The sequence below is a fragment of the Canis lupus genome, chromosome 10 (assembly GCF_003254725.2).
Source record: "Canis lupus dingo isolate Sandy chromosome 10, ASM325472v2, whole genome shotgun sequence".
Taxonomy (NCBI): domain Eukaryota; kingdom Metazoa; phylum Chordata; class Mammalia; order Carnivora; family Canidae; genus Canis; species Canis lupus.
The window spans coordinates 70155108-70216055 of NC_064252.1; the positions used below are offsets into that span (position 1 = coordinate 70155108).

Genomic DNA, 60948 nt, shown 5'->3' on the forward strand with positions numbered 1-60948 from the left:
CTCTAGGCCTGCAAGCGTATATTCATGGGGCCTTGAAAGAGTAACCTACTGCCCTGTCAGTCACTCAAGTAAAACACAAACACATTCACAGAGAATCAAGAACACACCCGAAACCTCCCTGGCCAGAGTCACCCGGCAGGTGTTCATTGCATGCCTTCCGTGTGCAGGCCTGCGCCGGGTGGTGCACGGTAAGTACTGGGCTGACAAGCGCTCAGGGGATGTGATGGAGAAGACCTGTCTGTGGGGATTAGAGAAGGCTTCCCTGGAAAGTGATATTTGAGCTGAAATCTGAAGGAAAAGTAGGAAGAAGTAGGCTGAGAAAAAGGCATCCCCGCAAGGGCACCCCCGAGGGAGGGGGTAACTGCAAGAAAGACCGAAGGTCTGAGAGCCTGCAACCAAGGGAGGCCACGGCCTGGTATTTCAGAAAAAATGTCTCAAGTACCAGGTCTCCAGAGACAGACCAGCCACATTCAAACCTGAGCGACCCCTTCAATGTGTGACCCCGGGCAAGTCACTTAACCTCTCTGTGCTGCAGCCACCTCACCTGTACACTGGGCATGACAGTGGCATCTGTCTCCCAGGGTTTTGATGGAGATTCAGTGAGTTCGTGCAAAAGCAAGTGAATAGTAAGCACTTAATACATGTTATTATTATAATCACTATTCATAACAACGATACTCCTGCTTCTATACACGCAGGGGTGGGGGCACTCGTGTACCTAGTAACGTATTGATTATGTTGGACCCTTTCCATCAGGAGTAGGATAGTAAATTGGTCCCAAGTGTGAGAATATTTTTGTCCACATCAATACTGCCATAGAGCCCCCAAAGGAAGACACTGTCAATAACCATAAACTAAATGACCCTGGGGTGTACGAGAGTCAGCCTCTTTGCCCGGCCTCTTCTGTGATTACTCCGTGGATCCATGTTCAAAGTATGTAGTTGTCTGTGCATGAGCTCAACAGCTTGGACTTCTCCTCACCAAGCTGTCGCTGCTGCATACCCAACCTTCCAGCACAGCAGCTAACTCTGAACCCTCAAAATGGTTGTCTTTCCCTGAGGGATCAGAGTGTTACCCAATAGCAGGTGGACTGCTATGGAGGGGACAGTGCTTTGTCTTCACAGCCAAAGAAACTTATTTTGCATTTAAGTTTGTTCTCACTGATTGCCATGCTTCTGCCTGCAACACCGTCTATAGCCCCTTATTGAATGCCATGGCATCCCATCCAACGTAGTCCTTCTAAGGAACTCACTTTAGAGTGAAAGAAGAAAGGTGATGGGCTGGTGCCCTGAGATTCGCTAGATTTGTCATGTAGTCCATCCCCCAGAAATAGCTGGCCTTCTAGAACAGTGGACTTGAGGGCTCAAGAGTCTGCTGTAGTACCAACCAGGACACATGCCTTGAAACACCGGGAGCTGCTCTGCAGCATGTGGCATCTGCTTTAAAATGGGGCTGTTTCTCCCTGCCCTCCCCAAATACAGGGACCTAGGGTATTTATACCAGGGAGCAAGGTCGGTAGTATCGCTCACATTGATATATAAGGATGCACCCTCAGTGGTCTTGCTCCACTTCTGAAAGTCTGGATCTGCTCTCTTACAGGATCCACGAGAGCAATATTTCCATCAGAGAACACAACAATGATTCTCCTGAATTAGGAGCTGAGATTGCTATCAGGCTCTTTCAAACATTTCATGCCACTGGAAAAACAGGTTTAAAAATAAATAAATAAATTCCCAATAATTTCTTTTAAAAAAATTAATTCCCAATAATTTCTTTAAAAAATAAATTCCCAATGATTTCTTTTATGCTTCCCAATAAATTTCTTTTATGCTTAAATTATGCCAATATCTCAGACTGGGTTTTCCAAAAGCAGACACTGAGATGGAGTTTGGTGTATAGGATTTTTCAGGAAGGACCAACATCTGTGGAAGGGAGTAGGAGGGGACAGGATTGGGCAGAGAGATAAGCGGAACTGTTGAACTTTAGTACAGGACCAAAAACTTCAGTCAGCCCCATGAGGAGCTCCGGAGCATAAATGACCTGCCAGACTTGTCCTGTGTTAGGCTAAAATGTCCATGCCTGATTGACCCTGCCTTAATCGTTTGTTGGGTGTAAGCCACCCAGGGAAGGACATGTCCTTGGGTGAGGGTATCTCTGTAACCGAGGCTCCCTGAAAGGAGTTGACAGCTGGACACCATCTGCTGACTGAGCAGCCCCCAACAGTTCAGGCAACAAGCTCTTCTTTGAAGGGGGACCTGGGAACTAAATCTCCATGTCTACCATGTAGGGATGGTTGATCCTGATAATCAAGGGAAGAGGATTCACTGACACACAAATGGGATGTGGTAGGTATCCTCCAAGATGGTCCCCAATGATCTCTGCCTCCTGGTATTCATGTCCTTGTGATCTTGAGAGAAGGAGCCTCCTCCACCAGTTGTGTCTTCGGATGAGACCACAACTGTAGCCAACAGCCTGAATGCAACCTCATGAGAGACACTGAGTCAGAGGAGCCCAGCTAAGCCTCACCTGGATTCCTGGCCCACAGACATTGAGGTAATTAAGGTCTGTTGTTAAAGCCACTGAGTTTGCAGGTAATTTGTTAGGCAGCAATAGATGAGTAGTGCAGAAATTATGAGTAGAACTGAAGCAATAGCTACTCTGGGATATCTTCTAGTTCAACCTGTAAAGTTTGGAATTCTTAATGAACAGGATGACCAAATCTTTTTTTAATTTTATGATTTTTTATTTTATTTTTAAGTAATCTGCACACCCAACGTGAAGGCTCAAACTCACACACCCAAGATCGAGAGTTGCATGCTCTACCAAGTGAGCCAGCAAAGTGCCCCGTCTGTTTGTTTTTTTTTAATTTAATATAATTTTTCCTTCATTTTCCTCTCACTTAGCATTGGATGCAACCCAGATGGGGTCATGACAGAACAAAGAGGATGACCCATCACTCAGTGTTGCTGGCCGTGGGGCTGGCTGCAGTACCTCGGCAGCCCGTGGGCTGTCTACTCTTAGAAAGACGCATCTGGAAAGCATGGAGCTACCCGAGGTCGGGGGATAGCAGCTTGGGGAAGCGTCAGGATGAGGAAAAGGGTGTATGTGGGTGTCGGGCTGTGGAGATACTTGGCTCCCTGTCCAGGATATCAGTTCCTTTCTTAATAACGAGAAATCTCAGTATCAGTGAGATTGGACCACGGCTCTGAGTCCAAAGACCAAAAGAGTTGGACATTTCTTTTTCCCAGTCCCCTGGCAGCTGAACCTCGGGCACATTACCCAGGCTCGGGCAATCAGATACCCCCATCTGCACGACTCAGACATCAATGCGCTGCCTCAGAGATATCTGAGAGTCTCCAAGGGACACCTTGGGAGTCCTCTCTGATGTCTTCCTTTCCTTGGTCCTGCCCCATTTCCCAAGCCTTCACATGGAGGCTGAGAACAAGTGGTTACCTTCCCAATAAATTTCTTTTGTGCTTAAATTATGCAGACATGGGCTTGTTGTTTCCATCAAGAACCCTAACTGATATACCCACGGGGTATCTCCTTTCCTATTGATCCAGTTTTCCCACGGGGTGTTAAATGGAACACTAGCCCAAGTATGCTCAGAATGGGCTCAAAAGTTAAATAAGTTTGGTAAACAGTCCATCCTGTATGCCTTTCTTGAAGATTGATGGCAACTGTGATTATATTAAAGGTCCTGAGAAGTCCTGTGTTGAGCAAATCTGTTTCACATTGTTTATAACAGGTTTCCATTACTATTTTTTCTTTCATGCTTAATGGATGACACTTCTCACTCTGAGAATCAGTGTCCTGATGCCAAAAAAAAGAGGAATATTCAGAGAGAGAGACTGCAGTTCCCTCAGATTTCTAAGTTCCAGTTTGTTTGCTGTGGGAGGTCTTGCCACTTCCCCAGTTGAATCACACGAGGAATCATCACCCTCTTCCAAGGAGGCCACGCTACCCACAGAACATCAGCCCCTTCTGTTGAGCAATAGGTACCTTCCCCATTAATTTCACTTACTTTCTTTGACGTGGTTTTCTTCTCAGTCTGTTAAAGGCCTCTCTTCTGTTCTGTTGACCTCAGAATTATTTTAATCTTACCAAATTAATAATTGCTTTACCAAACATCTTAAAATATGGCAGATCCTCCCTCTTAACCATTTGTTAAATTAAAATTTTCTTAGCCATTCTTGTTCTTTCGAGTTACCTTTTGGCAAGTTACAACAAAATCCTACTGCAACTTTACGTAAAGGTTAATTTTAGTGAATTTAGTAAGTTTTAGTAAAGCGATGAAATAATTTAGGAAGATCTGACATCCTTAGAAGAGTCTTTACATCTAGATCCACATGATGTCTATTTCTGTTTCATCTGTCAGTCCACATTTTTTAGTGTCCTTCATGCAGGTCCCAACCTTTTTCTTGTCAAAGGAAGAAGACGAGGTTATTGTTATTTGCAGATGGTATGATTTTTTTTTACCTATGAAATCTGAAAGAACCATCTGGAAGACTTATTTAAATTGATGAGAGTTCAATAATCATATGGACAAAGCAACCCACATGAATAACTTTCCTGTGTACACAAAACCCATGAAAACTATGAATATACGGAGACTTTTGGAAGATTCCAGATATATTAAGGAGCAGAATTAACAGGAGCTGGTCACCGGTTCTCCAGAGAGAACCATGTCGGGTTGTACAATCTCATTTCAGGTTTAGAGTCCAGATTTTCATGTCTAAAGGACACTGTTCAAAACTTCGGCATTCCTGGCTGTAGCACGGCCGGGAGGTCTTTGCTACGTTTATTCCTTTTGTTCTTTTCATTCCAGCCAGGTAGAAGCGGTTTGATTAGCTGGTCAGCTCCCACCCCACCATTTTTCTCAGAAATCTGTCTGGAAGCTTCTCTGTGTCTATTTCCCTCTTGTTCCTTCCTGATTGTTTGACGAAGCAGGAGAGAAAGATCTGCTGGAGTCGTGCCAGGAAACCGAAGAGCGCAGATTTAGAATAGAAGCAGCGAGAGTGGGGGATCCCTGGGTGGTGCAGCGGTTTGGCACCTGCCTTTGGCCCAGGGCGGGATCCTGGAGACCCGGGATCATGTCCCACGTCAGGCTCCCTGCATGGAGCCTGCTTCTCCCTCTGCCTGTGTCTCTGCCTCTCTCTCTCTCTCTCTGTGTCCCTCATGAATAAATAAATAAAATCTTAAAGAGAAGAAGAAAGAAGAAAGAAGAAGAAGAAGAAGAAGAGAGAATGGGAGAGGAAACTCCCCCGGGCTAGGAAACGCCAGGCGACCCTGAGGGGCCACACACTCCCAGCGGCCCTGTCATTCAGAGTGGCCCTGCCCATTTCAGACATTCTCAGACCCTTTGAAAAAGCAATAATCTACCGTGCTTGGAGGTTGGCAAGGGACATGCCAGAGCCTCTTTTCTGGACTAACTCAAAATCTTGCAAGTTATACATTCGGGAAAAAAATATATCAATGTAAATATTGTTATCAGGGCATTGAAATATTGAGTGACATCCAATTGGAATTGTGGACTTTCAAGAATCAAAGGGCACATTTCACAGCACATAACCATCTCTGCCATCCAGACATCCTAAGAGATTCCTTTGTTATGTGAAAACAGAATAGGATTTTACCCTTTCAATGAGTCTTCCCACTGGCAAGAGAGTAAAACTGATGCGTGTTGTGGATTTTCTCTATACACCTCTTCATCAGAAGTCACTTTAAATAGGCCCATTTCCCTATAGTTTTGTGGGAGGGGATATTTTCTCCTACAGTTTCTAAGATCTTTTTCATGAGCATCATGCTCAAGGGTAAACCTGCTCTCAAGATTAAGTCCTTTAGTCCAGGAGAAAAGTCCTGAGAAACTTTTTTTAAAAATTTATATATTTATTCCTGAGAGATACAGAGAGAGGCAGAGACCCAGGCAGAGGGAGGAGCAGGCTCCATGCAGGGAGCCCGATGCAGGACTCGATCCCAGGACCCTGGGATCACACCCTGAGCTGAAGGCAGACGTTCAACAGCTGAGCCACCCAGGTGCCCCCGAGAAACTTTAATATAGAAAAAAAGGTAAAAGAGAATTTAAAACAAATGGAATATGCGGTAGTATGCTCAGACTAACAACTGGCTCTCTCCTTCTAGAAGGGAAACCCTGATTTGTATTACGTGCCCATTGTCACTGTGTAAATATTTCCACAATGGCCATTAAGGAACCAACATAATGTCACTGAAAGCAGAGTTGAGGACAGAAGCACACGATAGGCCTACGAGGCTGTAGGGGCCGGTCCTGGCACGCCACTAAGGGCGGGTGGCCCCATCTGTCCAGGTATGTGGTGGTTTCCCGACCTTCCACGCTAAGAAGGAGAGGAGGTGACACAGCTGTAGGGCTGCGAGACAGGACAGGACAGGGATACTGGTAAGTGCCATCAGGGAGACCCAGAGAGGGGAAAAGAGGCAAAGGCCAGCGTAAAATAGAAGGAATGAGCGCCCATCCCTCCTGGGATCCTCCATTCTGAGCATTTATTCATCCATTTCCCCCCACAACGTGCTTTTGCTTGCTTTAAGTTGTCTCTTGCTTTAAGTTGAACTGTTCCTCTTCCCTGGCCACAAGAGGCCTGGCTGCTCCCTGTGACCACAAGTCTCTGATGTGGGCTTGGCTCCCTTTCCGGGGTGTGGCTTATAGTCACCTTCTTGGGACTGGGCGACTCGACCAGGGAATCCCCTGGTTTCTGGGTACTTTCCCTGGAGTGAGAACCAGAAGGGACACAAAGGCCCAGTGTGTAGCCACCAGGGAAACGGATGCGGGAAAGGCTACGTGTCTACAAAGAACAGAAACACTTTGCGTGGACACAGTAGCTCCAGGCACCTGAGGGCATTTCCCAGGTATGGGAAGAAATGAGATCATACAGGGGCCAGGCGGTCCCGGGCTCCCTTGCTTCAAGGATCCTCATTGCCCTGGAAAGAGAATTAAAAATCTACCATCTTCGGGGGCCCCTGGGTGGCTCAGCGGTTGAGCGTCTGCCTTCAGCTCCGGGCGTGATCCCCAGGTCCTCGTCCCTGCAGGGAGCCTCCTTCTCCCTCCGCCTGTGTCTCTGCCTCTCTCTCTCTCTCTGTCTTTCATGAATATATAAATAAAATCTTTAAAAAAGAACAAACAAACAAGAGGCGGGACATCTGGCTGGCCAGGTGTTGGTAGAATGTGCAACTCTTCATCTCAGGGCCGTGGGTTCGAGCCCCACCTTGGGCACAGGGCCTACTAAAAGAGAAATAACAAACAAAGAGACAAAGAAAGAAACAAAGAAAGAAGCCAGGAAGCAACACCCAAAAGGCTTTGTCACAGAGGCCCCTGACAAGACTAAGAGGAAGCCCCCACCAAGCAGAAAGACTGTTTCCTGCGAGCCCCTGCACTCAGTGGGTATCCCGGGGCCCAGGACGCGCCACACACCTGGATTCCAGCCACACTCACCGGGGCGGGGAGGAAGGGTGTCGCTGAGACTCCGGCCTCCTCTAGTGGTGGCCCTGAAGCCATCGGTCACGGGGCTTGACGGAGCCCAAAACTAAGGTGGTTGAATGAAGACGTGTGCTTCTGGCCAAGACGGACTGACGGGAAGAAGACAACGCTCAGGAAACAAGGTCGTTAAGTCACCGCACGTGCGATGGCGCCTTGCAGCTCGAGCTCCACCGCCCGGGAGCCTCGGGCCCAGCGCTGCCCACTCGCCGCCGACACGGAGGCCCCGGGGCCTGGGTAGCTCAGCGCACCGGACGGAGCAACCGGGGGGCCGCGCAGGGGCTCAGGCCGGGAGCTGCAGCGGGTCCCCTCGGGTGCCCACCAGGTCACCGTCCGCCCCACGCCTCCCTAATCAGCGGGAGCTCCGTTCCCAACTGCCGGCCTCTGGCTTTGTCCCCCACTGACCCCCAGGCTTTGTCCTCGGGCCCGCAGGTGGCGCCCCTACCCTTGGGGGGACACCGTTCCTCCGCCACTCCTGGGAGAAACGCTTCCACAGCTGCGTGAGTCTGGTGCTCCTGAAGATGCTGTGGACCTCAAGATAGTGAGAATCCCGGCCTTCCAGGGACCGCAGGCAAGGGCAGCGAGTGCTACGAGGAATCCCCCAACCCTCACTGCCCGGCCGGCCGGCCGGAGGCTGCAGGAAGTGGATCAAGGGGCCGATGGTTTGAGCAGAGACACGGTGACGCCTTTATGGAAAACACAGCTGCGGCCGAGGGGCAACGTGGCCGCTCAGTCTTGGTCTTCAGGAGCAGGCGGACCGGAGCCGGGACCAGCCTCCCCCCGCTGGGACTGTGAAATGCAGCAAGGGTCCTGATGGAGTCAGTCCCAGGAGACCAGAACACTTAGAACTGCCAGGGTTCCTATCGTGAGGAGACCCCTTGCAAACAGGAGGCCAGTGGCCCGGGGACGCCGCACGCCTGCTCCACCAAAGCCGTGGTTGCCAAGGGCAGGAAGGCCTCCACCAGGGAAGAAAGACACCTGGGCAGCCAGTACCACCCCGAGGTTCTAGTGTCCAAAACAGGAAGGAAAAAAAAAAAAGGAAAATCAAACCCGAATCTGATAAGGCCTCTAACCCTAACTACAGGGAACAGAGCAATGGTTAGAGACACCGGGGGGTGGGGGGGCAGGAAATCCAGAGCGAACAACTGTAAGGATATATGGTCTGGTTTTCCCACGCACCTGCCTTACAGAGCTTAAAGCCCGAAGAGTGTGTCAGACACACACGAGGTATACGGAGTTTGGACACTGACAAGTAAGCCACCCGTAAACGACACGTGACAGGAGACAGAAAGTGGAGAAAACGACCAGAGGTTTGGCAATGTAAGAGTTCGTAGTAATTTACAGGTGTGACTATTGTGGTTTTCTAAAGAGCTCTTCCTCTTTTTTGAGAGTTCTTACTTCTCAGGTATTCACAGTAAAAATGATAGAATATCTGGGATTTGCTTTAAGACAAGTTGGGGGAGAACAACAGGGATGTGGATCAAACAGTGCTGAAGCTGGACGACGGGTTTATGGCGATCATCAGACTAGCCTCGCGCTTGCTTCAAAACACACACCAACACGCTGAGAGAGACAGAGACAGAGAGATAGAGACAGAGACAGAGAGACAGAGAGAGACAGAGACAGAGGGAGAGACAGAGACAGAGAAACAGAGAGACGGAGACAGACAGAGAGACAAAGACAGAGACAGAGAGACAGAGACAGAGAGAGACAGAGAGAGAGAGACAGAGACAGAGAAACAGAGAGACGGAGACAGAGAGAGAGACAGAGAAACAGAGAGACAGAGAGAGAAACAGAGACAGAGACAGAGAGACAGAGACAGAGACATAGAGACAGAGACATAGAGACAGAGACAGAGAAACAGAGAGACAGAGACAGAGAGACAGAGACAGAGAAAGACAGAGACAGAGAGAGACAGAGAGAGAGCTCCTTGGCAAAGCACATGGGGCAACCACAGTCCACTGATCAGAGCTGAGATTAGGGACCAGGCTTCTCTGCTCAACTCTGGGCGGGAGCGTGCTAATCCCAGACAGAGGCCGTGACTCGGGAAAGAACCACGGTCCCTTCTCAGAGGGGTGAAGCCTGGTCCCTAGAACCTGGCTGTTTTTACGGAATGCTTCTTGCTTGCTTGCTTTCCTTCTTTACGTGTATGTGTGTGTCTCTGTGTGTGTCTTTCTGTTGTTATTGTTCTCCCTCGATCTTTGATAAAATTATTTTAGAAAAATTTCAGCTTCCTTCAGATGTAATTAGAGGGACCGAGGGTCTCCCCACTGGGTCACCTGCCCAGCCCTCCTCTCCCACTCACCCCAACCCGCTAGCAACCTGGACTTTCCCTCCAAGCAGGGGACTGGGAGAAGCTTCTCCGGGGCGTCTGACCAGCCCAGGAGATGCATCTTCAGGGCCGTGAAATCGATAGAGGCCTGGCCAGAGCATCCTCCTCAGGTGAGACCTCCAACTACCAGCCCCATCAAAGGCCATACTTCTAGGGCAAACGACAGGGTTCAAAAGTAAGCATTTGTTGGCCTACGTGCAGTTTGGAGTGAGCTACATCTCCGTGTTATCATGTTTTTACACTTAAGGAGCCTGGGCTGTGCTGTTTGCCTCCTCTCCTGGATGCCCAGCCCGGCGCGGGAGCGGCTGTGAGGCAAGACTGTAGCTCTTGGCGTCCAGAAGACAGGGGCCACTTTGGGCCTGGGACTCGATCCCGGGACTCCAGGATCACGGCCTGAGCCGAGGGCAGACACTCAACGCTGAGCCACCCAGCCGTCCCTCCGCTTCCGTTTCTATTAGGTTTCTATAATAATAATAAAGTTTTCTTTCCTTGTCAAAACTGAAACACAGCTTTGTGAATCTTTTGTTCAGAACACTTCTTCTGCATATTTAATTTTCTCTTTCTAGGACTCCTGTAATATGGATCCTGGCACTTATCCTCCTACTGTCATACCTCTTAACTTTTGTTCTCAATTTCCTAATTATTTATTCTTCACGTCTTCCTTCTGTGAGACATTTGATCTTCCAACTCACTGTTTATTAAGTGTGCCCATTCTATTATTTATCCCATCTGTTGTGTTCTTTATTTCAAATATTATATTGATCACATTTAATATTTCCTCTCACTTTTTATGATCCTTTGTTCTTGTGTTATATTATTAACACCTTCCCTGTCTCCTTAAGTATATTTATTGAATTTATTTTAAATTATTGGTGCATCTATTCTAATACTTCCAAAGATAAACATTGTCTCATTTGTTACTTTCTTTTGAGATACTTGTTCTCCTCAGATGTCTAGTTATTTTAGTTTATGGGGTCATATTCCCCACAAAATTCCAACCATTCTTAAAATGGGTATGTTCTCTTGCAATATGCTGTCATTTGTGTAAAGAGGGTGGCACACGTGGGTGTGTGTGCATGTACTTGTATATGTGCAGGACATCCTGGAAGGCCACAAAAGAAACACACTAGAGGCCCCCGGGGGGCTCAGGGGTTGAGCATCTGCCTTCGGCTCAGGGCATGACCCCGGGGTCCTGGGATCGAGTCCCGCATCGGGCTCCCCACATGGAGCCTGCTTCTCCCTCTGCCTGTGTCTCTGCCTCTCTCTGTGTGTCTCTTGTGAATAAATAAATAAAATCTTTAAAAAAAGAAAAAGAAATGAACACTATTGAAGGCCTCTGAGAACGGTACCTGAGCGATTAGAGCCTGGGGTAGGGAATTTAAGCTGTTAGGCCTTTTGTACCTCTTTATTAAATCAAGTTTATGGAGGTATATTTTTACAAACAAGAGAACACACCCATTTTAAGTGTACAGCTTGGTACACATTCATGCAACTACACCACAGTCAACACACAACACATCCCATCACCCATCACCACCCCTTGTGGCCCTTGCAGTCAGCCCTCCTCTCCACCCCCACTGCCTTATACACCCCTGCTCTGCTCTCTGTCCCTATAGATAATTCTTCCTGTTGTTGAACATGGTTAATGGAATTGGATAGCAAGTCTTCTCTATGTCTGCCTGCCTTTCCTTTCCTGGCCACAGTGCCTTTGACATACTCAGAGACTGCTGCATGCACAAATAGTTCTTCCTTTTTATTGCCAAATGCATGGAAATATACTCATTATATGGAAATACTACAATCTGTTGATCCACTCAACTGGTAATAGGCATTTGGGTTGTTTCCAGTTTGGGACTATTATGAATAAAATTGCTATACACATTTTTGCATGTATGCTTTTGTGTGTGTGTGTGTGTGTGTGTGTACACCCACGGGCACGCATATATTTTCATTTCTCTTGGTGAATACTTGGGAGTGGAATTTCTGGGTAATAGGGTAGATGTATATTTAATTTTATAGGGAGTCACCAAACTGTTTTTCAGAGTCACTTGTATCTCTATTTTTAAACATATTTTTTAAGTTAATAAATATCTCAAATACATACACAGTGTCCTATCTTCAGGTTCCAGGGTCCTCTCCCAGCCTGTGACCCTAATGTCTAGGTGGGCACATTGCTGCCCGTGTCAGCCTGTTGAAATCCTTCCCACTTACACAACCCACCAAAAATGCCACTTCCGGGGCACCTGGGTGGCTCAGTGGGTTAAGCGTCTGCTTTCAGCTCAGGTCATGATCCCGGGTCCTGGGATCAAGCCCTGCATCAGACTCCTTGCTCAGCTGGGAGCCTGATTCTCCCTCTGTCTCTGCCTGCCACTGCCCCCGCTTATGCTCTCTTTCTGTCAAATATATAAAATCTTAAAAAAAAAAAAATCCACGTCCTCCATTAAGCCTTCTCTGAACACCAGAGCAAGAAGGCCCTCTCTCCTCTGAACTCTCATCGCACATTGGCAAGAACCATTTTAAGGTCCTGGTCCCTTTCTACCACACACTTTCATTATTTGTGTATCTCTCGTATCTCCCCTGCTCAGTCACTGCCCTTGAGGAATGCTGCTTTGCTGAAATGGGTCCAGTATCCAAAGCACCACAAATTCCCAGCGGCATCCTCCAGGCTCATTTTATTTTTTTTAAAGATTTATTTATTTATTTATTCATTCATTCATTCATTCATTCATTATAGACATAGAGAGAGAGAGGCAGAGACACAGAAGGAGAGAGAAGCAGGCTCCATGCCAGGAGTCCGACGTGGGACTCCAGGATCGCGCCCTGGGCCAAAGGCAGGCGCCAAACCGCTGAGCCACCCAGGGATCCCCTCCAGGCTCATTTTAGAGGATTCCCACTCACACAAGGCACACAACTGCCCCAATGATGTCCCCTGGCCACTGTCCTCCGTGAGGCTCCAGCACAGCCAAGGGCCAGTGACCTGGGGAGCACCAGGATCCCACATTCTGGTGGGTCAATGGATCAAAGGCCGTAGCCATTTCCTTCCACTTTACAAATAAGACGAAACTGAGCGGCAGAAACCAGCAGATTCAGGGATGAGAGCCACAGCCTCTGACTCTTCTGGGACCATTCTCCGGAGAACAGCGCTGGGTCAGGGAAGCCCTTCTCTTGGGTCAGGGGACGGGGCTAGGGAGGGCCTGTGCTCCTCATCTCGGGAGGATCCATCTCCCCCAGCACACTGGGTGTTGTCTGCTTCACCTGTTGGGTCAGATAACGACTGTCCTCTTGCTTCGGTGGCAGACGCGGCTAACAACTCGCCCGCTGGTCTTGAACGATCCAATCTCCTGCAACCTGGGGAGATACGGGATTGAGGCTCAGGAAAGAGGCGGCGCGGCCGGCAACAAGGCGGACACGAAGGCACATGCAGAAGGGCCCCCAACCTCTCCTTCCAGGCCCTCTGCACAGGGACCTTCGCCCGGCGGGCTCCTACGGAGTCTCCCCTGCTTGCCCTGGGCGACCTCCTGGTGACCCGTGACTTCCCTGGTACTGGCTCCACCCTCACACCCACAGCCCCTGTCCCCCTGTCCCGGCTGCGCCCACACTCACAGCCGCTGCACCCTGGTACCCGCTGCACCCACGCCCACAGCCCTGCCCCTGTCCCGGCTGCGCCCACGCCCCGGCGCTGCTCCTGCTGCCGCCCTGTGCCCTCTGCCCCTCGGCCCGGCCCGGCCGGACACGGAGGCAGGAGGACGCGATGTCGAGCCCCAGGCACTGCGCTGGGTCCCACGGCGCCGCTTCCATCGCCCGGGGCTGGATCTCGGCAAGGCCTCCAGGGCCCCAGGCGGGACCCCCGGACCCCCCCGCCCCCCACCCGGGGAGGGACCGGCCACGGAGCGGCGGCCGCTCCCGCACAGACCGAGCCCGAGACCGGCCCCGCGCTGCAGCCGGTCTCCGCGGGAGACGCCCCGCCCACCGCCTCCGGGCCGCGTCCGCGGGAGGCAGGAGCAGCCGCGGCGCATGCGCAGCTTCCTCGGCGGCGGCACAGCCCGGCGGGCGCTGGAGCTCGCGACCAGCAGGGGGCGACTCGAGCCCGCCTCCCCGCTCGCCCGCAGCCGCGTCCGCCGCCGGCGGGAGGGGGGGAGGGGGGAGGAGGGACGGAGAGACGGAGGGGAGGAGCGGAGGAGGGAGGGGAGAGGGAGGGAGGGGAGGAGGGAGAGACGGAGGGGAGGAGGGAGGGGGAGGGAGGAGAGGGGAGAGACGGGGGAGGAGGGAGGGTGGGATGGAGGGAGGGGAGGGGAGGAGTGAGGGAGAGATGGAGGGAGGGAGGGGAGGAGGGAGGGTGGGATGGAGGGAGGGAGGGGAGGAGTGAGGGAGAGATGGAGGGAGGGGAGGAGGGAGGGAGAGATGGAGGGAGGAAGGGGAGGAGGGAGGGTGAGATGGAGGGAGGGAGGGGAGGAGGGAGGGCGGAGGGAGAGAGGGAAGGGAGGAGGGAGGGAGGGAGGGAGGGAGGAGGGAGGGGAGGAAGGAGGGCGGAGGGAGAGAGGGAAGGGAGGAGAGAGGGAAGGGAGGAGGGAGGGAGGGGAGGAGGGAGGAGGGAGGGGAGGAAGGAGGGCGGAGGGAGAGAGGGAAGGGAGGAGGGAGGGAGGGGAGGGAGAAGGGAGGAGGGAGGGTGAGATGGAGGGAGGGAGGGGAGGGAGGAGGGAGAGATGGAGGGAGAGTCAGAGGGAGGGAGGGAGGGGAGGTGGGAGGAGGGAGGAGGGAGGGGAGGAGGGAGGGCCGGCACCTGACCCAGCAGAAATGAGGGCGGGAGGGACGGTGGAGAAGCGCCAGGCTCCTGGAGAAAGCAGCGCAGACACGGCCCCTGCGCTACTCCGGCCGCCCCCCTACCCCCACCCCTCCCCGCCCCCCCCCCCCCCCCGCCCCCCCCCCGTCCCCCCTCCGGCCCCAGGGCTTCCGCGCTCGCCCCGCGGTCCTAGCGGGCGGTGGAGGGAGCAGCGCTGGGCTGTGTGACCCGGGGCGGGGTCCGGCCGTCCGCGCCCCAGCCCCGCCCCCCCCCCCCCCCGGCGTATTAACGGGGCCGCAGCCCCCCCTTGGTCGCCGGGTCGCTCGCAGCCCAAGGAAGGTGCGCCCCGCCGGCCTCCCTATTACGGGACGGACCCCGCCCCCCAGGCTGGCCCGCGCCCCCCCCCCCCAGAAGGCAGCCGGGCGCTGGGAAGAACCGGGCCCCACGGGGATCCCGAGATGCCGAGGGCCCCCTCCCCCCGGGTCCCGGAGCCCTGCTCAGCCCTCAGGACGCCCCCAGCACCCCAAGCGCTCCGCCCCCTCGGAGCCCCAGTCCCTCGGCCCCTGGGGTGTGTAGGGCGCGAGTGCTGAGCCCCCAGCCAGCCTGCGCCTCCGGCTCTGCGGCCTCGGCCGGGCCTGCTGCTGAGGCTGCAGATCCCAAAGGGAGAAGAGGGAAGGCCGCCTCCGGGTTCTCCTGCCCCGACGGGTGGACCTTGGCACCTACCATCAGCCGCTCAGCTCTCTCCGCAGGAGCTCCCCGGAGGCGCAGCACTGACCTCCACCTGCAGCCTGCGGAAATCCTGCTCTTCTATTCACAGCACAGCCCCTGGGGCTCAGCCCAAAGGGACGTGGAGTGGGATCTTCCCAGAAGGCCTGCGCCGCCCTCCCTGAGGGATCCCGGGGAAGAGGGGCCGCTGCTGAGAGGTCCTGGGGACCCCCCACTGCACAGCTTCCCTCCTGCGCCTGAGGCCAGGGAGCCCTGGGCACTGTCTTCTCCCCTGTGGCCCAAAGGCAAGTCCGCCTCTAGCCCACCCAGCGCCCTTGTGAGAATTAGCTCAGGCTGGGTTTCAGTCCCCATTGGCCTTCAGGGCCAGGGGGCCTGGTATAGGGCACAACCTGCCCAAACTGCATCCTGCTAGTCCCCATGGAGAGTAGAAACTCAGACTGTCTCTGATCAGTCAGTCCGCTTGTCCACCTCTACACTCCAGGACAGCGACTGTCCCTACAAGAACATAACACTTCTTACTCCATCAGGCGACCCACAACTCCTGTGCCTCCCTCTAAAGCCTCTGGCCCTGCAACTGATGGAGTGTACAGGGCAGCTTCAGAAAGCCAGGGGCCTTTCCCCCACCGTCTGGCACATCCCCGCCAGGATGGTTGACATCCCTGTGCTCAGCTCCTGGGGACAGTCCTCACTGCCTGACTACACCTACAATGCTCTTTTTATATCTCTAAAACCAGGAGCAGCTCTCAGGGATGCCTTCTTTCTTCCCAAACTCTTGCCTCTGGCTGAGCCCCTGGTCTTCATGACCTTTGACTTGCCAGTGGTTTCTTAGATATAATACTGAAAGTACAAGCAACCACAAAAATAAGGTAAATTGGACTTCATCAAAAGTAAATACTTTTGTGCTTCAAAGAACACTATCAGGAAAGTGACAAGACAACCCACAGAATGGGACAATATATTTGCAGATCATGTATCTGAACATTTTTTAAAATATGTATTTATTTATTTATTTAAGAGAGAGCAAGCACCAGTGGGAAGGAGGGGCAGAGGGAGAGGGAGAAGCAGACTCCCCACTAAGCAAGGAGCCCAACGATGTGGGAGTCAAGTCGATCCCAGGACCCCAGGATCATGATCTGAGCTGAAGGCAGACACTTAACTGACTGAGCCACCCAGGTGCCCCACAAATCATATATCTGATAAGGGACTTGTATCTAGAATATACAAATAACCCTTACAACTCAATAATATGATGACAAATAACCCAATTAAAAATGGGCAAAGGATCCAAACAGACATTTCTCCAAAGATATACAAATAGCCAATAGACACATGAAAAGATAGCCAACATCGCTAATCAGAGAAATGAAAGTCAAAACCATAATAAGATACCACTTCACACCTACTAGGATGGCTATAATCAAAAAGACAGATAATGACGACAAGTGGCAACAAAAATGTAGGAGAAACTGGAATCCTCACTGCTGGTAAGAACATAAAATGGTGCAGCCGCCTGGGAAAACAGTGTCGCAGTTTCTCAGAAAATTAAACACAAAGTTAACTCTTCAACCCAGTAATTTCCCTCCTAGGTATGTACCCAAGAGAAAGGAAAACATAAAACCACACAAAAACCTTTACAAGAGCATTCACAACAGCGTTATTAATAATAGTAAAAAAGTGGAAACAACGCAAATGTCCATCAACTGAGGAATGGGGATACAAAATGTGGTACGTCCATACAATTGAACATGCTCTGGCATTAGTGTGGAATGAAGGACTGCTACATGCTCCAAGGTGGATGAATCTTGAAAACATCCTGCTAAGTGAGAAAAGCCAGTCACAAAAGGCTGCATGTTGTACAATTCCACTTACATGAAATGTCCAGGATAGGCAGAGCTATAGACACAGAAAGTGGATTAATAATTGTCCAGGGTCTTGAGGCTTCGGAGGATTGAGAGCAGAATAGCTAAAGGCTTCTCTCTGGAGTGATGAGAGTGTTCTAAGGCTGATTGGAGGGGAGGTTACACAGTTCTGTGAACATACTAAAAACCATTTAATTGTATGGTTAAATAGACTTCACTTTAAATAGGTGAATTTTCTGGTATGTGAATCTCAACAAAGCTGTCACAAAAAAAAAAAAAAAGGATTCAGAGGCCAGCTGAAGGCAGTTCCACTGACTACATTTGGGATAATTTGCAAATTAAGTAATAATAATAATAGTAATGTGTTATAACCCATTGAGTAAAATATGAATCTGTTGCACTTAATGATATAAGAAGGCAGAGAAAATTTGATGAGTAGCAGGATATATACGTAGTCTCACAGCTCCTCCCTGAAAAATATTTATTACTTACAAAGGGAAAAATATTCACTTTATAGAAAGAAACTTAGCAGACATCACCTCACTCAAATGATCAAAGTTAACGTCACCAATAATGGGATTAATAAAAATCATGCCCCATCCGAAAGGATGCAATAAGAGAATTGAGCACTGCTGTTCCTGCCAAAGATGCATAATCTGAATTGAACCAGGAGAAAATAACGGACAAACCCATACTGACGGACATCATACATCAAAACTGGCCATGGAAGTCAAGAAAAGCCTGGAACTGCTACGGATTGACGGATTGACGAAGAATAAGGAGACAATGCGGCATGTGATCTTGGCTGAGTCTTTGTGTTACAGAGATATTGTCAGGACAGCTGGCAAACATTAATGAGATCTGAGTAGTCCGTGGTGATAATGTTGATTTTATTATTTTGACGATTGCATTATGATTATGAGGAGATTGTCCTTGTTTGTTGGAAATACAAAATAAAGCATATGTCAGGAATTTATACTCAAATGGGTCCAGGGCAGGTGAGTTCTTTATATCTGACCACTTTTCTGTAAGTTTCTGATTGCTTAAAAGAAAGCAGGAAACCATAATGCCTATAAAATAACTGGCCCATACTTTTCAAAAAATTTCTATATCACAAAAACGTAAAAGAAACCGAACTGTTTCCAGCTAATGGAAACCAAAAACTCAAAAACTAAATGCAACGAGTGATATTGAATTAGATCCTGGACCAGAAAAATATAATAAAGAACATTATTGGGGGCACCTGGATGGCTCAGTGGTTGAGCATCTGCCTTCATCCTAGGTCTTGACCCCGGGGTCCTGAGTTCAAGTCCACTTTGGGCTCCCTGCATGGAGCCTGCTTCTCCCTCTGCCTGTGTCTCTGCCTCTCTCTGTGTCTCTGATGAATAAATAAATAAACTCTTTTAAAAAATTAATAAAGGACATTATTGGCACAAGTGGCAAATTTTGAATAAGATCTGAAGAGTATATGATAGCATGTTAAACGTCCTGATTTTCATCATTGCACTGTGCTCAGGAAGTGAAGGACTTCCTTCTTCGGAAATATAAGGGGGCATGATATCTGCCACTTACTCTGTAATACTTCAATAACAATAATTTTATAAATATATAGGGGAAGAGAAAGATAAAGCAAATGCAACTTTACTGGAGTTCTTTGTACTATTGTAACTTTTAAAATTATTTGAAACTAAAGCTTTAAAATAATGTTTAAAAATAAGATGAGGGGATCCCTGGGTGGCTCAGCGGTTTAGCACCTGCCTTTGTCCCAGGGCGCGATCCTGGAGACCCGGGATCAAGTCCCACATCAGGCTCCCTGCACGGAGCCTGCTTCTCCCTCTGCCTGTGTCTCTGCCTCTCTCTCCCCCTATGTCTATCATGAATAAATAAATAAAATATTTTTTAAAAAAGATGAAAAAAAGATGAAATATAAAACCGATGCATAAGAATGAAAAGCACACGCACAAAAAACAATGTGTATTCTGTGAGGAAGTGTAATAACAGAAACACACACACGACACACAATTCAATGGTTCCTTATTGAGTAGGGGGTGGTGCGGGGAGGGAAATGGGAGTGCGTCTGCTCAAGAGAACAAATAAAAGTCTTTTGGAGGCGGGGTGTCCAGAGGGACAAAAGCCAAATTTCTGACCTCAAACTTCTGAGGAATAAGGCAGAATAAGAGTGGAGGCAAGCATGAAGAAGGGAATCATACAAACACACACTCTTTTGTGTTTTATCTTTATGTTTAGGGATTGTTGGAATTGTTTTGTGATACAAAATACGTTCATCTATTATTTATATAATCTTCGATATAGAGGAAAGATGGAACATCCACATAATGTGATCTAGGTAGCTGTTAAAAGTGAGATAGAGGGGTGCCTGGGTGGCTCAGTCTGTTAAGTGGCTGCCTTCTGCTGGGGTCAGGATGGGGTCCTGGGAGCAGCCCCTCCTGAGGCTCCTGGTCCCGCCAGGAGTCTGCTTCTCCCTTTCCCTCATTCCCGTGCACCTACTCTCTCTCAAATAAATTTTAAAGATATTTTTTAAAAACTGAGATAGAGTTACATCCACTGATATATAAGAATGTCATGGCCTATTCTTAGTTTTTTTTTTTAAATGGGAATGAACTTGCACAGTGGCAGCAATAGTATAAAACGTTGATGAAAAACACACAGTTTGCACACGCACCATTGTACCTATCAGCTGTGTGACTTGTGGAAGGAGGATTAAGGAGGAGGACTCAGATACATTTCAGCCTGGTTATTTTACGAGGAGTTTCTGTTAACAAAAATGTTAACCACGTAATGCATGAATATAGTCTCATTACGGGAAAAAAATCAAGTAATATATGTATGGTTTTAAGATACATATTACTGTAGCTAAGGTAAGGAATTGTTTCTTAAAGGACAACTGATTTTTTAAAAGGAAATATAAGTTCCTTTTTAACCAAACACTACTTAAAACACTAATGATTATGTAGTCATGCCCTTATTAATCCTGCAACAGCTTAAAATAGTGCTTATGCTCAATGAGGAGGTCGTGGTTTTCAATTCCATTGAATGGAAGGTAAGAGTCTCACCTTCCCGGACTTTCCCACCGACTGCCCCTCCAAACCCCCAAAGCCCTCCAGCTACCCGGCCTGTGAACCCGAAGGTCCCTGTGTCCTCCCTTAGCTTTTACCTGACAAACTCCTGCCTGAGGCTGTCAGGGCATCACGTCCCCTGGAAAGTCTTACCTTTCTCCAGGCAGGAAAAGGAACCTTCAGTCCTTTTCTGCCCCAGCCTCACCACTCTACCCCACCATCCCCACACCCTCTCCACCTCCCCACGTTTCCCGGGTCTCATCTCCCTTCTACCTAAAGGGCTCAGCACTTTGCGGAGTTGCTGCTCTGGCGCCCGCTCTGCAGAGGCTTGTGGTGTGGGGAAAAGCTTCAAGGCGGTGCGGCGATGTATTCAGAGCAGTGAAACCGTCCCTACCCTGCTGGCCTATAAGGATCCTAAGGAAATAATCCCCCTAAAGGAGAAAAGTATCTATTTGAAGGTTTTGATTTGAGCATCACTTTGATGCTCAACAGCTAGACACACCAGAATATTTAACAGTGGAATGGTTAAAGTAAATTGCAGAGTCACAGAATATCTCTAGGCCCTGAGGACCCTAGCGCGCGGCAAGTATTTAGGTGAGACCTCAAGTAGAAAATGCAAAATACAGGGATCCCTGGGTGGCGCAGCGGTTTGGCGCCTGCCTTTGGCCCAGGGCGCGATCCTGGAGACCCGGGATCGAGTCCCACGTCGGGCTCCCGGTGCATGGAGCCTGCTTCTCCCTCTGCCTGTGTCTCTGCCTCTCTCTCTCTCTCTCTATGATGACTATCATAAATAAATAAAATTTAAAAAAAAAAAAAAAAAAAAAAAAAAAAAAAAAAAAGAAAATGCAAAATACAGGACGTCTGGTGGCTCAGTGGTTGGGCTCAGGTGGTGATCCAGGGGTCCGGGATCGAGTCCGCATCGCGCTCCCCGCAGGGAGCCTGCTCCTCCCTCTGCCTGTGTCTCTGCCTCTCTCTCTGGGTCTCTCATGAATAAATAAAATCTTTTTTTAAAAGATGCAAGAAAGAAGGTGATGGATTTAGGTTTGGGCACTAGGATCCCCCCCCCCCTTCAATTCTATTAGTGTTGTTCTAACTGACTAGTGTGCAGAGGCTGGAAGCGGCGTTTAAAGGAGGCTCAACATTGTCCATTCGATTTAAAAACAGGTATTTCCAGCCAGAGGCCAGCCTTTCAGTCCTGAGATGCAGCGACTGCAGCCGCGAGCGGCCAGCGGGGCGGCACCGGGGTTCCAGGGGCTTTTGTTGGGGAGCCGGGACCTTCGAGTGCAGCTGGACGGGAGCGCAGGCCAGGACCCCTCGCCACGTCCCCGGAGACTACCTCCCGCCCGTGACGCGCACGTCCGCGCGAGCCCAGGCGGCGAGAACCCGGAGGGTGGCCCCGGCCAGACCCGCGGCGCCCCGGCCCGCGCGCAGCCTCCCCGCTCCCCGCCCTCCCGGCGGCCTCCCTCCTCCTCCCACCCTCCTCCTCCCTCCCGCTCCCCGGCCGGGTCGGCCACCGCCCCCCACGCGCACACGGACGCGCACACGGACACACACAGATGTGCACACACGGACGCGCACACACTGACACACAGATGCGCACACACGCAGATGCACTCTCACACGGATGCACACACACAGATGCACTCTCACACGGATGCACACACACAGATGCACACACACAGATGCGCACACACACACACACAGGCGCACGCACACAGACGCACACACAGAGACGCGCGCACTCACACCTCTCCCCCAGCTGGACCCCCAGCACTGCCTTCCCAACCACCATCTCCCCCAAGGATTCGCAATTATTGCAATTTTTGCCCCAGAGGAGCGACCCTAAAGGAGGAGCCTTCTCCGGAAAATCAGTAGGACCCAACCCGGGGGCCCGGCTTTCGTGGAGGTGGAGGTGGGGACGTCGCCCGAGCATCTCCCGCTCAGCATCTCCGCTCCATCGCCCCAGACGGCGCTGGCCTCGCCCTCGGGGACCCCGAGGCTGCGGAAAGGAGGGGCAGGTCCCTGGAGAAGGAATGATGCAACGTGAGGCCACTAGAGATGGCGACGAGGGTGGCGCCACCTGCACTTAGTGACGCGGAGCGCTATCCATCGTCTGTCCGTCTGTTTCCTGGGGTTTGGGGATCATCTGCCAAGGCCAGGATTCCAAATTTTTAAAAAGATTTATTTATTTATTCATGAAAGACCCAGAGAGAGAGAGAGAGGCAGAGACGCAGGCAGAGGGAGAAGCAGGCTCCACGCAGGGACCCCGACGTGGGACTCGATCCCGGGACCCCGGGGTCACGCCCTGGGCCCAAGGCAGGCGCTCCACCGCCGAGCCCCCGGGGCGCCCCAGGATTTCGGGGTGGAGAGCCCACTTGGCATCCCTCGCTACCCCCAGGAGTATGGGGGAGGCAGGGAAAGGGGCTCAAGTGACAGATCGACGCGCCTTCTCCCCAGGCCGCAGGTCGGGGGCTCCGGGAGGGCGCGCGCTGCGCCAACACCGCTGCCCTGGGGAAGCGCTGGCTCCGGGCCGCCCTCCCGGCTCTCCCTCCGCGCGCCCAGGCTCCGAGAGCGCGCGGCGCGGGTCGTGATTAGTTTTGCACCAACGGTGCGATGGTCCCGCCGCGGAGGCCGCAGGTGTGTGCCTCGGGAAAGGACAGACTCGAGCTCTCGGCACGAAGGTGCGGCCCGTGGAGCTGTGCGCTCGCCCGAGAGCTCTCCCACCTGGCCGGACGGGAAAGTCGTTACAGATAAAAGGAACCGGGATGGAAACCCAGAAGTCGGTTCCCCAGATACGCCTGCGCCCGCGCGCACCTGCAGCCCCCGCGCGTTTTGCCGGGCGCTCGCGGACGGTGCATCGGACCCCTCGGGGCTCCCTGGCCGCCCCCTCGTTTCCAGGCCGAGGCGGGAAGCCGAGCGCATCCCCGCGCTCTGCAGAGGCCGGGTCCAGCCCCCGAAGCCGCACGGTCCCCGCTGCAGCCCCGCGCCCGGCCCGCGGTACCGAGGCCCTGACCTCGCGCGGACCTCGTCGCCCCCTTGAGCTCCCCTGACCTGCCGTTGAACCCGCTAATCCGCCGAACCTCGCCCCGCGGGCTCCTCGGGCAGCCGCGCGCTAATTCCCACTGACCCCGCGCCCCCCCACCCCCACCCCTGCACTGCGGCCTCCAGGCCGGCCCGCTGCAGCCCACCTGCGTGCCCGGCCCGCGCTGCACTCCCCCTCCTTTCTCCTGGGCTTGATTCGTTTGAGAATCCTCTCTGTGTCTCATGAATAAATACATAAAATCTTTTTTAAAAAAGAATCCTGGGCAGCCCGGGTGGCTCAGTGGTTTAGTGCCACCTTCCGCCCAGGGTATGCTCCTGGGGTCCCTTGATCAAGTCCCCTGTCGGGCTCCTGCTTGGAGCCTGCTCCTCCCTCTGCCTGGGTCTCTGCCTCTCTCTGTGTGTCTCTCATGAATAAATAAATAAAATCTTAAAAAAAAAAATCCTATCACACCCACAGAGATCCGAATTTTAGGTGACACACTGACGTGGTGAGGCTGTGGGGAAGGGGACTCTCCAGGGTCACCCGGGGCGCAGGCGGGCGAGGGCAGCAGGGAGGGCAGAGGACAGGTGGCTTCGGTCCTGCTTTTCCGTGCGGTCACGGATGTCTGAGATGGGGCAAGAATTCGGGGCTTCCAGGATGCGGCTGAGGCTCTGGAGAGACACCTGCTTGTCATTTTATAACCCTTTGTCCCAGTTAGAGGGTTGGTTTTTTTTTTTCTCAGACGAATGTTGTCCTTCTTTAAAAAAAAAAAAACTGTTTAAAAGTTAATGAAATTGGTGCACAACAAACATCCGTGAACAAAAACCCCACCCCGCACACCCAAGGCAGGGGATTGCATGTCTGTTTGGGGGCTTTTGTTTGTATGTTTGTTTTACTTTGTTTTATTTTGTTTTGTCTTAGCCAACTCAACAAGAGAAATATGTGTTCCCCTTCTGGGATTTTCCTTTATTACAGAACCACTGAGGCTACAGGAGAGCACCTCTTCAACAGGAGTTATTTTCAGAGGCCAGTTTCTAGTCCCCAAAGCAAACCTGCGCTTAGTCACTGACTGGTCTGTGCATCTCTGCAAACTGCCCAGCAGGTGGGCGGGACCTTCTAGATCAACTTCAGAGATGCCCTGCCATGACTCCCCTTTGAACTTCACTATCCAAGGGAAGGTTAGCTGTCTCCAATAAAATAGGCTTCCTGACTGTGGGGATTTAGGTCTGTTTGGCTCAAAAATGTCCTGTAATGTCCGGCCTCCTGTCCAGAAATAGTAATAGCTCAATAAACATTTGTCAGAGGAGGGATATTCCAAAGAGTGTGCAGCAGCTTCTAGAGTATGGTTCCCAGTGGTTATAAATTCTTAGCAACATTTGGGCGGGCGTGGGTAATAGGACAGGTGCCCTAAGGGACTATCTGGAGGGGGCCTTGGCTAGTGGTCAGGGTGTTCCCAAGATTGCAACAAAGGCTCAGCAGTCGCCCAACATAGGCTACAATGCAGCTCCTTGCCCTTCCACTTTTTTTTTATTTAAGATTTTATTTATCCAATCATAAGACACAGAGAGAGAGGCAGAGACACAGGCAGAGGGAGAAGCAGGCTCCATGCAGGGAGCCCGATGTGGGACTCAATCCTGGGACTCCAGGATCATGCCCTGAGTCAGAGGCAGGCACTCAACCGCTGAGCCACCCAGGCGTCCCTGCCCTTCCACTTCTGAAGTCAGGAGCTGGAGAATACTTCCAGGGCCACCTGATGCTCATCCCCAGTTAACTCCCTTTTTGTGTGGCAGCCGGTGCCAGGCGATGCTGGTGGAGGGACCTGCCTGACCCAGAGAGCAAGTAAGCTTGGGAGGGGGGTGGGCGGAGAGGTAGAGGAGTCCCCAGAGCCAGGGAACTGCTAAGGGGTGCTACACATCATGCCTCTGCAGCTTCCCTTTCCCCAACTTAGCTGTGATGCTGATGGCAAATGATCCTTCTTGGGACAAGGTCCAAGACGAGTGGGTTCCCGTGCTGGGGACTTGGGACCGACCCGGATGGTTGGTGACCGTGAATGTGCAGTGCGGCAGCAGGCACAGCAGAGACAAAAAGAACCGTGTCTCTGGGGCAAGTCACTACAGGCAAGCTCTCAGGCACAAAGTAGGGGAGGGACAAAGGAGCAGCTGTCCTTGATGGAGACGTCAAAACAAAACTCCTAGGGGACCTGGGTGGCTGAGACGGTTGGGTCTCTGGCTTCAGCTCAGGTCAGGATCCCAGGATCTGGGATCCAGCCCCAAGTCGGGCTCTCTGCTTGGCGAGGAGCCCACTTCTCCTTCTGCCTGCGGATCCCCCTGTTTGCCTCTCTCTCTTTCTCTCTCTCCTCCCCCACCCCCGTCAAATTAAAAAACAAAACAAAACAACATGCCTCTTCAAACCTGTTCTAGCAACATTAAAAAAAAAATTGTTTCACTAGATTGATTTGAATTGAACCCCACACATCCAAAGGTGTAAAAGGATATAAAAGCCACCATTGGTGGCCTCCAGACTGCTCCGCAAAGAGCCCAAGGAGCCACTCCTGGTCTGTCCGCACCAGGCCTGGTGGGAAATGCGGGAAGTGGGGGGGGGGGGGGCAGGACACTGCCTGTGGGGAACCCCCTGCCTCTAGGCCAGACTCAGATCCCTCTGGGGCTCCCTTTACCGTTCCTTCCTTCCTGGGCTGAGCCACCGGGGCTGGCTGGGGTTCTCCACCAGGAAAGGGGAGAATCTAGTTTGACGGCAGAGGCAAGGGTAGCACTTTCAACACCAAGAGCTCAGCAGTGTCCCTGCGGCTGGATAACTGAAAGCAGGGTTCTGGTCGGGGGCCACACCGCCCACTGTCTTCTCTGAGCTCAATGTTTGCTTTTGAGAAACGTGAGGTTGGCTGAAAACCACAGCTTTGCTATCCAGGGGCCCTGGCAGCGAGACGGTTTCTCCGGCATCCCCATCCTGACTCTACCTAGGCGGCTGGGGTTGAAGACCTAGAATCTGGGCTCCCAGCCCCCAGGTCAGACCACCTCCCCCTCCCTTTAGGCACGGCTAACCACTTTGTTCTTTTACCCATCCGGGAGGAAGAGAAAGCGGGTCCAACTTGTGCTACCTGTGAGCTCTGGCTCTACGCCCTAAATGATGAAAGCTTACATTTGTCTTCCTCCGGCATCGGCACCCGCTGAGTGCCAGGTACCAGATCAAGTGCTCTACACAGATTAACTCACCCTCATAACGACTCCAGGAGTTTGGCAGTAACATGATCCCTATTTAATGGATGAGGACACTGAGGGACAGAAGTTAAACTGTCAGCAACTAGGTAGCGGTAGAACCAGGATTCCAGGGACGCCTGGGTGGCTCAGTGGTTGAGCTTCTGCCTTTGGCTCAGGTCGTGATCCTGGGGTCCCCGCTTCTCCCTCTCCCTACGTCTCTGCTTCTCCCTGTGTGTCTCTTATGAATAAATAAATAAAATCTTAAAAAAAGGAACCAGGATTCTGACCCAACCTAGTCAAGAGTCAAGGCTCTGAATCTTTACTACAGAGCCTAGAATTCCTACAAGTCTCTCAGTCCAGCTGTCCCCTCTCACTGGGCAGGAGTGAAAGGAGGCTTGGAAGGTGACCCATCAGCCAGTGTATGGCCCATCGTGAGCCTCGCCGTGCTTCTCCAGCTGCTCTTCTGAGCTGCCAGTGGAACACCCCCAGCTAGGGGTGGACCCACACTCTCACAGGCAAGGTGGGAACCATCCAAATGTCTACCAATAATGAATGGGTGAGCACAGGTGGGATAACCATACAGGAGGATGTTCCTCAGCCCTAAAAGGAGTAAAGCACTCATACATGCTACAGCGTGAATGAACCTTGAAACATTATGCTAAGCGAAAGAAGCCAGATATAAAGGTCAGTTATTATATGATTCCACTTATATGAAAAGTCTAGAATAGGCAAATGCATAGACACAAAGTAGATGGGTGGCTGCTTAGGGCTGGGGGGGGCGGTGTGGGCAGCTGGAGTGCCGGCTAAAGGGGACAGGTTTCCTTCTGAGGTAATGAAAATGACCTAACATTGGTGACAGTTGCACTGGACATCTGGACATACATTACGCACGTGAGTATTATCTGTGAAAATACTAAAAACTATTGAAGCGCAGTGTGTGAGTCGGGTACGTAGGCCGTATCTCAGGGAAGCCCACACCCGAACAGGAACAAAGCCGCACACAGTAAAGCCAGCCGCAGGCGACTCAGCTTCTGCTCCTTGGAGTCTGACACCCCGGGGCTCTTCTGGTCTCCGGAGAGGCCACAGCCGCCCTGGAAGGGGCCCACCGGCTGCTGTGCTGGGAGCCGCCCGAGTCCTGAGACAGTCTGGGGAAGCCCCGTTCTCAGAGCGAAGTGAGAGACAAAGGAAGGGGTTTTTGCCGTGGCAGTGCCCTCATCCCGCACCTGGGTTGAAGCCACACAACCTAGGGATGTGACCTCGGTCTGGTCCATTTCCTTCTCTGCAGAAGGGAGCAACCCAGTCCCACCCTAAGGGGTGTCGTGTCCGATTGATGACAGTGTCCGCGTTGCACAGTTTGGGGCACTTCGCCCTGTATCTCTTGCTAGATTGATTTAGAGAATGATCCAGATAAAATCAGAGTGTGGCGGGAGTGAGTGAATTTTGTTTATTAAGAAAGAAGGAAATTTTTTAGAAGATTTTCTCAAGTCTCAAGTGTTCTCATGCGTTTAAATTCCTCACCCAGCTGGGATGGTAATTTCCTAAGAAACACAAGTAAGCATGGGTGCTTCAGCCCCTTCGAGGAGAAGGCTGATGGAAAGTGGGGAATTTGGGAGCCACGGAGGGGAAGAGGAGGGAGAGGGGAGGGAGAGAAACGCCGGGAAGGGAGGAAGACTAGAGAACCGGAAGGAGAAAGGAAGCAGGAGGATGAAGTAGCAAACCATCAGAGAAGGGGCAAGGAAGGAAATTCAGAGTATCCCAGGGAAGAGGAACAGGACGCCAAGGAAGCTTGGGGTGATCTGTCTAGAGAAAGCAGATGAGAAGATCAGCAATCAGGAGTCCCCCACCCCGCCAAGCCCCTGCCCCAGACCCTGGGGACACCCACTCTGCTCCACTGGCTGAGTCTACGTCCAGCGGCTGGCCGGCCAGTCGCCTCCGCTCTTGCCCTTAGGTGGCCTCTCAACAGAGTCCTGTGGGTGGGGGAGCTTTCCAGATCAGATTGGACACCTGCATGTTGGGCCCAGTTGTTCACCCTCTCTGATCCTCCTACCCCCAGACTGCCCCTACCTCCCAGACCTCTGCTGACTTCCCTCCTCCCCCACCCACCCTAAGTCCTGAATGAAATAACCCTTTCTCATTCCCAGGATTACTGCATACTGACCACCCGAGACCTTGGCTCCTGGCTTTCATCCAGCAATGCCTGCTTCCCCCCCCCCCCCCCCCCCCCCCGCCCTAGCCCAATGCAAGGGTTCCCAGCCAGGTTTTCCCTGGAAGCCCTTGAAATATCACGAATCCACTGGGGACCTGATCTGAAGTCATTGGACCTGAATTGAAGCCATTTGGTCAGCAGCCCAGCACTAGTGATTTTTTTCTAAGTGATTTAATACATGGGAAGTCAAGAAATCCTTGGCCTCCTCCCTTTAAGCCTTCCTGGTGCTGGTCCAACGCCAGAGTCCAGGCAGGAGTTGCCTCCTGGTAGCCACTGGGTGGTAAGTACCGGGAGAGGTTATCAACCCTGCCATTGTCACTCCAGTGTGGTCCTCTTTACAAACTGGCCTAGACCCACAGCCTCCCCCCGGGCAGCTCTCCCCATGGGCCTCAGGACCCCCAGGATCAGGATCAAGATCCCCCAGGATCAGGAAAGGCACCAGCAGGTGTACCAGACCTGGCATCCGCAGATCTTGACAGCCCTAGAGCTGTCCCACCGCCTCGCTGGGATTCCTGCCTACACAGAAGAGGGGACAAAGCAAAGCAGGGGGGTGTTGCCTTGAGAGGCAAAGAAATGAGAAATGGGGCAGTAGCTGGCCCTTCCCCACCTCACCCTGCACCAGCCCACCCCAGCACAGCTAACTTGGGTTCCCTGCTTCCCAGCCCCCCTCCATCTTCCCTCCACCTTGGCACGTATAGGGCCCGGAGGGTCTGCTCGCTGTCACTGACTGAGCCCTGTCTGAGCCTGCAGGCGGCTGGCTATCGAGAGGAACCTCACTCTGCCCCCAGCACCTGTCCCACCAACCCAGGAACACGGCGTCTCACCAGTAGAGTAGCCTCTCCTTGGGCTGCAGCACTGCTACTCTTCTCAGAAATGAACACATTTTATTGTTTTTTTACAAAAATAACAATGTCCATTGTAAAAAAAAAACAAAAACAAAAAAACTCCAACAGCACCCCATCTACTTAATTTTTTTTTGACAGGGGAGGGGAGGGAGCGCACAAGCAGGGGAAGCGGCAGGCAGAGGCAGAGGGAGAAGTAGGCTTCCCCCGAGCAGGGAGCCTGATGGCGCTCCATCCATCCCAGGACCCCGGGATCATGACCTGAGCCCAAGGCAGATGCTTAACCCACGGAGTTACCCAGGCGCCCCAGCACCTCATCTACTTTTAAAATGTCAATCCCTTCCTACCAGAGAGTGGGGCCAGGGTCCCTCCCTGATGTTCCGGAGGTCTGGCTCCCAGGCATGTAGGGTGGGGTATAGGCAGGGTCAGGGAAGGAAGAGAAGCCTGGATTTTTTTTTTCTGCCCCCTGGGTCTTGTGCTCCCCAGCTGAATCTGCAAGGAGTGGTCTTCTCCATTCACTCAAACCCCGAGGTCCTTGTCCCAGCAGGAATAGCTGGGGGCCAGAAGAATGCCACCCAGGATCTCCCAGGGACCTCTGTATGGTGCCCCAAAATCCGCAAAAAGAAAGATGGACAGGAGTCCCAGACAAAAAGGGGATGAGACAGGACAGAGATGCCTAGACCTTCCAAGCCTCTAGGCCTCAGGGAAAGGACCAAGGAGAAGCACTGGCCGAGAGAGGGGAGCAGGGAGGTAAAGAGGCTGAGGAATGCAGGGAGGAAGCCAGCTGGGGAAGGCACCGGAAGGGGCTGCAGGCTTGGCCCAGGCACCAGACGGAGCAGGGCTGAGCTGGGTCGGGGGTCCAGGCCTGGAGAGCTGGCCTGACGTGCTTGTCAGAGCACCCTAGGGATACAGAAGGACAAGGAACCAGACACAGGATGGCGCTTCTGACTTTCTAGGATCTGAGCAGCAAAGGGGATGCTGAAGGTTCCAGCCAGAGCCACAGGACCACTGTTTGTGGAGGACTCAGCCGCTTGGGTGCGAAATACAGGGAGCTTCTGGGAGAACCTGGACTCCAACTCCCGCCCAAACACATGCGCATCTTGGTTCCCCTAGAACCCAGGACAGGTGACACACTTCTGATGCTAGAGGGCCTGCTGCCCAGCAGGGTAGGCATGGGGCGGGGGGTGCCCAGCTGTCAGAAGGACAGAGGCTCAGGACATCTCACTAGTCTCACGTCTCACTCCTCACTCGTTAGGCTGCTAGAAGGCCTGGTGAAGGTGGATGGGGAGGGCCTAAAGGGTCCCTGGAAAAAGACTGGATCAAGCCCACACCGGGAGAAAAATCGGCAAGAATTGGAGATGGCAGTTAAGCAAGGCGGGAAACAAGGTGAGACTGGAGGGAGGACTTTCCCCAACTCAGGCTGTTTTGGAGAAATCTTCTGGAGACCGAATGCTAAGGAGCATCTGAAGGGAGCTGGGTTGCTGGAGCCCTTTGCTGCCTGGCTGTCTCTCCATTCCTACAGCCGAGGGAGGACCACCCCCACCACCGTGGCCAGGGAGCTCCTTGTGGCAGAGGTCGCCACAGGACACACAGGACACACAGGACAGAGGGCGCCAGCCCAGGACGCGGCAGTTCAATGTAACCAGACCAGCTCATCCTGCGAAGCAGAAGCCCACTGACTCGGTGGGACCAGCAGAGGCCAGGACAGAGCTGGTAACAGGGACGGATCCTGGCTTGAGCTGTGGAGGCTCGGTGGGACCCAGAAAGGGCCAGAGCAACACCTAGGGTCTGCGGCCCTGGAGGACGGCAGGGTCAGAGCCTCTGGGCAAGCAGTTTGGGCCACGGCCCCGCCCCTGCGCACTGGGACTCCCTCTGCTCTCCCCCACATGCGTCCCTCCCACTAAAGTCCCTGAATCGATTTACAGAAAGGGAGCAGGTGTGTAGAGAGACAGGATTTTCCAGATCCCTAGGATCTCGACCCAGCTGAGATGACTGGGAGACTGCCAGTGTAGACTGGCAGTGAGAGCCTAAGACACTGGCCACATAGGCCACCTGTCCCGCTGCAGAGGCAGGAACCCCAGATCTCAGAGAATTCGTACCAGGCGGGTCAACACCAGCGCTCTGCCTGCTGCCCACCCTGGCAGGAGGACCTTCTGGAACCCACGGGCACCCCCAACAAATGAGTGTGTGCAGTCAGCAAAGCCAACCCCACACGGCCCTACGGGAGGGGGGCCCTGCCCAGTACAGACTCCCCAGCTTTCCGCACCCCGGAAGCTCAGGACCCGGGCGGGCGGCAGGTCAGGGCCTCCAGAGAGGATAGGGTGTGGGTGGGAGCCCGCTGGCCCCGCACAGCCCACCTCCTGGGCCAGGCATGGGCTCAGGCTCCGCAGGGCCCGCGGGCACCCTGGCTGGGCTGCAGCCGCTGAGGGAGGAGATCCAGCAGATCCAGCAGATCCAGAACGGCCCCCACATCCACACCCACACCCACACCCACACGCGTGCACAACGCACACTCTCCGCCTCTGTGTGCAGAAGCCCTGAGCTCCCCCGCTGGCCCCGAGGGGTGCAATCCCAGGGTGGGGGCCCCACCTCCAGGCCTGGGAGCCCAGAGAGCCTGATGCCCTCCGGAAGCCAAATCCCACCCGGAAAAGAGGCAGCGGGAGGGAAAGGAAAAATCGAGGGCGGGAGACAGCGGAAGCACCGGACCTCCCAAGAACTAGCCCTCCTCCCTGCTCCGGGAGAGTCCTGGCCCCTGGGGTTCGCCTCTCCCGCAGGCCCGCCTGGGTCCCCAGGGGTGTGGGTGCCCGTGCGCCCATCGTGGACCTCGGGACAGTTTGCCCCATGGAGAGCGGAGTTGTTGGCCCTGAGAGACGGTGTTTGTGGAACAAAAATGTAAAGGGTGAAAACAAACAAAACCCGGCAGGGCTCAGCCGGGGCTGTTCCGTTTTTCTTTGAATTGAAATTTGGGCAGCTGCGCCCGAGAAAAGCCAGGCTTGCCCCCCCCCACACACACATCACCCAAGGTTGGAGCTGGAGTATTTACTTTCTGCTTCTTGCTTGAATAATAAAGATAAGTCAGCTTGAGAGAGTCGGAGCCAAGAAAGACTGAAGTGCGGAGCGAAGGGGACAGGCTGGGTCAGGCGACTGGCCTCCGGGAGTCCAGGCCCCTGTGGGGGTCACCGCGGAGTCTGGGCCCCTCAGACGGGCCGCTTGGGTCCTTCCCACCGGCTAGGTCCTGCAGGGTCGGGTCGCACTGCCCGGGTCCTCCTGCGGCTACAAGCTTCCCTCCTCCCAGGTCCCCAGGTGCCACCAACTGTCACCTCTCCTGTGCGCGCTGCCCGAGCACCTGACAGCCTGGGGCTCCCTGGCCGGAGAAAGTTTCTTTCTTTACTATCCTCCCCCCACTTTCTATCAGAACGGAGCAGCCGTCCTCCTCCCCTGCACCCTTTTCCCTCCCCTCTTCCCACATCTCAAACCTTTCACCGAGGCACTGTTTGTCACCCAATTAAGTAATTGGGGCGTCCAGCCCACCTCGCCTTCTGCCGCGGGCATCTGAGCTCGGACACAAACACGGGCACCCTGGGCACGCGCTAAGGCACCGGCTGGCCCGGCCGCGCGCTCCCCGGGTCACCGGGCTGCAGGGGCCACGGGCGCGGCCCCCAGCGCACCCCACCAGCCACTGGCGCCCACACTCTGGGCCCGACAGCCCGGAGCCGGGGAGGGGAGCGAAGTCGGCGGTCCCGGCGCTTTGCGGGGGGGCAGGCCTCGGTGCGGGCGCGCCCGGGGCACCGGCCTCCCGGGCCCAGCGTCTCCTCCAGCCCCTCCCGGGGTCGCGCGGAGGGAACGCGGGGCCGGGCCCGTCCTGGGGCCGTCGGAGGAGACGCTGGGCTCCGGGGCGCAGGCCCGTCTGAGCGCGGGAGGCCGAGCGCTCGCCCCGGGGCCCGCTCCCCGCTTCTCCGCGCCCCGCGGGGGCCGTTCCGGGGCCGGGGCTGGGCCGGGGCGCGGCGCACGGGGTCACCCACCTGCTGCCCGTCGGGATCGGGGCGCCGGGCGCTCTCCGCGGAGCAAGGGGCCTGCCTGCGGCCAGCGGCCCGGGAGCGGGCGTTGGGGTCTGGGGGCGGCGGAGCGCGGAGGCCCGACCCGGCGGGCCGAGGCCCAGCGCTTTCTGCTGCTTTCTGCAGGGTCTCGGGGTCGCCTTCCCGGAGCCCCGGGGCTGCTGGCCCGGCTGAGAGCGCGGGAGCGCGGGAGCGCGGGGCCTGCCCTCCCCGGGCCGACGGGGGTGGGGGGCGAGGGCGCGGGGAGGGGGCGCGGGGAGGGGGTGGGGGGCGAGGGCGCGGGGAGGGGGCGGGGGGAGGGGGCGCGGGGAGGGGGTGGGGGGCGAGGGCGCGGGGAGGGGGCGCGGGGAGGGGGCGCGGGGGGCGAGGGCGCGGGGAGGGGGCGCGGGGAGGGGGCGGGGGGCGAGGGCGCGGGGAGGGGCGCGGGAGTCGAGGGCCAGGGGAGGGGGGCGGGGGGCGAGGGCCAGGGGCGCGGGGGGCGCGGGGAGGGGTGAGGCTGGCGAACTTGAGCTCAGGGCGCGCGGCGAGCACAGCCCCCAGGGCAGCCCCCGCCTCCCTGCGCCTGGCGGGGCGCGGGCTGGAGCGGGGGTGTGGAGGGGGGAAGGGGGCTGCCCCGCCCCGCCCCGCCTCCCCCTCCGCCCCCTCCGCCCGCCCCGCCCCCTCGCAGCTCCGCGACTCGGGGACCCGGCCCGGCCCGGTGGGCAGCGAGGGGTGGAGCCGCGGGCGGGGCGCACGGAGGGGGAGGCGCGGGGCGGCGGGGCGGGGCGGGGCGGGCCGGGGGCGCGGGCGGCGGGCATGGGCGCTGGGGCGCCGAGCGCGGCCGCGGACCCGCCCGCGGGGAGCCGGGCGGCGGGGGCGAGGCGCGGCGGAGCACGCAGGCGCCGGTGCGGGCCGCCGCGGCCCGAGGGCGATGGCCGGGACCTCGGCTCCCAGCCCCGCAGGCCCCCGGGGCGGCGACGGCGACGGGCCTCCGGGGCTCGGGGAGCCGGGCCACTGCCGCCGCATCCTGGTGCGAGGTAAGCGGCCGCGTCCCGGGGCGCAGCGCGGGCGGCCGGCGTCCGCCATCGGTCCGCGCGCCCTTCCCCGCGGCGGGTGGGCCCCTGCGCGCCGGGCGCAGAGCGGGGCGCGGCCGACAAAGAGGCGGCCCGGGCAGGAGGCTTCCCGCGCGCGGCCGCGGGCCTGGGGCTCCGCTCGGGCTCCGCTCGGGCCCCCCTCCGGCTCCGCTCGGTTGCTCGGGCCCGCGCCCTAGGCCGCTCCCAGCCGGGCGGCGGCGCAGATGCGGGCGCGGAGCCGGGGAGCCTCCCGGCGGCGGAGCGCACACCGCGTCCCGGGCGCTCGGCTGCGTCGGGACCGGGAAGGGCCGGCGTCCGGGGCGCTGCGCTCGGGGCCGATCCGCCCGCCTCGGCGCCCTCCGCGCCCCACCCCGCGCCCCCCCGCGCCCCGCACCCCTGCCCCGGCCCGGCCTCCCGCGCCCCCGTCCCCGCGCCTCTCTCGGTCCAGCCCCGCGCCCTCCCCGGCCTCCCCTCCCCGGCCTCGGCCCCCAGCGTTCGCGGGACCCGGGCTCAGCCGGAGCGACGGGAGGGGCGCGGGGACCCCGGGGTCCTGCCCTCCCCGCCCAGGCCGCGGCCCGAGCCCAGGTCGGCGGCCCCAGGCGGCGGCGGCTGCCGGCCTCCCCCCAGCTCCCCGCGCTGCCCTTCCTCCGCTTCTCCTTCGCCGGCCGCGAGGCCTCGGAGTCCCCGGGCCAGACCCGGCGCCCGGCCACCGCGGCCCGGGCAGGGCCACCAGCCCCACGCGGGCCGCAGGACGCCCGGGCGCCGGGACCCCGCCTCTGTCTATCCGACCTGGGCCACCCGCACACAGACCGGGGCACCTCGGCTGCTGCGCACAGCGTCCCCGCGGCCCCTGGGCTCGGCGGCCGGGAATGGGGGCAGGGCCAGTGTGCAGCCTGGAGGCAGCCCGATGGGAAGGGTCCGTCTTGGACACAGACCCAAGGACCCCGGTCTTCTGGGAGCACTCCCGGTGTCAGGTGTGTCCTAGAGGTGAGGCACTGAGCGATGTTGGGAGGGCAGGCTTGGGATGGGACAGTTATGGGACTGGATGGGAGGGCAGTCCCCACCTCGCAGCAATTCCAGCAGGTGTGTGGACCTGTTGGGCACCTGAGATTAAATTAGATTAGATTAGATCCCTTCTCATCGTGTGTGTGTGTGTGTGTGTGTGTGTGTCCCCTGAATACAAGATGTCAACAGCTAACTTGGGGTTTCATTGAGAAAACGTGCAAGGCTTTCAGAAATGGAGAAATCAGCCTCTTAAACCCACACTCCCAGATGAAGACCCTCAAGTCCCTGCCCGTGACACTCACCACCTCATACCCACTCACCTGTGGGTATTGGTGAGTTCTGGACAATTGTGAGTTTTATGCTCACCTACCATCACTTCTGCTGTACAGATGGCCAGTTGCATGACTCCCAGGTGTAGACTCATAGAAGGGAAGAGTCAAAAGTGACTAGGAGCAATCCACAGCTGGACAGATGGACACCCCCCCCCACACACACACACTGTATGTGGGGCAGCTTGTATGCACTGTTAGGAGATACACGTTTATGAATGCATGTATGCATATAGAACAAGGCCACTATATTTGTACAATATGGGAATAGAGCATAGCGAGTGCATTTACACACCTAAAAAAAAAATAAAAGGTACACGAGGCCCTCTTAAGTCCTTCTGCCATTTCTCATTTAATGGAAAGGAGGTTATTTCAGACCCAAGATACCAGGCACATCATTTAGCTCTAATCCCTCCTAGCCAGGGTCACCTGTGTCACTGTGGCCCCACAGTGGGTAGAGGCTCCGACAGCTGAAAGGCCTGGCACTGCTAAGGGGAAGTCTGCAGCGCCTTGTCTGGGGATGAATGCCTCTGCAGTGTGCTTTAACCAAGGTGCATGCTGCCCTTGACCTCCCAGGGCACATCCTCCCAAAGCACTTTCAGAGGAAACAATAAAAAGGTGGAAGGGAGGTGTTTGCCATCACAGCCCATTAGACTGGTGATGGGGTGAGAATTCTGGGAAAGAATCCCACTTTCTCTGTACTCCTATCTCTTTTGCGTGCTGAACTTGCTACCTTGAGGGCCCCACCCCAGGGTAGCAGATCTGTTGTGTGGGGGGGGTAGTTTCGAGAGACAGGGGAATAAAAGGAAACCATATGTACTGGAATTAAATGAAGTTGCTTTGGAATACTGGTCTTAGAGCCGTTTAAATTTCAGCCAGTGTCTTTGCCTCTCTGTGCCTCAGTTTCCTTATACATAGAAACCCATAGCTGTCACCTTGAGAGTCAGTGGTGATGTCTATAACATCACAAACCCCCCCCCCCAGGATCTCCATAAATATTCTGTTGAATGAAAGGGGGCTGCTCTGAGGTGACCCACAAACCACTCGGGGCATGGGCCTACTTCCTCAGAAGCCTCCCCCAGCTCATCCCCCTGTAGGGGACTTGCTGTCCTTTGGCCTTGGCAAAACTGCTGCGCCTGCGTTGGGAGGTGAGTAGCCAAGGGGTTGAGAACTGGCTGATGAAAGGAGGATTAGTGCCACCTTACAGACCACGAGGTGTGGCCTTCCCCAATCCCCTTCGAGGAACCCTCACTCCACCAATCGTTCAAGTTTCCGGCTGCCTCTGCGAAATGCGGGTCAGGGAGCCCGGAGGCCGAACTTGCTGCATCCCCACCTCAAAATGGAGGCCGCCCCAAGCCACACACGGGGGCACAAACAAGGCCACAAGGGTGACAGGCCTGGATGCACACCAGGCACGCCAGCACCCGCAGCCGGGCTTCTACGGCCAGCGAGCCACATAGGCCACTGCACACCTCTGCGTGCACAGCGCGTTGGCCCGTGAGGAGCGTGGACGGGGGATCCTTTTGTTTTACATTTGGAAGGGGCGCGCCAGCCCCGGGCAGGAAGCGCCCGAGCAGACCCCTCCCAGCTGCGGCTCTAACGCTCTGCCGGGCTGCTCGCGGCGGGCGGACGTGCAAAGGCCTCTTCGGTGGAGCCGGGACGGGCACTTAGAAGAGGCGGACCAGCTTTCACCCAGAACTTCCAGCAACCTCCCCATCTGCGCTCGCACCCGCGCACTAGAGGCGCCCACGGGATTCCCAGGTTAATCCGGATGCAAAATCCAACAACCCTCTGGATAGAGCCGGGACACCAGAGCCGCCTGCTAGCGTCACCGACTTTGAGGAACTACGCTCAGCACAGCCACCCGCTCACCTGGATTGGTCTCTCTGGGGACGGTGATGGGTGTCAGAACCCCATTCGGGCTCCATCCTCTGGCCCCAATGCCGCCACCGTGTAGCCACCTTGGCCCCCAGAGCGCTCCCCTGCTTTGAGGCCTGGGGAGCGCCCCTCCTCACGTCCACACTTCTCTCTCTGGGAGCAGGAGGGCAGGAACGATGAGGGATCCCTTGACTTCGTGAACAGCTGGCTCCACACCACCCCTCACTAGCTGATATGCTTTCACTTGGGAGCTTGAGGGATGCACGAGTGGCTAAACCCAGGAAGACCAGGGCCTCCAACTCCTGCTGGCAGTTCTCCCCGGGAAGGCAGACATTGAATTTAGGCCCGACCCCACCCCCAATCTGGGGGCAGTGCTGGTGTGGCCCAGAACCAGCACCTCTGAACGCTTACAGACTGCACAATCCTGTCACCAGGCAGGACGCTGACTGCCAGACTCATGGAAGACGCTGGGCAGGGGGCCAAGGCATGGGGGCTTGCGCTGAGAGCGGCTTGGGGGTGCAGACTCCCCATCTGGGCTCAGGTTCACTCCAAATCTGCTCGCTTTCTACTTGGAGTTACAGAAACCACTGGACCTACGGCGGCTCAGCCCTGACCTCGCAGACCTCACCCTACAAGTCATAGCAGCTCCGCAGGGGCACATCTGCCCGCTTGTCCAGCGGGCATTTTGGCAACAGGGAGGGTGGGGCAGACGGGTCTACCTAACTGAGCATGGGGTTCTGCGATTCAGCTCCTGGACCTCGGGGACCTCGGGACCGTGGCTACTATACTAGTCTGTTACTAGATGCGATTACCCAGGACCAGGCCCCAGGCAGCAGTGGGAAGGTTTGAATCCTTCATGCAGAGGACTGCACGCTGCAATTTTGTGTTTATTTTAATTTTTAGTTTGGGGGCTTTTGGGGGGGGGTGTATTAGGTTTCTTTTTTTTATTTCCCTGGGATTGTTTTGCTTTGTAATGTTTTTCCTTTTGCTTTGTTTTGGCAGAAAGACCCACTTTCTCAACAAGGGTCTAGGCTGGGTGCTATCACGTTGGTTCTTTATTTTCCCTTTATCTATTTGCACCACCCCCACCCCCACCCCCACCCCAACGCTTGCACAGAAGCTGCCCAGCAACCAAATGTGTCTTCCTGTTGATGTGTCTTGTGTGCACTGTTTTCATTTCGGGGAACTGTGCAAGGCTCCTGTGTTCTCATACTATTTTTGTTGTTCTGGGTGGTGGCTTGGAGTCCGTGCCCATGAACCTGCTACCACATCTTCGTGTGGGTGCCCATGGCCATGTGCAAACACACACATACACATACCTGCAGGGTCAGAACGTCTGGGTGCCCCCCTACCCCCTCCATCTCCACCTGCACCTCCACCCCCTTCACCCTACAGGGCAAGGAGTCTGTGTTCCAAGGCTGGGACAGTGAGTGAGCACTTGCAGGGCAGGTTGGGGACCCCGGGGTGTGTGTCCTTGGACTGATATAGGTGGATGGATGGCATCAGTTTGGGGCGTTGGCCCATTGTGCACCAGGGAGAGAGCGTCCCTGGGTTCTGTTGGCTCTAAGCCATTTCCTCAATTACCCTGACGGAGCCTGGGGCCATAGGGGCCCTGAGCTCCCGCCCTATATCTTTTTGATTTGTATTTGGTGTGGGGGTGGGGGGTATTAACATGTTAATTTTGCTTCTATTTCCTGCTTGCTAAATATAAAATAAAACTTGGCCTGGAGCGCCTGGGTGAGGAAGTTGGTTAAGCATCCCCCTCTTGGTTTCTGCTCAGGTCCTGATCTGATCTTAGGGTCATGAGATTGAGCCCCACTTTGGGCTCTGGCTCACAGCAAAGTCTACTTGAAACTCTGTGTTCCTCCCCTCCTCTCCCCACTGCACTCTCTCAATAAATAAATTAATTTATTTAAAAAAAGAGAGAAAAAGAAAAAGGATTGGCCTTACACCTTGTAAAGCAGGTAGCCAGTTAGGGAGCACTGTATCCTGCTGAGTTCCCTACCCTCGTTCGAGGGCCTCGATAGAGAACACCGAGGCAAAGTGGACCTACCCAGGAATCCCTGGGAGCTGGGTGCCCTGAGCCCCTGGTTGTCCGCCGCCCCATCCAGGCGGGCGGGAGGCTGGAGTGGCTGAGGGTGCCAGGGTGGCATCAAACAATGCGGAAAGAAGTGGCGCCGCCAGGACCGCATCTGGGCCACAGAGCAGGGGAGTGAGGGCTGTGGAAGCTGGGGCAGGGAGCGCCGGGATGGGGGTGAAGTGGGGTCGCGGTACTTAGGTGCTGGCTCCTGGGGCCGCTGCGGTGTCGGGAACCATCCCTCTCTCCCCGCTGCTCCCTCCGTCTCGCCCTTCGCTTGTAGGTTCTTTCCACACACGTCAGTGAATGTGTCCCCGGCCGGCTGTCGGGGGCTGCTGGTGCTCAGCTTCCCAGCCAGGACCCCCTCTGAACCCCGGGAAGTGCAGGGCTCCCGACCCGCCCGCGGTGGCCCCGATGGGGCCGGTGGTCGGAGGCTCCCCCCGCTAACTGCTAACTTCGGGGAGGCAGGGCCCGAGCCCAGTTCCTTTGTTGCCGCACCAGGAGCGGGAAGAGGTCACCGCGCCCCGAGTCCGGGATCTCCGCAGTCCTCTAAGGCAACTGTCCCCGCGCAGGGTACACGGTAGAGCCGCGATGGATGGAAGGAGGCAGAACTGCCAACGTCTCGCATCTCGTTGCGTCGAAGACTCCCCGGAACAAGGCCGCGCTGAGAGGAGAGGGTCCTCGTTTTCTAACCTTACAGTATTGTTCCTTCCATGAGCCGGTGATGGTGCCACAAGGATAATTGTTAAAATATAAAATCTCCAACGCCGGCCGTACTTTTGGAATCTTATGCAGCCCTCGACTTTGGGAATCACCGAAATGAAAAACTTGGAAAACCTCAAATATGTTTCTTTGACTCGTAGCTGGGTCCCCAGGGCCGGGCAGCGGCCTAGTGCCTTCCAGCCGGGGCAGGGGGTCCTGCGAGGCGGAGGGCGGCGGGATGGGTAGTGGTGAGATGGAAACCACTGGGCAAGTCCGCCCCCCCGCCCCCCCCTCAGCCCAGTGGCCTCCAGCCCCAGGGCCCGGGTGTGCTCGCCGTTTTGCTCCTGCTGCGGCCGCGTCCACTCCCGCTCGTGGGGCTCGGGGACCCAGGCACGCGGAGCCGGGCTCGCATGGTAGACGGGGCGGTCGAGGACTGACTTCCAAAGGCGAGACGCGCGCATGTCAGAGAACAAAACCAAGCCCAACCGAGCGGCAGGGGGCTGCGGGGGGGGGGGGGGGGGGGACGCAGTGCCCAGTCTCAGGTGCGTGCTCCAGGACTCGGTTCCCAGTCTCAGGTGTGTGCTGGGGGGACGCAGTCCCCAACCTCAGGTGTGTGCTCCAGGACGTGGTCCCCAGCCTCAGGTGCGTGCCCGGGGACGCAGTCCCCAGTGTGAGGTGTGTGCTCCAGGACTCGGTTCCCAGCCTCAGGTGCGTGTCCGGGGGACACAGTCCCCAGTGTCAGGTGCGTGCTCCAGGGCGCGGTCCCCAGCCTCAGCTGCGTGCTCCAGGAGCTTTCCCCTCTCACACACATTAGCAAAAGCGGGATCCTATGACGTGAGCTGTTTTGCAACTTACCTTTTAAACAAATTCAGTCCGCAGGGGTCATCTTTGGGGTCAGCCGTTTCTGCTGTTCCGGGACTGACCTTTTGGTGGGGAAAGCCGAATTCCAGCCTCTGGGGAGACGGTCCAGGTGTTTTATCCTCAATATAAACACTGGGGATAAATTCCCAAGGCGTGGGCCTTTGCGCACTTGAGTGTTTCCATGAGATGATTCCCCTCAGTGCCTCAAAAGGTTTACACACACTACAACATTTAAAAACGGGTTTTGTTGGATTCGAAAACAGTAATTAGCTCCTATGATTTGAACATCAAGACGTTGTGTTGCTATTTTACGTATATAGTGAAAAATCTCCCATCCCTGCCGGCTGTCTTCCAGTTCCCACCCGGCTCTAAGGCACCACTTTTTACTTTCTAATTTGTCCTTACAAAACCGGTTCCTGCTTCTGCAAGTCAGGGCTGCTATATTACTTTTTCTTGCTTTTATTTTGTTTTACTCCTACGGTGACATCTCTATATTTTTCTGCACCTTGCTATTTTCACTTACCAATATATTTTGGGGATGTAAGGAATTTCTTGTTTGGTTTTTCACAGATGCATAGTATTCCATTTACACTGGACCATGATGTTTGTTGTGTAACCCACGTCCCATTGGTGGACATTTAGCCTTTTTCTAAGATGTTGCTATTATATACAATGCTGCAATAAATAAGCTTCTTCTTGGTCATTTCCACATGTGCCAGAGAAGTTCTTGAAGGCAGGTTACTGGGTATGTTTGTAATTTAGAAGATAATGCCAAATTGCCTTCTAGATGGTACACCGCCCTTCTCCCCACCCACCCTGACCCCTACCCTAGTCCCAGCAGCAATGCCTGAAAGTGCTTGTACCTCCAGATCTTGCCATCACAGCTTATACTTTATATCTTGATAGATACCGTCAAATTATTCTTTGGAGGGAAAAGTTTGCTATTTTTACCTTCACCCTTTCCCTTTGCCCATATTGGGCATTACATATCTTTATTACCTTTGTTAAACCGTGGTAAGTAGTACCAATATGTGTCACTTATACTTATCAATAGGAGATAAGTGGTACATCATTGGCATTCTAATTTTTATTTCATTGATTATTAGTGAAGTTGATGATCTTTCCGTATTTATTGGCCAGTGTATTTCTTCTGGTGTTATTAACTCATTTCCTTGATCACTTCCAATTTTTAAATATTCCTTTATTTATTGATTTGTAGATATTCTGTTAAGGATAGTTGCTTAGTGCTTTCCATATGTGTTGCAGTTTTTTTAAAAAGTTTATAATTTCCTTCTAATTTGTTTTTGATGTCTTTTATTTTCTGACCTATAAAATAACTTTCTAATTACAAAACCAACCATGCTGTTTTGCTATATCATGTATAAATTAAAACATCTTCATTCCCCCCCCCATAAAGCATGTACATTCCCAGGATGTAACTTCCCAAACTTTCTCCAGTAGTTGAAAAGTATAAATATGTAAGTTATATATTACAAAAGTGGGAATTCTTTTGCAAAATTTTTTTCATTTAATAAACATTTGTAGAAAGATTGCTGTCTAGCATGCCTTGTTCTTTGTAACAACTGCATGATATTCTGTTCTGCAGATAAAATTAATTTAACCAGTCCCCCCCCAAAAAAATAAATAAATAAATAATAATTTAACCAGTCCCCTATTGATGGGTACTTAGGTTGTTCTACATTTTCACTACTGCAAACAGTGCATCAGTGAACATCTTTATATCCTAATTTGGACAGATGGTTTCTAAAAGTTTCCTTTAAAATAAATAAATAAATAAATAAATAAATAAATGTCTCATTTATGAGACAATCTGAAAAAATGTGTAAACAAGTAGGACTTTTTTATATTAAGGAATGATTGTTAATGTTTTTGGTTGTGACAGTATTGTGGTTGTTTTTTAAAGGAAGTTTTTTTTAGAGATACATATAGAAATATTTCTGGGTGAGATGATATGATATCTTAAAATTATGAGGCTAGAGAGAAACAGGATTGTTCCTGAATTTATAGTTGTTGAAGTTAGGGAATAGGTATATCAGAGCTCATTACACTATTCTCATTTTGTATATGTATGAAATTTCTCATAATAAAATGTTTAAAATAATAAGCACATATATTTTTTTCTTAGCTGTTTTTAAAATTTGTATGTAAATTCAATTTGCCAACATATAGTATAACACCCAGGGCTCATCCCATCAAGTGCCCTCCTCAGTGCCCCGTCCCCCGCCCACCTCCCCTCTACAACCCTTTGTTTCCCAGATCAGGAGTCTCTTGTGGTTTGTCTTCCTCTCTAATTTTTCCCACTCAGTTCCCCCCCTTCCCTTATGGTCCCTTTCACTATTTCTTATATTCCACATATGAGTGAGACCATAAGATGTTTGTCCTTCTCCAAATGACTTACGTCACTCAGCATCATACCCTCCAGTTCCATCCCCGTCGAAGCAAATGGTGGGTGTTCATCCTTTCTGATGGCTGAGTTCACTTATATCATATTAAAGTTATGATAGATATTTCATGCCAAAAAATCTAGCAATTGTGTATAAATGTGCCATTTCCCTCATCCTTCCAACCCAGAGTATGCTGAATCTTTTACAGTGAGATCTTTTCAAGTGAAAAAATATATATATTTTTGTTAGCATTTTTCATTACTAATGAGGTTAAGCATATATTCATGTACTTATTCATTTTACTTTCCTCTGGAATTTTTTATTCATGTGTTCAGCTATTTCTCTGTTGGTTTATTGTTTCCTTATAGCTGTGATTGCTCTTTTTATACTAAAGAATCCCTTTTTCTGTGACACGTGTTGCAAATATGCCTAAATCATTTTATTTTTTAAAACTTTGCTGTAAGTTTTTTTTCTGAATTTAAATTTAAATTGTAATCATATCTAATGGCCATTTCTTTTGGGGCTTTTAGTTCTTTGTTAGAAAGCTCTTCACAGGCTTTGCAACAAACCAAACAAAAATGTACACAGGTACATTTTTCCACTGATAAACATTCAATTTTTCCCTATATTTTTCTAAAAAAAATAAAGTATATCAAAGTGTATCAATATTTCTCTGGAGTAGAAACCTCCATAAAATTTCTAGGACAATGAAATTATGCAGTTTTTAATTTGGCTAGGTGTTGTGAAATTGTCCCCTAAAAGTATTCTTAACAATGGTACTTGAGAGAACCCATATTTTCCCTCATCTTTGCCAGCACATTTTCCACAGTCTGATAGGCAAAATATGGCATCTGGAAAAAGAAAAAACTATCTCATTTGCTGTTCTAACTCATTTTTCCTGGATTCCCTCTGAGCTTGAGTATTTTTTCATAGTTATTAGGCACTTGCATTTCTTCTTCTCTGAATAACCCTTTCATATAATTTGCTTAGTTTCCCAGTGCTTGACTTTACTCATCAGTCTCTAAAGACTTTTGTGAGTACCAGACTTTAGGACTCTGCTCTGCATGTATTATGAATATTTTCTCCTAATCTATCATTTGTCTTTTAACTTTCTCTTATCCTGCATAAATAAGCTTTTATTACTAGGGCCTCAAATCTGTCATTTATTTTCCTTTTAAAATTTTGTCTGGTTTTCTTCAATTTTTAGAGCTTTTAAAAAAAGATTTTATTTATTTATTTGAGAGAGAGAGCAAGAGAAAGAGATCGATCACGAGCAGGGAGGGGGAGAGGGCAGAGGGAGAAGCAGACTCCCCGCTGAGCAGCAAGCCTGACATGGGGGCTCCATCCCAGGACCCTGGGATCGTGGCCTAAGGTGGAAGGCAGAGGCTTAATGAACTGAGCCACCCAGGTGCCCTAGAGCTTATTTTTATGTGAAAAATGCTCATGTATCTTTTTTTTTAAAGATTTTATTTATTTATTCATGAGATACACAGACTGAGAGACACAGGCAGAGAGAGAAGCAGGCTCCATGCAGGGAGCCTGATATGGGACTCGATCCCAGGACTCCAGGATCACGCCCTGGGCGGAAGGCAGGCACCAAACCGCTGAGCCACCCAGGGATCCCCAGTGCTCATGTATCTTATGTTTGTTTTTGCATGCAGAGAGATAAGTTACTTTATTCCAAATAATGAGCAAATTGTCCAAAAGCCAGGTCTTTAATAATCCTTTCTTCCTGCTAATTTGAAATGTCTTCTTTATAGAAATTCTCATGTATGCATGGATTGCTTCCAGACTCTTGTGCCGGCATCATACCATTTTAGTTGCTGTAAACGTGTAATATGTTCTGCTGGGTGTAATGCAAGCATTTTCTCTTCATTTTTTCACCTTGTTTCTTCACTATTCTTCCATTTTCAATTTTTCCCAATAAACTTGATGAATCTTCCATAAGGAATTTTTAAAAATATTTTATTTATTTATTCATGATAGACATAGAGAGAAGCAGAGACACAGGCAGAGGAAGAAGCAGGCTCCACACCGGGAGCCCAACGCAGGACTTGATCCCAGGACCCCAGGATCACGCCCTGGGCCGAAGGCAGGCGCTGAACCGCTGAGCCACCCATGGATCCCCCATAAGGAATTTTTATAATAATCACATTATAGATTAAGGCAGGAAGGACCTTGTCACACTTAAAAATCAGTATATTACCAGCTTGTTGTGTAAAGGAACTCCGCAGGTGTTAGGAGATGAAATCAGGTAGAACTTTGTGGGTGTCTCCTAGGAGAAGGACCAGGAGGGGATAATATTTGGTTCTAGAGGTCAGGGGCATTGGCTCACTATCATCACTATCATCAGACAGAGATGACCACGCTCAAGCCAAGGCTCCTCGGACAGAATCACCCTCTCCCCTTCTTCTAGGACTCACTCTTCTTTGAGGAGACCAGAAAGGCAGCAAGACTCAGGCAGGAGACGCATGCATTTTCATGCTAACAACTGTACCCACAAAGAGGCCCTGCAATTAAAGCTGTCCCTCCTTCTTGATGCTTCCTCCCTCAAACTCCACCCAGAAAAGGAACAATTTGGGTAAGGAGGCTGTGTCAACAAGGATGGGCTAGAGACAACCCTAAATCTTAGAGTTTTAATAAAGCACACATGTACTTCTCACTCACATGATAAGGGCATCACCCGTGGGCACAGGCTCACCTTGGTACTCAGAAATCCAGGCTGATGATGCTCCATCCTGACTCCTGCTTCCAGGACCATGACAGTGAGAGGAAAGAGGTGTGGCAAATTATGAACCGGTTTTTAAAGGTTCATCTGAAGGTGAACTCTTCTTTTTGGCTAAAATAAGTCATATGGTCATATCTAATTTCAAAGGGGAGAAAATTACTGCAACCCTACCATGTGCTTTGGGTGGAGTTGGAAACACTGGTGAACAGCATTCATGATTTCTCCACTAAACTTTGATGAGTGGCCTTCTCTGACCATTATAGCTAGAATAGACCCCCCCACACACACACACACTGTAGTGGTTGGTTTTAGTTATTTGGAGAAGGTCAGTAATATCCTCTTACCTTGTTTTATTGTCTTCCCAGCAGTTGTCGTTACATACACATTCATTTTTTAAATTTATTGTTTTTCTCTGTCCGCAATACAAGGTCAATGGAAGCAAGGACCTTGCTTATTTTGCTCATTTCTCTATCCCTAAACCCTGGAATAGTATTTGGCACTTAGTAGGTGCTCATTAAATATATGTTGAATATTTGAATATGTATAGTTGTTTAATTTACAACTAGTAGGATTTTACTGCATATATTATCATATCACTTTCTTTCACTTAATGTAAGTTCATATAGACACTTGGTCATTCTTTTAAATTGCTGCACTGTTTTGTAGTATGAATTACCATAATTTGTTGAGCCATTTCCTTTGTGGGAACCTTGAGGTTGCTTTCAGATTTTCAATATTTTGAACACCACTGCAGCAAATGTCCTTATATATACTTTGGAGCACATGAGTGTGTGCTTTTCTGGATAAGTACCTACTAAAATAAAATTGCTAGGGCAAAAGTTATGTGCATCTTTAATCTTGACAAATACAGGCTTAAAAGGTGGTGACAACTTACAGTCCTACATTGAGTGCGAGTGTGGAATCCCCTACAGTTCATTATTGATTTATTAACCATTCACTAATGTCTTTCCAGTCCTATAGGAGATGAATGATTTTTCATTGTTGTGTGAGTTGGTGTCATCCTAATTTCTGTGAAGCTGTGCTCATTTTTCATGTTTATTGGTCATTTGGCATTTTTTTCTGTAAATAGGCCAGATAAATTATTTGACCATTCTTTTCTACTGGACTATTTCCCTTTTTAAAAATATTTATCATTGCATTGTATAATTTCTTTTTACCATTTAAAGAAGTTTTCTCTTCAATTTTTTTTAATTACCTTGGTCTTGGTGCTTTTATCATACAAAAGGTGTTGGCTTTAATATAGTATGGTTGTAATATAGTTGTTTGTCTTTCCTTTGCAGCTCTAGTTTTATATCTTGCTCTTCCCAAGTTTAGGATTATAAAAATAGCATCCTACATTTCCTTTTAGTGCTTTTATCATTTTATAGTCTATGATTTTCTCTGTAATCCATTTGAAAATGATTGTCTCTTATGATGAAAGACAGGAATTTAACTTAATTTTATTTCAAATAGATAAGTTATAGTCACCAATCTGCTTAATTCCATTTATTGACTAGACCTTTTTCCATTGAGAAAGCTCCCATTATCACAAACTATCAATATATATGTGGGGGGGATCCCTAGGTGGCTCAATGGCTTAGCGCCTGCCTTCAGCCCAGGGTATGATCCTGGGGTCCCGGGATCGAGTCCCACATCAGGCTCCCTGCATGGAGCCTGCTTCTCCCTCTGCCTGTGTCTCTGCCTCTTTCTCCGTGTCTTTCATGAATAAATAAAAAAATCTTAAAATATATATATATGTGTGTGTATATATATGCGTGGGTCCAATTGTGCACCTCGATTCCATTGTTCTCTTTCAGTCATTTGAATATCATCTTCACCATTTCTGTTATTTGTATGTCCCATTTATTTACTTAATATTTTAACATAATACATTTTAAGATTATCTACTTCTGCCTCGTTCTAAGCACATAAAATCATAGGTTTAAATTTGTTCCTAGTAAACATTAAGTGCATAACTTTTGATTGGATAAATGTTTATTTATGTACCATTTTAAGTCACCTTGAAAATTACAGGAGGCACTTTGGAGAAACTTTTTTTTTTAAGATTTTATTTATTTATTCATGAGAGACACAGAGATCCTGAAGTGAGGCTAGATCCCAGGACCCCGGGATCACGACCTGAGCTGAAGGCAGATGCTCAACCACTGAGCCACCAGGCACGCAGGGAAACTCTATTATATTTTTTCCACCAATGGATTTGTCCATCTCTGGAACAAAACCTCATTGTAGCTTCATGTTTTGTTCTTGTTGTTAAATGTCTCATTCTGAAATAATTTTTGACTCACAAGAAGTTGTAAAAATAGTAGAGAGAGGTCCTGACAGAGAAGCCCTGTGTATCCATGACCTACCTTGTCCCAAAAGTGACATTTTACATATCCATAAAACATTATCAAAAGCAAGAAATTGACATCAATATGATGTAATTGACTAGACCACAGATCTTTGAATTTCACCCGTCTGTACACGCACTCATTTTTTAGCCTTTATATATAGTTCTGTGACGCTTTACATTTATAGATCGGCATATCCACCGCCACGAATCAAGAGCTGGTCTGTCACCATCAAGGACCTTCCTCATGCTACTCCTTGATGGTTGTACCTCCCTTCCCTCACCGCTGGTAACCTGCCTCTGTTTTCTTCCTTTCTGGGTCCGACCTCGCGGTAGCGTCGTGCACATGGGCTCATGCAGTATGTGATCTTGGGAACCAACTCTGGTTTTCTTCACTCAGTAGAATTTCCTGGAGATTCATCCAGTTTGTTGTCTGTCAGGAGTCATTCCATTATTGCCGAGTAATATCCCATGTGTTGCGGGACCTAGTTTGCTTAAGCGCTCGCCTCCTGGAGGACACTTGGCCTGTTTCCACGGGGGCCTGTTATAAATACAGCAGCAGCTACGAACATTCACGCACAGGTTTGGGTGTGAACCCAAGATTTGCTCCTCTAGGACAAATGCCCGGGAGTATGGGCACCGAGGGCCATGCTAAGTGTAGGCTTCAGTCTTTCAGGAACTGCCAGGTCATTTTCTGGAGCGGCCGCACCTCCGCATTCCCACCAGTGGTGGATGAGGCCTCCTTGCTCGCATCCTCACCAGCCTTTGACGCTCACGGTGTTTTTTGTTTTTAGCTGTGCTAATAGGTGTCCCTCCTGGTTTAGATTTGCCTTTCCCTAATGGCTAGCGATGTTGGATATCTTTTCCTGTGCTTACTTTTACGGCGCATTTTGCTATCTGGCCGGCAGGCTGCCTTCCTGACCCCTGGGGAGAGCTGCGCCCGCCTGCTTCCCGAGTCTTAGCTCTTCTACAGGAGGAGAGGGCAGGGGCCACGTATGACGTGACCTCAGCGGTCAGGACCCCGGCTCCGGCTCCAGCTTGGTGGGTTCGAGGAGGCCCCCTGAGAGAGTGAAGCCGAGCCGAGCAGCCGGCACCACCAGGACGCCCACACCTCCCTCCACTCTGCGCCTCCGACACACTTTTAACAAAGCAATGCCTCGGAGCCGGGTGTCCTGCGAAGTCCTGAGACTGTGTCACGATTGGAAATAATAGGGCCTGAGGAGAGGACCCCCAGTCAATGGGGTCGCAAACACTCCCCCACCTTTCCGGCACGTAGGAAGTGTCAGGGAAGGCCTGGGTCGTCCGAAGGCCTGTGGTCCCACCTGCACTTCAGGAGCAGGGCCGCCGGTCTCAAGCTCTGCCCAGTGTGGGGGGACCAGCTCTGAGCACCGCTGCGTCCCTGACCCAGACCCACCTTCTCCCCAGGGTCCACCCAGCACGAAGGTGCTGGAAGGAGCTGCGAGACACCCCGGAGGAGCAGAGGTTAGCCGGCTCTGGTAGGAGCCGGGCAGAACCAGTCTCAATCACGTGGAGGAGCCTTTGGAGGGAGAGGCGTCAGGCTCACCCTCTAGAGCAGGAATTCTAATTTAAAAATTTTTTTTTTTTACTTTTTGCATTTTTTAATTTAAATTCAATTTGCCAACGTCTAGCATAAGACCCCCAGCTCACCCCGTCAAGTGCCCTCCTCAGTGCCCGTCACCCTAGAGCAGGGATTCCAAAGTAGAGTCTCCAGCGGTGAGGCTCCCCGGAGCCCCCGGATGGACAGCCCATCCCAGAGGCAGGTCCTGTCCTGTGTCTTCCAGGGCACTGACGGACCTGTCCAGAAGATTCCATTTCTTTACCCGTGACCAGAGTTTCTCTTCATTATAGCCTAAGCACTGAATCATTAAGTATTACTACAAGAGGGTTTCAGTAAAGTAAAGCGAGGGTGTTTACACAGATGATGGAGCACGGTCAGTGTGACCTCGGGTAAGTTACTTAACATGCGTTCCTCTGTTTCCCTACCTGCAGAATGGGCTTCATAATCGTTCCGGCTTCACTGAGACATTGAGAGGGTTCAAGCACGTAGAACAGTGCCTGGCCCAGGGCAAACACGTCTAAAACATAGCAGCCTCGCCTTGCATTTCTGGCCACACTGCCAGCTCCAACTGTGCATGCGCCCCGGGGAGGGTTCGAACCCCTGCGACTTGCTCTGTTTCCTGTGCGTGCTCAGCACCACCTGTGTTGATCAGGGCTGCCTTGAGCTGGCGGGTTTTCCAGAGACACTAGTCTTTCTCTGTAATGTCAGTTCAGCTGCATTCAGCAATGTCATAAGCTGGGAATGGTTTAGTAAATCCTACAGAATGTGATGCTGCACATTTCCACCTCCCAATTTTTGACACAAACTTTTCTAATAACTGGATTTCCAGCTCTCAGAGTGCGTATTTGAATCTCACTTTTGCCAAACGTTTTATTGTTATTTCTCAGTTTTTTTGAGTGGGAATATCTGGTGAGTGTAGGCTGCAAGATTTTAAGTTCTCTTAAGTAGTCTTCAAAATATTGGTTATGCATGGATGGCACTGGTTTAGGACCCAAGAGGGTGGTCCTATTGTTCAGAACTAAATACGTGGGAAGTGGCAGTCTCCCCCCTAGGAGGCACCCCAGCACCTTGATGTAGTGGCAGTGGTCTTTGGGCTCTTTCCTGGGAATCCCCGCTCCCCAGGCTGCAATCCACCCCATATGGGCCAGCCTCTTCACGGACCCCAGGAGGGTCTGTGGACTGAGTGCTCACCCCTGCATGCACACCCATACACAGGGCTCAGGACCTGGCTCTGGGCACCTCCAGTAAGCCTTATCAGACCAATTCTAACCCATCCTATCCTTTACACTTGAGGATTTGGTATATCTCTTTTCTGTTTGTCCTTTCACTCTGCTGAGGGAACAGAATCCTGGCCGGGTCAGGGTGAATCCTTTCTTCCCAGGCTCTGGTAGTGGACTTGAAATTTGTAACGAGGCCCATTCACATACAAAGGCCCAATAGATACAACCTACTGCATTGGACGATTAAGGAAGCTAGGCCCAGAGACAGTAGGCAACTTGTCAGAGGTCACAGAGCCAGCCGCAGGCCCAAAGAACTCCGGTTAGATCACACTGGCTCTTGTGAAGATGATTGTTGGTGGTCTGGCTACTTAACTAGTGAACTAAACAGCCTCTTTTCATGGCCCCTGCAGATGCTAAAGGGACCATCCGGGAAATTGTCCTGCCTAAGGGCTTGGACCTGGACCGACCCAAGCGGACCCGCACGTCCTTCACAGCTGAGCAGCTATACCGCCTGGAAATGGAGTTCCAGCGCTGCCAGTACGTGGTGGGCCGTGAGCGCACTGAGCTGGCCCGCCAGCTGAACCTCTCCGAGACCCAGGTAAGAGGGCAGGGCCAGGCCCCTCCACCCTTGCCCTGCAGCCCGGAAACTTTGTGGGGTACTAGGCCTGTGGGCTGCTACAGGCACACCCAGCTTTGGAGTTCACACGTGCATCAGGGAAAAGCTTAGAGTTATAGGTAAATCAGAGCAGTAAATATAGCGCGGATAAGAGAGAGCTGGCGTATGCCAACAGAGGGCCTTCTGAATGCATCAGGCCCTTTGGGTGGAATATGGGGAAAGGCCAGAGAAATAGGAAGGAGGGGCATCCAGGATGCAGGGAGTGACTTGGGGGGGGGGGGTGTTGGCACATGAGGGACCCTGCAGGAGAGGGTGGTGAGGTGTTGGCTTACTGGGAGCAGAGATTCCAGAGAAGAGAAGAAACATTCCAAAATTGGGTTGGGTATTTCTCATTTCCCCATTCTGGGCATCTCCCCATCCTCCATACATACCCTTTATCCCACTGTACCTCAGAAGTCCTTGCTGGAGAGAAGGGGTCCGAATACCTCCTTCACCCAGGAAGGGCTTAGGATTTTAACAGTAATAAGCTTAGCCCAAAGGAAAAACTTTTGTGAAGTGAGCACCCACTCTGTGCGAATGGAGGTGTTTGAGTCTGGTACCAGAGACACAAGAAAACAATAATGATAATAATGCTGCTGGGTGCCCACTGTGCCCCGGAGTGGCTCCAAGTGCCCTGCATACGGGATTTCACTGAGGCCTCCCCACAACCCGACAACCCAACGGTGCAATTACCAGAGCTAGGATTTGGGCAAGCAGTCTGTCATCTTTATGCTATCTCTAAACTGGCGGCCATCCTAGAGCTTGTAAAGAATGATCCGGAGACCCTTATTGAGCAACAGCTCTAGAAAATCCCTTCTCTTTTCCTAGGCCGGGGGCTGGCAGAGACTATAAGGCACAGCTAACAGTTACTGAGACCTTCCTCTGTCCCAGGCTCTGGTACTCGACATGTCCCAACTCATTTAGTCCTCGCTGTGACCGTGTGGGGAGAGCGTGAGGTTTCTCTTCAGACAACACTCCTGACACCAGCTGTGTGGGATGTTTTCCAACAGCAACCAGACCGCCCATTCCCTAGCCCCAAGCGAGTGTCAAGCTACTCGATTCAATTCTGCCCCGGACTCCTGGGGTGAGCACAGATGATGCAGGCTAAGGCTCAGTCTCACTGGGCATCTACATCAGATGCCACATGCAAGGCCCCAGGGCCACCGGTACCTCTCTGATGGAGCAGCTATAAAGTTGGGGGTTCCCACCTCTCCCTCCTCAGGTTTGGAAATTTGTTGGAATGGCTTGCAGAACTCAGGAAAGCACTTTACTTTCATTTACAGGCTTATGGTAAAGGATACAATTCAGAAATAGCCACATTTGGTGGAAGGGGGAGATAGAGCCAAATGGAAGAGATGCATAGAGCAAGATGTTGGGGTGGGGTGTTCAGGGAGCTTCTATACCATTTCTGGGTGCCACCCACCAGCACCGCCACGTGATCCCCAACCCAGAAGCTCTCTGAATCTTACTGTTCAAGAGTTTTTGTAACCCAGCCCCTCCCCGCTCTCCAGAGGGCAAGTGTGGGGGGCCCAACCCCCTAATCACAGGTGCAGTCTCTGGGACCACTGCTGCACCCTGAACCCAGGCAGAGCCCACCCTGAGTCACCTTGTTAGAATGAACTCAGGTGCAGTTTATTTATTTTTTAAAAAAGAATTTACTTATTTATTCATGAGAGACACAGAGAGAGGCAGAGACGCGGGCAGAGGGAGAAGCAGGCTCTATGCAGGGAGCCCGATGCGGCACTCGATCTCGGGTTTCCAGGATCAGGCCCTGGGCTGAAGGCGGTGCTAAACCACTGAGCCACCCGGGCTGCCCTCACCTGGTCTTTATAAAAAGATGGCTTTATGGGTAATATTATCTCCATTTCAGGGAACTGAGAGAGGTAAGTAACTTGCCCTAGGTTCTAGAGCTAAAATTCTGTGGAATCCTCCTTATATATACCCGTAGCTTTGTTAAGAAAATTGCTGAATACCTCCTATGTACCAGGCCCCGTTCTAGGCACCAGAGACATAGCAGAGAACAACGTAGACCAGGCACCGTGCAGTGTACGCCCTGAGTGAGAAAGATGGCATTTACAAGAGTTAGTGGGTGCTAGGAAGCAGATAAAACATGGTATGCTGAGGCCTGGAAATCTTTCCCTGGGGTGGTCAGGGGAGGCCTCTTTGAGGAGGTGAATGACAGTGGCCGGGGTGTGAATGACAGGGAAGAGGCAGAGGAAGAGCTAGGAGAGGAGGAGTCAAGACTCAGGGTAACTGTGAAGGCCTGGAAGTGAGAACTAGCACAGAATGTTCTGAAGTGTCCGAAGGCCAGTGTGGCTGGAGTCAGAGTGTAATAGGGAAGGCGGGTGGGACACAGCAGGTGGTGTTTAGAGACCATGGTGAGGTGTTGAGGGGAGAGTGACACGAGGGGACTGGCATTACAGAGGCCACTCTGTCACCTGGAGAAGGGGGACGAGAGGCCGAGGTGGGGCTCTGAGCGCCGGTGGAGGAGTGAACTGGTCTAATCCAAATCTCTAATTTGGAGGTGGCATCTGTTAGGACTTGCTCATCAGGAATTATGTGCACGGGGCAAAGGAAAAAGAAGTGGTTTGGTGGGGTACAGGCGTATGATGGGAACTGGCCAACGAGCCCACGTAACGGGTTGAGAAAGCTGGGGAGGAGCAGGACACTGGAGAGCAATCTAGCGTTTTGTTTGGGATCGGTTCAGTTTGAGATCCAGGTGGAGATGTCGGGAAGACATGTCAGATTTTTCTCAGGGGGCTGCTGTTTCTCTGATTTACCTGCAGCTCTTTTAGGGGAAAGGATAAGAGACTCCTTCACGTGTGCTCAAATAACAGATGGACCCCGGAGGGATGAACCAGGAGGCACAATCTTGTGTCAGCCCAGGAACAGGAAGCATGCTGTAGCCACCCCTGGTAGGGAACCGAAGCTGAGGTTCATTTGGGGCCTGGGGGCTTCAACACCATGTGCCGCCCCCTCCCCACCCCGGGGCTCCCCAGAGTCCGCCTGCACCTGCTCTCAAGAGGTTGCCTCTGTCCACGGCTCCTCCTCCTGCCAACCAGCATCTTTACCCCCTTCCTGGGTAGCAGGAGGGCCCTAATTTAGGTGGAGAAAATGTGGGTTGACTCAGGACTCCCTTCTCGTTCCCTCTCTCTGTCTTAGCTTCTATGTGCCTGGTTACGTAGCGGGCACCCCTGGTGAGAATCCCCCTTGCGGGACCTGGGGGGACCGTGAAGCCTTCCCTCCCCACCGCCTGCACAGCTCTCAGAGGAGGCCCGTGAGCCCCTGGCCCACCCGGAGCGCACGTGCCCTTCTCCACATCGGAGAACTAGGACGGGCCCCTTGGTACAGTTGTCCCGGTGTTTAGGAACTCCCGACACACTTGGTCGCCTTGCCTTGTTTCAAGGAGACGTGTGGTGCTCGGTTAAGCCAGGGCTTCTCAAAGTATGGTCTGCAGACCGCCTTACGAGGAACCCCTGAGATTCTCATTAAAATACAGATTCCTGGCTCAGGTTTCGCGTGCAGCCCACAGGTTCCGAGTCAGAATTTCTGGGGAGGACCTGACAACCTCTCTGTTTTTCAGCTGATGTGGGACCACGTTGCTTGACAGACTTCAGTGTCCACCAGAGGCTTTACTAAATCCGCTATTATTAGCTTGGATAAGAGCAGCTCCGGCTCTCTGACAATTATCTTCAGCCCCATACCTGGGGCTCTGCCCCCATGACTTCTTCCAGAACAGCAGAATAGCTGGTACCTTCCAGGTCACAAAAACCAGGGCCATCCCAGATCCGCAAGTACCGGTCATGGGAATGTGCCCAGTCACGGGAAGTAGCCCCTTAAAGATTAAGGCCATTTCCAAATCGATCATGAGGCTTGGGATTGAGCACCGCCACGAGCCTCAAGAGGGTGACAGATGATCTCCCAGAAAGTACCTCCGTGGCCCTGGCAGGCAGCTGGGAACCACGGCCCTCCCCTGTGTGTGCGGGCGGCTCACAGTGTGGTCCAGCGGAGGATGCGGGTGGGGAGGGTGGAGAGGGTGGGGAGGGGGAAGTGAAGGCACCCAGGGAGTTGGGCGGGGGAGCAGGAGGGGGAGGAGGTGAGATGCGGCCTGCAGGGAGACCGCAGCAGGGCAGCCAGAAGGCAAGGGGGAGGCCAGCGCCTCAGGAAGTATGCTTCTGCACAGGACCCAGGCCTCCCCGAAGACCATACCCAGATTTAACCCTGAGAGAGGGGGTCCCTGCAGCGGAACTGAAGGCTTCCTGGAGGAAGGAGGGACAAACCCAGAGGCTCTGAACCTGCCTCTCACTCAGTTTGGCCCTTGTTTGCTGAGCCTTATGAGTCAGCCCTTTGGGGACCATGGGACTGCTGGTAGGAAGTAGTCAGGCGGGGCGCCTCTCCCCCACCTTTGCAGCTCCAGCTCCTTCTACCTCAGTTCACAGGTTAGATTCATACACAGAAAAAATTTTTTTAAAGATTTTATTTATTCATTCATGAGAGACACAGAGAGGCAGAGGGAGAAGCAGGCTCCATGTAGGGAGCCCGATGCGGGACTCGATCCCGGGACCCCAGGATCACGCCCTGGGCTGGAGGCAGATGCTCAACCACTGAGCCACCCAGGCCTCCCACGCACAGAAATTTTTTTGAAAATACGGATGTGTGGGCCCCACCGGGTGTGGGCATCAGGATTTAGAAGAAAATGATCTCAAAGTGCAGCCCAGACTGACAACCACCGACGTGGTCCATAAGGGCCCAAGAAATGGGCATGCCAGCCCCCAGCCCTGGCCTCCCCTCCTCTCCTCCCCTCCCTAGGGACTCCCCAACCCGGGGAGCCCACGCCTCTCTCTTCCTGCTGCCCCAGAGCTGCAGGACAGGACACCCGTAAAACCTCTGTCATTCCTTACGGCTCATCCCCCTTGTTAGTGCCACCCCCTTTGTTGCTGGGAGTGGGTCGGTGCCACCCTCCCCCTAGACCCTCAGCTTCGCCAGGACAGGAATCCTGACTTCTGAGTCTGGCCTCTCCCGCTGGTTCGGTGCTAGGATAGGCCAGGCACCATGTGAAGTCCTCTGCGTGGACGTCTGTATCTGATCCCTGCAACAGCCCACGTATTTTTGTCCCTGTTTCTGAGATGAGAAGCTGAGGCTGGGACATTCTTGGGGTGGTATCTAGGTCCTAAAAGGGTGGCTGCTTAGCAAGGCAGAAGCCAGGAGGCTTCCCAGCAGGGGAGAAGAAGGCAGAGACCCACAGAGCCGCTTCCCCAGGTGTCTGACTGGATCCTTTCCTGGAGCAATTGAGATCCCAGGAGTGACAAACTAACATTTTCTTCTTTCCAGTCGCTTCCTTCAGCCACATTTGGTCGAATGTCCCTTGGCCTTCCCTGACTGATATCCCCTTCATATGTCAACTCTTGGGTGCCCGTGAGGCTCGGTTAAGCATCTGCCTTCAGCTCGGGTCATGATCTTGGGATCCGGGGGTCGAGCCCCCCATCGGGCTCTTTGCTCCGTGGGGAGCCTGCTTCTCCCTCTCTCTACCTGCCACTCCCCCTACATGTGCTCTTTCTGTCAAAAAAGTAAATAAAATCTTAAAAAAATAAAAAAATAAAAAATAAATGTCACCTCTTCAGAGAGGCTGTGTTTGCCACCCAGTAGTAAGCCAGCCTTTCCCCCTTAATCCTTCAGCCTTTTCCCAAAGCAGCGCCTCTCAAAGTGCGGCTCTGGGGCGGGTGTCCCCCTCAAACTGTTACCTGCCCAGGAAGGTTAGGTGCAGAAATGGAGAGTAAGTGCAATTCATTTTAATTGTATTTGACAAAATCATTGGTTCACAACACACTGGAAACTTTATAAAGTGGTTCCTTAGCACGAATAATTCGAGAGACCCTGCTCCAGGCACTGAGCGCCCCGACAGTCACTGCCGTTCTCGCTGCCGTTCTTCATCCGTGTCCCCTCCCACGGAGGGTTTGCTCTGCTCTCATCACTGCTGATGCCCTGAGTCCGAGGCGGCACCTGGCAGGTAGAGGGCACCCAGTGCACCTCTGCAGGATGAATGATTGAGGGAATGAATGATGTGTCCAATCGCAAGTGGATCCCGCAACCTTCTGGTTAATTTCCATCATTGAAACTCAGTCCAAACCCATTTATTTACTTATTTTTTATTTTTTAAAGATTTTATTTATCTATTCATGAGAGACACGGAGAGAGGCAGAGACACAGGCAGAGGGACTCGACGCGGGACTCAATCCCGGGACCCCGGGGTCATGCCCTGGGCTGAAGGCAGACGCTCCACTGCTGAGCCCCCCGGGCCTCCCAAGTCCCGTCCCAAACACCAAACCCACACCTGTTTCAGATCTCGTCCTCCCCTTCCCCACTTGGAACAGGTTGACTCACTGTTGGCGCCCGGGGCGTGGTGGCTCCTAGGAGGTGGTGTCGTGAGGCCTTGCCCCAGGAGGCTTCACCCGACCCTCATCCGCACCCAGGCAGCCCTCCCACTCCGGCCTCCGCCTCCTCCGAGCCTCTGGGCTCCTTCACCGGAGCCATAGGAGTTGCCGGCCCCCCTTACGCTCTCCCAAAGCTGGAGGCCACCAGCAAGGCCTCCCCACCCTTTCCTGGGCACGCCCTCCACCCAGTGCCCCCATTTGTCCTGCTGGCACACCCTGCCCCAGCCAGCTGCCAGCCTCCTCGAACCTCCCGGCCACGAGTCTGTGCTCCCAGGACACCAGTGCGGGTGCAGGGGGGGAGTGTGGGGGGGGCGGTGGGCCTACAGATGCTGTGCAAGTGCTCCAGCTGGGCCATGAGCATCGGACTGTCTCTCCACCCGCACCTCTAGGCCCTATGCAAGATTCTTCTGGAGACTGCTCCTTGCCTTCTGTGAGGGGTTGCCCTTGCCTTCTCCCAGGGGGAGGGGATCCCAGCACCATGGGGGCTGACCACTGAGCTTCCCTCCCAGCCTATGGTTTCTTCCATACACGAGGACGGGCCTTGGAGCCCCGGGTGCTGGGCAGTGGAGGCGGCTGGATCGGCCTCCTCTCATAGACCTTGACAAAGGGCCCCCCCCTGCCCTGTTGTTGGTGGCTCCATTTAGGCTGTGGAGGACTTGGCACCTGGTTGTCCCCAAGCTTGCGTCTCCAGGTTTGGCCTTGGCCAGTGGCCTTCAACCTCCTGCCACACTGGGTGTCCTGTTGAGGAGCCTGGCCTCTGCAGCTGAAGGGCTCATGCAGATTGGGATGGAGAGCTCACCTGGGAGGGGGTGTGGGGGTCCCAGGACAGCCGAGGTGAGCTGGTCCCCAGGCCGGCAGCCCACCCCCGCCCACTTTGGGCCTCCCTACCGGTGAGTGCTCTGCAAGGCCGAGGGACGTCGCCACCAGGAGTCTGTGCCCACCTTCTAGATCATACCCTGCGACCACGATCTGGGGCCAGGGTCCCTGACTGGCTGGCGCAGAGCGGCCGAGCGGGGAAGACCTAACGACACTCTGAATGCTCTTCTTCCCCCTTTCACTCCACCCTTGCTGCCCTGCTCCCCCCTCCCTGGCCCTCCACGACCTCCTCGCACTTTGCCTGTCTCCTGTCCCTTCCTGACACCCCTCCCCACCCTCGGCCCCAAGGTCAAGGTCTGGTTCCAGAATCGCCGCACCAAGCAGAAGAAAGACCAGAGCAGGGACCTGGAGAAGCGGACGTCCTCCGAGGCCTCCGAGGCCTTTGCCACCTCCAACATCCTGCGGCTGCTGGAGCAGGGCCGGCTGCTGTCCGTGCCCAGGGCGCCCGGCCTCGTGGCGCTGAGCCCTGGCCCTCTGGGCCTGCCTGCCGGCCACCGGGGCGCCTTGCCGGGAGACCCCAGGAAGTCCTCCCCGTGCCTCAACCCCCTGACCTCGGCCTCCGCGTCCCCGCCGCTGCCACCGCCTCCGCCAACCCTCTGCTTCCCCTCTGCCCCCCTCCTGGACCTCCCTGCCTGCTGTGAACTCGGTTCCTCGGCCTTCGAGCCCTACAGCCGGCTAGAACGGAGAGTGGGCAGCCCTGGTGGTGGCAAAAAAGCCAACGTTTAGGCCTCCACCGCCCCCCGCGACCCCGAGTCCCCGAGCACGGCACTGCCCCTGACTCCCCTGCCCCATGGACTGCCCCGAGCAGGCACCAGACGGGGGCAGCCGCACACCTGGCCCTGCCCCCCAGACTGTGGACCAGGAGGCCTGGGTCCCGCGGCTCGTGTGTGTGAGTGCAGTGTGCGTGCGTGTGCCTCTCACTGAAATAAAGGAAAACAATGACAAGAAGGGAAACAGAGTCCCCGCAGCACCACCCCTGCCCCTCAGTGCCCCTCTCCTTCTCCTCACTGGGGAGGAAAATGGGCTGAGCCAGGGGAGCTCAAGGGGAGGGGCAGAGCCAGAGCCCTGTCCACAGTTCGGGGGCGGGGGTACCCCGTGTGGCTGACGGGCACCCCTCTCCGGCTCCCAGCTAGAGCCCCCCCTTGGGCACCGCAAAGCCGTGGTGGCATTGCCAACGCTTTT

General features: G+C 53.1%; 1 protein-coding gene across 1 annotated transcript; it reads left to right on the forward strand.

Annotated features, from left to right (window-relative positions):
• Positions 1-31934: 31934 nt before the first annotated feature.
• On the forward strand, positions 31935-60714 carry VAX2 (ventral anterior homeobox 2). The gene is made up of 6 exons (XM_049115080.1): positions 31935-32061; positions 33205-33842; positions 34286-34315; positions 34403-34634; positions 52215-52402; positions 60055-60714. Exons 1-6 carry the CDS (start codon positions 31935-31937, stop codon positions 60490-60492), a joined length of 1653 nt encoding a protein of 550 aa, XP_048971037.1. The 3' UTR covers positions 60493-60714.
• Positions 60715-60948: the final 234 nt, after the last annotated feature.

Coding starts and splice junctions, on each gene's coding strand:
- VAX2 (XM_049115080.1), top strand. CDS start 31,935: ATGGGCTCAGGCTCCGCAGGGCCCGCGGGCACCCTGGCTGGGCTGCAG. Junction 33,843..34,285: donor CCCTCCCCGGGCCGACGGGG/GTGGGGGGCGAG, acceptor GCCCCCTCGCAG/CTCCGCGACTCGGGGACCCG. Junction 34,316..34,402: donor CGGGGACCCGGCCCGGCCCG/GTGGGCAGCGAG, acceptor GGCCGGGGGCGC/GGGCGGCGGGCATGGGCGCT.